The sequence below is a fragment of the Stegostoma tigrinum genome, chromosome 14 (assembly GCF_030684315.1).
Source record: "Stegostoma tigrinum isolate sSteTig4 chromosome 14, sSteTig4.hap1, whole genome shotgun sequence".
Classification (NCBI taxonomy): Eukaryota; Metazoa; Chordata; class Chondrichthyes; order Orectolobiformes; family Stegostomatidae; genus Stegostoma; species Stegostoma tigrinum.
The window spans coordinates 50,519,275-50,591,363 of NC_081367.1; the positions used below are offsets into that span (position 1 = coordinate 50,519,275).

The window sequence follows — 72,089 nt, forward strand, 5'->3', positions numbered from 1 at the left end:
GATCCTTACCTTGGCCCACCTTTCCTCACCTCAGGAGGAAATGCCCATAAGGATGCAGTACTCTTTGTGGGTGCAAAAGGTACAGGCTGCAGCTGGACCAAACAATGCAGGAAAAAGATTGAAGGCAGCCAAATACCTGGTGTGTAGGCAGATGTTTTAAATGGCCTTACTGCCTCAGTGCTATAGAGCTTTGTCCCAGTCATAATAAAAGCAAGCAGCAGCATCCCTCTAAACCCTTCATATTCTTGTACCCATCCAGATGTCTTTTAAATGTTGGAATTGTACCAGCCTATACCACTTTCCCTGGCAGCTCATTCCATGCACACACTAACCTCTGTGTGAAAAATAAAAGAAGTCGCCGGCCTTTACTCTTCATCCTTTACAAACACCCCATGCCCCACATATGCTAACGCATTCCCCGACCCAAACTCTTTATCACCCATGGCCTCCTATGCCTGGCACCGCTCGCCCTCCAGTGTTATGCTGTAATACCAGACAATGTCCTCCACCCTCCCCACCATGGCCACTCATGTCAGTCCTGACAAGACAAAGCACTTCCAAGCCCATTCACAAACTATACATTTTGCAGGAGCAAATAAATATACAATAGTGACAATGTATAAAATAATTTTTGGTTTGATAAGTAATTCATTGATAAGTCCCCTTTCTTTAAAAAGAATCTCCTTTTCACTACAGCCCATTAAAAGTGCGAAGTGTCCTGACCCATTCAATAGATGAAACTTCGAACGCTCAACATTTTTGGTTTAGCACTGCAGCCTCACAGTGCCAGAGATCCAGGTTCAATTCCCACCTTGGGCAAATGTCAGTGTGCAGTGTGCAGTGTTCATGTTCTCCCTGTGTCTGTGTAGGTTTTTTCCAGGTGCTCTGGTTTCCCCCCACAATCCAAAGATGTGCAGGTTAGGTGGATGTTAAATTATCCTGTATTTTCCAGGGATGTGCAGGCAAGATGAATTAGAATTAGCATCCCTACAGTGTGGAAACAGGCCCTTCGGCCCAACAAGTCCACACTGAGCCTCAGAACATCCGATCCAGACTCAAACCCGATAACCCACCTAATCTACACCTCCCTGAACACTACGGGCAGTTTAGCATGGCCAATCCACCCTAACCTGCACATCTTTGGACTGTGGGAGGAAACCGGAGTACCAGAGGAAACCCACGCAGACACAGGGAGAATGTGCAAACTCCACACAGATAGTCACCCGAGGCTGGGATCGAACCTGGGTCCCTGGTGCTGTGAGGCAGCAGTGCTAACCACTGTGCCACAGTGCCACCACGGTGGATTAGTTGCGGTAAATGTGGGGTTACAGGGATAGGTAGGGAGGTGGGTCTGGGTGGGATGTCTTTTCAAGGGTTGGGTTCAGTGCAGACTTGATGTCCAAATGGCTTCTTTCTGCACTGTAGGCATTACATGATTCTTCGTATTGCCTAAATATATATTGTGAATTTCCAGCAGAGATCAGAGAGCCAAAGCTGTCAATCAAGCAGGGATTCAGGTGTTTCAGCTGAACAGTGTTTTAAGTTGTGAGTAAGATTCACCCCACCTAAATGCCAGGCAATGATCATCACCAACAAGAGAGAATCCTATTGATTCCCTTGACACTCACTGATCGCACCATACCTGAATCCTCCATTATTGATATCTTGGGAGTTACCATTGACCAGAAGCTGAACTGGGCTAGCCACACAATCTTGGGAGTTACCATTGACCAGAAGCTGAACTGGACTAGCCACACAATATTAGGAGGAACCAGAGACAAGAAGGTGAACTAGATTGGCCAACAAATATCGTAGCTACCAGAACAGGTCAGAGTCTGGGAATTGTAGAGCTTTTTGAACAGTAACAAAATTAAAGTTTATGGTGTGTGGGTGGAAAAGTGGAGCTGGGTCCACGAAAAGATCAGGCTTGGTCTTACTGAGGATTCATGGGGCTAGATTTTTCTCTGAAGAAGAGTCTAGGCCCAAAACGTCAGCCTTCCTGCTCCTCTGATGCTGCTTGGCCTGCTGTGTTCATCCAGCTCTACACCTTGTTATCTCAGATTCTCCAGCATCTGCGGTTCCTACTATCTCTGAAAATGTTCTTGTACCCGTCCAGATGTCTTTTAAATGTTGTAATTGTACCAGTCTCCACCACTTTCTCTGGTAGCTCATTCCATACACACACCACCCTCTGTGTGAAAACATTGCCCTTAGGTCCCTTTTAAATCTTTCCCCTCTCACCTTAAACCTATGAACACTAGTTTTGGACACCCCACCCCGGGGAAAAGGCCTTGTCTAATTACCCTATTAATGCCCCTCATAATTTTATAAACCTGTATAAGGTCGCCTCTCAGCATCCGATGCCCCAGGGAAAATAACCCCAGCCTATTCAGCCTCTCCCTATAGCTCAAACTCTCCAGTCCCAACAACCTTGTAAATCTTTTCTGAACCTTTTTAAGTTTCATAACATCCTTCCTATGGCAGGGAGAACAGACTGTGTGCAGAATTTCAAAAGTGGCCAAACCAATGTCCTGTGCAATATGACCTCCCATACTCAATGCACTGACCAGTAAAGGCAAGCATACCAAATGCTTTCTTCACTATCCTATATACCCGTGACTTCATTTTCAAGGAGCTAAAAACCAGCATTCCAAGGTCTCTTTGTTCAACAACACTCTCCAGGACCTTACCATTAAATGTATTAGTCCTGCTCTGATTTGCCTTTCCAAAATGCACCTCATATTTATCTAAATTAATCTCCATCAGCCACTTCTTGGTCCATTGGCCCATCTGATCAATATCCTATTGTGCTCCGAGGTAACCTTCCTCACTGGCCACTACAGCTCCAATTTTGGTGTCATCTGCAAACTTACTAACTATGGCTCCTCTATTCTGACCAAATCATTTATATAAATGGCAAAAAGCAGTGCACCCAGCACCAATTCTTGTGGTGCACGGCTGGTCACAGGCCTCTAATCTGAAAAGCAACCGTCTGCTGTATCGGCTAATGACTGTATCGGTGCTGCCTTGTGCTCCCAAGAAGAGCTTGAACAGTTCATCCACTTCACCAACACCTTCCACCCCAATCTCAAGTTCACTTGGACCATCTTCATCACAACCCTCACCTTCTGGACCTCTCTGTCTCCATCTCAGGCAACCACCTAGAAACGGATGTCCATTTCAAGCCCACCGACTCCCACAGCTACCTGGAAGACACCTCCTCCCACCCACCTTCCTGCAAAATTCCATCCCCTAATCCCAATTCCTTCGCCTCTGCCGCATCTGGTCCCAGGATGAGGCATTCCACTCCCATACATCCCAGATGTTCTCGTTCTTCAAGGACCGCAACTTCCCCCCCACCCCCCGCAGTGGTCGAGAATGCCCTGGACCGTGTCTCCCGCATTTCCCGCACCTCATCCCTCACACCCTATCCCCGCAATAACCGCCCTAAGAGAATCCCCCTTCGTCCTCACATACTAACCCAACCTCCGGATACAACACATCATATTCCGACACTTCCGCCATCTACAATCTGACCCCACCACTAGACACATTTTTCCATCCCCACCCTTGTCTGCCTTCTGGAGAGACCACTCTCTCTGTGACTCCATTGTCCACTCCACACTCCCCTCCAACCCCACCACACCCGGCACTTTCCCCTGCAACTTCAGGAAGTGCTACACTTGCCTCCACACCTCCTCCCTCAACCCCATCCCAGGCCCCGAGATGACTTTCCACATCAAACAGGTGTTCACTTGCACATCTGTCAATGTGGTATACTGCATCCGCTGTACCCATTGTGGCTTCCTCTACATTGGGGAAACCAAGCGGAGGCATGGGGACCGCTTTGCAGAACACCTACGCTTGGGTAGCAATAAACAAGTGCACCTCCCAGTTGCAAACCATTTCAACTCCCCCTCCGATTCCTTAGACGACATGCCCATCCTGGGCCTCCTGCAGTGCCACAATGATGCCACCCGTAGGTTGCAGGAACAGCAACTCATACTCCGCTTGGCAACCCTGCAACCCAATGATATCAATGTGGATTTCACCAGCTTCAAAATCTCCCCTCCCCCCACTGCATCGCAAAACCAGCCCAGCTTGTCTCCGCCTTCCTAACCTGCTCTTCCTCTCACCTATCCCATCCTCCCACCTCAAGCCGCACCTCCATTTCCCACCTACATCCCACCCCCATGACCTGTCTGTCCTGCCTGGACTGATCTATCCCCTCCCTACCTCCCCAACCAAACCCACCTCTCCACCTATCTTCTCCTCTATCCATCTTTGGTCCACCTCCCCCCTCTCCCTATTTATTTCATAATCCTCTCCCCATCTCCCCCTTTTCTGATGAAGGTTCTAGGCCCGAAATGTTGGCTTATGTGCTCCTAAGATGCTGCTTGGCCTGCTGTGCTCATCCAGCTCCACACTTTCTTATCTCGAACCCTCCACTCCTCTTCAATGTCTTCTTCCTCTGAGCCAGTTCTGTATCTACATGGCTGGTTCACCCTGTATTCCTTTTCCTAAACGTGCTAGTCTCTGACTTATCTCTTTCCTCACCGTCTCCATGGCTCCCACTTCCTCCTTACTGGTTCAAATCCTCCTGAACAGCTTTAACAAATCTCCCTGTCAGTAAATTTGTTCCCTTCCAATTTAGGTGCAATCTGTCTTTCTTATTCTGTCCACGTTTCGCCCAGAAGACATTCTACTGATCCAACAATATGAATCCTTCTCCCATGCACTAAGTCCTCAGCCAGGCATTCATCAGCTCTGCCCTCTTATTCCTCCCCTTACTAGCTCATGGCACCGGGGAGTAATCCAGATGTTACTACCCTCGAGGATCTCCTATTTAAATTCCTGCCTAACTTCCTACATTGTCTCCTCAGACTGCCATCCTTTTCTCTTCCAACGTTGTCAGGTCTGATGTGTACAACAACCCTCTGCTGGTCCCTCTCCCCTCTGAGAATGTTCTGCACCCTCTCCAAGAATCCCTTCATCCTGGCATCAGGGAGCCAATACACCATTCTGATGTCTTGATGTTGACCGCAGAAACATCTGTCTGTGCCCCGACTAGAGAGTCCCCTATCACAATCGATCGCTTGGAACCTGCTGTACCCCTCGTTGCATTTGAGCCAGTCTCAGCAACAGAAACCTGACTGTAAGTGCTACATTCACTAGAAAGTGCATTGTCACTTACATTTTCCAAAACAACATTCTTGTTTGAGATCAGGATAGCCACAGGAAACCACTGCATGATCTGCTTCTTTCTCCTACCTTTCCTGGAGGGCTCACATCTATCTAACTGTATCTGCGGTTTATCTCCCTTCCAGAAACTGCCATCCATCACAGCTCCCAACTCCTATGAATTCTTCATTGACTCTAACTGCTGCTCCAACCAATCCATGCAATCCAATAGGATTCGTAGCCAGACACAATTTCCACAGACATATTATCAGTAACATGGAAACTCTCCCTAATCTCCCACATCCAAGGACAGCCTATCACTCTACTAAAGGCCATCTTTGCACCTTAACAATCTACAGATCCAGAAAATAGCACAGTCTTACTGCTCTAAAAAAACACCGCTCCAGGCTAACTTAGTACCTATGTTTTATATTTTTAAAGTTTAATCAACAGACAAATCTCAAAAGAAGTAATTAAAAAAACACACTTTGCTATTCTTGAATTCTTATGATAAACTCTTGTTCTGACTCCCCAAGGCCCACTAACCATCTACAGGGCACAAGTGAAGACTGTAACAGAGCACCTTCCATGTGCATGTATGAATGCAGCTCAAATAACATTCAAGAAACTGGACATCATCGAAGATGAAACAGCCCACTCAACTTGCACTCCATATAACACCTTCAACATTCACTTTCTTCATCATCAAAAGAGAGTGGAGCATTGTGCATGCCTACAAAATGCACTGCAGCAACTTGTCATGGCTCCCTTGCTAGCCATCCTTCCAAACTTGCAATGTCTACTGCCTAGAAGGGCAGATTAGCAGATGCAGGGAAGTTCCCCTCCAAGATCCACACCACCCTGCCTTGGAAATAAATCATTGTTCCCCTGATGTCACTGGATCAGAATCTTCATTTGTAACAATACTGCACAACTTAGACTGCAGCAGCTGAAGAATATGGCTCATCATCTCAACAACAATTAGGCATTGGTAATAATGGTGACCTAACTTGCCCATACAGTGGAAGAATAAATAAACAAAAATTATGCGGGTCTAGTTGGAGTGGAAAGGAAGGACCTAACTATCTCAACATAGAGGTAAATAACCGGGGATCAGAGATTTCTCACAGTTCTGTAGGTGAACCTACACAAAATAATTTTCAACAGTTCGAGAAGTCAGCTCACCATGACCTTCTCAAGGGTAACAAGGAATGAGCAATAAATTCTGGTGCAGACAGTGCCAGCATCCAGTGGGTAAATGAATGATATAGGTGTTTTATACGGTGTGGAAGCAGGCCATTCAGCCATTCATGCATTCTCCATGGCTAACCCACTTAGTCTGCACATCCCTGGACACTAGGGACAATTTAGCATGGCCCATCCATTTTGGACTGTGGATGGAAACCGGAGCACCGGGAGGAAACCCACAGGGTCACGGGGAGAATGTGCAAACTCCACACAGACAGTTGCTGGAGGTTGGAATGAAACATGGTCCCTGGTACCATGAGGCAGCAGTGCTAACCACTGAACCACCATGTTAGTCAGGACTGAGATCAACATTTGTCATTATTTCAGAAAGATTAATGTTTTAAAACCTACATTAAATGCTGTTTGCATATTTATATTTGTTTTCACTTAAGCTTTGAAGTTTTGAGAGAAAAAGATATATTGCATTTGAATTGTTGTCCAGTGATAACTGAGATTTTTAGTACACAATAGTTCAGTTCTCTTATCTCTTCACTGAATGTAATGTGAACGGTTTTGAGCTTCACTTTCTCTATTTCATAAAGTATGCATGCAGTTGAAACAGTTCTGAAAAAAAAACGAGAGGAATTTAAAGTTTTGAAATGAAGGTACAGAAGAGGTGAATTGGCTGGAAGGATTACTTGTTGTGCAAAAGCTGAAAGAATGTGGGATAAATCCAATATCATGTTTTAGTTCAAAGTTGATTATTGATAAGGCATGATTTTAATTTTGATTGATCACTTGATAAATAAGGTGTGTATAGTGTCGGTGTCCTGTCTGATTTGACACTCACTAATGTCTTTTGGTCAATACCCATAACTGAATTCTGGGAGGACTAGAGCCTAGATTAGGTATCCTTTCATTGACCTACAGTGCTGATTTTCAAACTATTTTTTGATATGACTCAGTTCTCCACTTTTGAAAATTGAATATGGCCTCAGATTGGGGTGGCATGGTGGCGCAGTGATTAGAATTGCTGCCTCACCGTGTCACAAACCTGGGTCCGATTTCAGTTTTGGGTGACTGTGTGGAGTTTGCACATTCTCCTCATGTCTGCATGGGTTTCCTCCAGGTGCTGCAGTTTCCTCCGCAGTCTAAAGACGTGCAGGTTAGGTCGATTGGCTGTGGTAAATGGCCTTGTATCATGCAGGCTGTAATAAATGTGGGGTTACAGGGAAAGGCTGGGATGCTGTTCAGAGAGTTAATGATGAGCTGAATGGCCTCTATCTGCTCTGTAGGGATTCTATTCTAAGTGTTTGGTAGAAAGATCAGGAGAGAGTGGAATTTGTTTAAGAAGATATGGTGTAGGTGCTGGGGAATGGGATCAGTTAGGATGGTCTTTATCAGTCCACAGACTCGACAGAACAAATGGCCGCTCTCTGTTCATTTCTATGGCTCCATGCTTTTGTAATGACGAAGATAAAAATAGTTGCGGAATATTTGCACACACCTTTTTGCAAGCGTAATGGTATGTTCTCACATTGAAAAAATTAGCAGAGAATTCCACAGGGCCACCACTTCCTGGGTGAAGAAATTTCTCCTTATCTCAATCCTAAATGGTCTAGCCCATATTAATAGCGCAAACATAATTTGCAGAAACATGAAGGAACTCGCTTGTGATTTCAGGTGTTGGCAGAGAGAATCAGTGAAGATGCAGTGGGCTGAATAACCTCCTCTCACTCGAACAATTCTTAGACTGTGCGCCCTATTTCTGGACTCTCCAAACATCAGGAGCATCTTCCTGTGTTTTCCTGTTAGCATTTTGTAGGTTTCTATGAGATCCCTCTACTCATACTTCTAAATGCCAATATAGTCCTGGCTGATCCCATCTGTCTTCATGCATCCATCTTGATGTGGAGGTGCTGGTGTTGGACTGGGGTGGGCAAGATCAGAAATCACATGACATCAGGTTATAGTCCAACAGGTTCATTTGAAAACACTGATGACCTACCTCAACCTTGTCATCCTTCAGCATCAAAGTGGCTGCACAAATTCACGGGATGAGATTATCACTGGCTAGGCCAGCATTTATTTCCCGTGTCTAATTGCCCAGAGGACCGTTGAGACTCAACCACATTTCTGTGCCACTGGAGTCACGTGTAGGACAGACCAGGCAGTTTCCCTCCCTAAATGACAGTGTCTGACAATTGACAATGGTCATCATTCGACTCACTATTCTAGATTTTTAGTGAATTCAAATCCTACCATCCACCACCTCTGGATTAACAGTCCAGTGATGTTACCACTCAACCATTGCCCCCTCTACCTCATGGTTACTGATATCAAAGCAAGCCACTCTGGCTGCTGGAAATCTGAAACAAAACAGCAAATACTGGAGAGACCTACTGAGTATTTTCAGCAGTTTCAGTCTTGATTAGATTAAGTCTGATGGCTTATCCCGTTAGAAAGTTTAAATACACTTAAGCCGAATACTTGACTTATGGCACAATGTTACTGTTTTTGATCAGGAAGGTCACGTTGTGTCTGCACATACTCAGCTGTTTGTTCATGAAATGTTAACACAGGCTGCCAGAATACCACAACTAAACTGACCTCAAAGAAAGAACAACAAACCTGAACTCAAACAACAGCTTCAAGGAGGTAAATTGGATACCAGAAAATGTTTCACTATTCAATTGCAAGGATGCAGATTGTATGTTGAATACTAAACGTGTATACAGTTGCATAACCTTTGTTTTACTGGATTAGTAATTCAGAAGCTCCAGGACTAACGATTCACAGTCATAAATTCAAATACCGTTAGGAATTTAATATCAGGAAACTAACTTTTCTAAAAAGCTAAGAATAAAATGTTAGTACCAATAACACTACTCATGGAATCACCAGGTAAAATGCATCTAGTTTACTAATATTATATTGAAGTAAATCTGCCATCCTTACTGAGTGTGTCTATCTTTGACTCCACAGACAGTAATTTATTTGACTCTTAACTACCCTTTGAAATAGCAATACAGTTTTGTTCAGAAAGGTGACTCACTACCAACTTTTCAAGGGTTATTAGGAATGGCCAGTAAAGTCCTTTCCAGTGGTATCCCCATCCCATGGATCGGTAAGCACTGCAGCCTGATGTACGCTATTTAGAAAACACTCCAGTCAAAAGGGAATCACTCAGGGTGAACGTCTATAGGAGTTCTTCACATCCACTGTACCTCCTGCACAGAAAGTGTAGAGATGCGACAAAAAGAGCAAATTAAATGGCATTTCTATGACTATTCAATAGAAATCCCCTGGAAATTAATTCTCAGGGTAATCTGACCCATTCGTAGCACTCTTACTCCTGTGTCAGCATGTCATGGATTTGAGATTCTCTGCGGAACTTATGTACTGAGAGACATTATTTACATTACTGGGGGTCCTTTGTCGTATCAGATTGATCCAGTGTCTGGACAAACAAACTTACATGCCACTATTTGAAGAAGGTCAGAAGAGTTGTCCTAGTGTCCTGGGCAAAGGCCTCTGTTAATAAAAATAATTAATAGATTGTAAACTGTTTGTCTGCATTTACTATTCTTATGTTCCCTGATGCATTCATCTGTGTAACATTAGTAAATGCACTTCAAATGTGTTTCAGAGAAAATGCCATATAAATGCAAAATTTTTTTTAACCAGAAATTGGCTACAGGCATGCCTCAATTTTGTAAAATGGAAAACAAATTGGCTATGGTGATAATTAATCCCTCTCTTCATTAAGTAAAAGTAAGGATTGCAAGGGTGACCTTGCTAAGCATTTGTGTGCTGTCACAAGAGGTTTATTAATAATTGTTTTGCTCTCTGAACTGCATGGAATTTGAAAGCTGCTGGTATCCTCAAGGCTTCATAGCTTTAACTCCATCAATACCAAACAGCAGAAGAACTGGGCAAATATAGCATGCAGAAGGTAATATATTCTCATATTATCTGTGCTGTGGTTGTTAATGAGCTGAAATAAGTGAAACTGTTCAAATTACCAGCCATGCATTGCTGGCGCCTATCTCATTTGACCTTTGAGAAAGTTTCCAGATTTATAAAAGTCAAAGGTGTGAATCTCCAATAACCTCAACGTGTGAGCAAATATGGCAGGCAAGAAATGTGGGGCAGGGGACAATGGTGTGATGAGATACAATGCAGATCTAAAATCCACACTTCCCTTCCCGGAAATAAGAACCAAAATGTTGGAAGGATTTAACAGATCAGACAATATCTACAGAGCGAGAAACAGAGTAATTGGGCAGAGTGTCTTTGTAAGACAGCCCAAAAACTGATACAAAGGAAGACCCTGACATCACTCTATCAGGCAGCTAGGCCAGCAATTGCAACCTTCCAGGGCGTAACTCATTATGATGGATGGCAGGCAGGGCTGTCAATGCTGCAGGCTGAATTAGAGGCCACCAGAACTACCAGGCCATAATGCAGGGATCCTCACTGCCAATAATTAAATAAATATGATTTGGTGGAGAGCCTGAGGATAGAGAAACCACTCTATTGGATCAAACCTGGCCACGATTATAACCTTTCATGAATGCAGCCTCTCATTTGTGGCATGGTTTGATTTACATGGAGAAGCTAAATAGCCTGGAGCTGTTTCCCTGCAGTACTGGAGACTGAGAGGTCACCTTCTAGTTTATAAAATCATGAGGGTAAATAGACTCAGCCTTTTCTGTGGGGTGGGGACATCCAAAACTAGAGGGCATACATTTAAGGTGACAGGGGAAATATCTATAAAGGACCCGAGCGGTGACTTTTTCACGCAGTGAGTGGTGTATGTATGGAACATGTTATCAAAGGTAATAGTAGAGAAGGGTACAACTGCAACATTTAAAAGGCATCTGGGCGGGTATAGGAATATGGAGGGTTTCGAGGGATATTGGCAAATGGAATTAGGTCAGATTGGGATGTCTGTTTGGCACGAAGGAGTTGGACCAAAGCGTCTGATTCTGTGCTGTACAGCTCTATGTCTCTATGCCTCGGGCTTTGATGGCCACCTAGCCTGCTGCAGGGAGACTGCCCTGCTGGTGGCAAAGTTGTGCAGAGACTGCAAAATTGTTTGTAATTGGTGTCTTAATAACACAAATTGATTGCCTGCATTCTTGAAACAGTCAGCTGATCTGCTTCGCCTCATTCCCTGGAAAACTTCCCAAGGGCTGGGAGTTATCCTATTATAACTCCTCTCCTGTTTCAACTGTGTCTAAGGCCAATACTAAACAGTGTGGAAACAGGCCTTTTGACCCAGCAAGTCCACAGCGCCCCTTGGAGCATCCCACCCAGACCCATCCCCCATAACGCACACACCCTGAACACTACGGGGAATTTAGCATGGCCGATCCACCTAACCTGCACATCTTTGGACTGTGGGAGGAAACCGGAACATCCAAAGGAAACCCACGCAGACACGGGGAGAATGTGCAAACTCCACACAGACAGTCGCCCGAGGCTGGAATCAAACCTGGGTCCCTGGTGCTGTGAGGCCGCAGTGCTAACCGCTGAGCCACCGTGCCGCTCCTATCCTCTTTGGCAAGAAATTCCAGATCCTTCTTCAGAACCTGCTGAGTTTTCTCATAATGTCGATTTTTGTTTCTAAGGCCAACACCATGGGGTTGGGAAAATTTGTCACAAAATTTCAAGTCTAACTGTGGAATGCAACAAAGCAGAGTCAAAATGTAGCATAACTTTTTCAGCACGCACCAATCTGGACAGATTGATTCTGTTTTACCAAATGGACAATGTAGGGTGTTCGGCATTTTAAATTAGTAGAATAGGAGATGAATACACTTCTTGAGATATCATAGTATTAGTGCACTGAAATGAAAACCACAACTGAACTTGTAAATCAAAACTATTGACACACAGTAAATGTTGAAGTTTAATTCTGTTTTGCACAATGAAATTAAATGATCAAGTACAATCTTACTTCCAAAGGATATTAAACTAAAATCTAATTCTTAACATATGATGGAGCTAATTTTGCATCTGTAGCCATTCATAGCATTTCAAACTTATTCTTTTTAGTTTGTGCATGATGGGATGTTCCTGAGAGATGTTGAGGTGGTGTATAAATGCAACGCCTTCATATCCTCTTGTGCTGCTCTTTTCGTTTATACCTCTCTCTTGATTTCTCTCAGTCCTTCCTCCTACTCTTTAGCCTTTCTTCTTTCAAGATGGATAAAATTCACAGTGAAGCTTGATGGCCACAGTCAGTTGGTTGTACGCTTACTAATCAAAGTTCCCTCTAATTTTCTTTGTTTGCTTGCTATGTTTGTTGTGAATGCTAAAATGTTTCCGCATAGTGTCACACATATCCATCTTAAAGGGAATGACCAGTTTTGCTGCTTTACATAACCCAACACTGAATAAATTAATACTACAGAGAACTCAATACTACAGAAAGCCAGAGCAGAAGTGGAATCAAAAGGAAATTAGGAAAGAGAGGGCATGATAGTTTGTTGCTAAATAAAACCTGAGACAGACTGTTTTCTTAATACTTTAGATGTAAGAGGATAACTAAGTTAAGAGCAGGGCCAAAAGACCAATAAGTTAACTTCTGCATGGAGGCAGCAGATGTGGGCATAGTTGTTTCGCAACGCATAGTGTTAGTCTTCACAAAAGAGATGGACAATGCAGGAATTGCAGTTAAGGAGGAGGATGGTAAGATGTTGGAACTAATAAACATTGGAGTGGAGGAAGTATTGAGAGGATTAGTATCCTTGAATAAAGCTTATTCACTCGGGCCGGATGAAATGTGCCCCAGACTGCTAAAAGCAGCCAGGGAGGAAACAGGGGAAGGTCTGGCCATCATTTTCCAAACCTCACTCAAGGGCTGCTAATGTTGAAGCCTGGTTTCAATATGGAGCAAGGGATAAACTGAATTTTTACAGTGAGTCTAACCTCTGTCATGAGTAAAAGACTGGCTTCAATTCTGAGAAGATCATATTTACAAACCTGACTGAATATTTTGTGGAGGTTGCAAGGAGGATAAATGAGAATAGTACAATCAATGCGATCTTCATGGATTTTAAAATGGCTTTTAATAAAGTCCTATATGAACTCTGTTTTTAAAAAATCCTCATTGTATCCAGGGGAATGCAGGAAACGGGATGTAAGATTGCCTCAAGGGCAGGAAACAAAGGGCATTGTTAACATTGCTTTTGCAACTGGAAAACTATGCCCAGTTGGATTCTGTAAGGCTCAGTACCAGATTTGTTTCTCTTTGTGCTATGCATTAATAACTTGAACCTAAATATAGGGGATATGATGCAGAACATTGCAGATGACACAAAAATTGATCACATTGTTGACAGTGAGGAAAAAGGCTGTATACTGCAGTAAGAAACCAATAGGCTGGTCACAGGTAGCAGAGCAGAAAACAATTTATTGTGGAGAAGTGTGAGTTAATATGTACAGGAAGGTCAAACAAGGCCAAGAGTTCATAAATGGGAAGATACTAAGAACTGTAGAACAAGTGAAAGACCTGGGAGTACATGTCCAAGGGTTCTTGATGGTCATTAGAAAGGTTGATGAGATGGTTAAGGAGTCACAAGGAATCCTTTGCTTTATTAGCAGTGGTGTGGAACTTAGGAGCAGGAAGATTATGCTGGAGGTACAAAAAACACCATTTAGCCATAACTTGGGTTCTGTATGCATCTCTGAACACCTCATTAGAGAATTGCACCAGAGTAGTTAGAGAAGAGATTTATGAGCATTTTGCCCAGACTTGAAAAATGCAACATTTGGACAAGCTGGGGATGTTTTCCTTGGAATGGAGGAGGCTGATTGGAAATTTGATTAAGATGCACAAAGTTATGAGTAGCCAAGAAAGAGTAGATGTGAAAGACATAATTCCCTTAGCAGAGGGGTCGATGATTGGTAGATGGGCTAGTTGAAAAGATTTCTCACCCAGAAAGTGGTAGGGGTCTGGAATGCGATGCTTGAAGGTGTATTTCTATTGGCGACAGCTCATTTGAAAGGTGTCTGATATGCACCTAAAGCTCCTTAACCTCCAGGGAATGGGTCAAATGCTGGAAATAGGACTAGGCTGAGTTGTTGCTTTTTAGCCTGTGCAAACACAAGGGCTGGGTGGGCTTTCTCCTGTCATGTATTTTTCTCCATTTTCTAAACATTTTAAGCATTTGAAAAGGAGGAGTGTTTAGGGATGTGAGGGGATAATTGGGAAGAGGGGGAGTTGCAGTAGATGAATTGCACTTTTGGAGAGCCGGCACCAGTATGATGGGCTGAACTTTGCTACAAATCATCGAACTGTCAATTTTGGTGAGTGTCACGGAGACTTTTTCTCAATGAGCCTTGGTGAGTTTTTTGTAATATTCCCACAATATTCCCTGTTCAGTAATGCCCGGAGTACACTCCATTGCTGGCTCTCCCAGATTCTGGTGCAAAGGCATTATTTTTAAAGCCCAGCCCATGCACCAGTTCAAGAGCTGCCAGCCAGGAGCTGCCCTGCACAGTGCAGAAAGGGGAAACACAGCCAAATGCTTTTAAGAACACATTGGTGGCACTGCTGACTCTTCATTCATAGATGTTTTGCTATGTAAGAACTCAAGATACACAGTTTACCCTTCTTAGTATCATCCCAGCTTACAACCTGACGAAGGGAGTGCTATTCTTTCCCTATTGCTCAATGTAACCTAATATTTTCTCAATGTTCAATGTGGGACCAATACATACTGGAATATCTTCAAAGGGTCAAAAATGTTCTCTTAGATTCAGAAACACTTGCTTTTTGAGCAAGATTAAATTTACAGTCAATGAGTGATCACTACAACCAACTCACAGCAGTTGGAATCAGATACCAATTAAGTTTATTATGGTTTATTGTGCCTGGTGTTGCACAGCTCTTTCAGGCAAAATGTGATGTTCCTTCATCTTTCTCTTTGGAAGACTACTGTCACACTCCCCGTTCTTCAGAGACCATTACATCCCCACATGCTTGAATCAGTTGTGCAAAGCACAGTCTATCTGGGATGTACTGTAAGCCATCTCACCAAAACCAATCCAAGCATCTGAACCTCATTTTTGGGAGGTGTATCGCCTGCTCCATGATGGTTCTGGTCAAAGAATGGGTTGAGTTGTATCTGCTCTTGTCCTTAGTCAGGGACTTGTGTAATGGAATCATCAGCCATTATTGCAGAGGGTAGACCTTGCCTCCCATCAGACATCCTTGTAAGGAAGCCAGCCTTTGATGTGAAGCAGTATCATGAGAGTTCTCAAGGATAAGGCATCATGGCAGCTCCCAAAATACTTGACGCAGACTTCTCAGATGTACTACCCATGATAACAGGTAACTTACATGGATGGTTGGAATACTTTTCTATCCTTGAAGTCTGCTGTGTTCTGTTACAGTCCTTTTAATGTGAAGTGTATAAAATCTACAGTGTCCTGCACCTGACAGAAGCAAAATGCTTTGGTAAAACCTATTGCCTGGGCTGTAACACTGAACTAGTTATGGGAAGATGAGAGGAAACAGTGTCATTTTTCACAAACTACATCAGTTACAGCCTTGATATATTTCAGGGTCAAGTATTGTGAGATCCTTCGGAGGTCACCAGTGCATCCTTGGAAGTAATAAGTTGGATACGAAGTTAGTGCAGCTTTCACCTTGATGCTGACAGGCTAGGATGCCCACCCAATCCTTCATATGACAGGCATCACTCCAGTGGGCGGCATAATTCTGTGGCAGTGTCCCTGGATATCCTCAGTCTGCGGTGATACTGCGACTTGCCATCTGGAGGAAATGGCCCTCCTATACCTCATCCACATACTGCGTCTGCTTCAGCTGTGTCTACCTCACTTTGGAGACTGTTTGACACCTGCTGGAGATTGCAACTGCCCTTGGTCTTTCTGCTACATCTATTGCTCCTCCATTTACCTCCAGCTTCATTGCATCGTAGCAATAGCAATGATAACCTGGCTGGATCCATTGGTCACAGTTCTAATGAGCCTGTGTGGGGAATATAAGCAACAGAACAGATTTTTAGTGATGCATACATCAGCATTCACATCACACACCGATTGCACTTTAGCTCAGTCCTCGAAACAGTAGGACATGAATGATATTTGACAAAGGAACCTTATTCCGATGAATGCAGCATCATCACTGTCACAAAAATATAGTAAAAGATTGCAAGTACTGTACATTGTGCTTATTGCTTGTGCTCTCAACTCTGTTCCACTCTCCTCATCTCCCAAGAAAAAAACACAGCAGTGACTTCCAGAATGCTGTGATCAACTTGCTGAAGCTGATTGCCATGCGTGGAACCTTGGAGCAGCTGCACATATATAAGTGCACACTAGCAAATACAGTTCAAGGTGGGATGAAATCAGTTCCATGCCTCTGTGCTGCCTCTGAGATCTTCGATAACCTTTGCAAATTGTGGCCCACAAACCTGTAAGGTAATCTGTGATTACTTTTGCATCACAGAGATGACTGTGAGCAATCACAAAAATGGCTAAGATCAATCTGCAATGGCCAATGACAAGTTCAAGATCACTTGTGACCAGGATTTGTATCCCACACAGCTAGATATTGCATATATTTCATTTGCATGATGCTTTGATTGCAGATGACTTCAACCCTCTGTACAGTCTGAATGCCTGATTAATGTAATTGCCCCTTGATGGGCCTCACATTGATCACAAGTAGAGTCCATGTGTACATACGAAGAAATAAACTGATTGCAGCCATTTTTCAAATTCATTCCATGCTTTTAATTTGTGAAAGTATGGAAGGGGTCATTCTGGGACAGTGAGTCATAGGCTCAGTTTGATAATCAAAGGCCTCATTGAACCCCTATATCCCTTTTTTTGTTCCTCCTGTCAAACTCACATGAGCTTCCACGTGCACCTGCTCATGCCTCTGAATTACACCCACCTCCAAACATTACCCTGTCAGCTCTGGTCCTGAAGCTTAGTCATGCCAACAATTGAACTGCACTTTACCCAATTGAGACAATCATGGTTGTGACCATCGATGACCCATGTTCTCCTAATGTTCTATTTTCTTCCCTTCTATATGTTGAGTTACCCCCTCAGCATTATTGTCCCCTTTGCATCCCAGCATGCTGCGTCCTCTCCCCAGAATAGCCTTTCTCAACTTTCTACCAAAGCATGGCACCTGTTACACCATTTGATTTTCGGTGCATTGACAGGTAGACTAATTGTGAGCTACCCCCAGACCAATTTGGATGACAGCTGCAGCTGATGGATGACCATCCCCTAACAGCTGTCTGTTTAGCTTTCTGGCTGAATTCCTTTCAATCCCTAGGCTTGCTGCCCTATACCTGTGGTACTGACTGTGGCCCAATCCAGTGACTGTGATGGTACAGATCCTCTGATACTGAATGCTCCAGTGGCTGACTGGTCATGTCCAAATCCCTGGACTGTTACTGGACTGTAGCCTTGATGTACTGGGCTGGGACCCCCTGTCTGAAAATTGTCTCCTTTGACTTGACTAAGGACAATACCCCTTTGACTTTGAGATATTGTCATTTGGTCGAGGCACATGCGGTGTGTTTGTCATGTATGCTGCAGGTGCATGGTGCAAGTGGTGAGGTTGATAAAGAACAGTGCCATACAGCAAGATGTCCATCCTTAGATCATTGCTGACAACCATGATTTGTGTCTACACTCAAATGTAAGACAAGACAAGGTGAAGTAGAAATGCCGTGGGCATGCAATTGGTGCAAATTGAGTGACCACAAAGAGGCCAAGTGAGGAGCCACGAGAGCCCTGATGGAATCTACGAGATGAATGCCTGTCCCTGTGCACAAGATGGTTTGGCAGCTGCAGATTAATGAAAGCTGCTAGGGCACTCCAAAATGCAGCATTGTTTTACAAAACTGTATCTGAAGTGGATTGCAGGTAAGATATAGGAGCAAATATTCAGCCTACCATATCTATTCCACCATTCAATGAGGTTATAGAACTCCTAGACTGCAGACAGAGGTCACTCGGCCTACTGAGTCCACCCAACCCTCTAAAAAGCACCCACCCTGACCTAGGCCCCCACATATCCCCATAACATTTACCATGTCTAATCCATCTAGCCTGCACTTTCTTCAACACTGTGGGCAATTTAGCATGGCCAATCCACCTAGCCTACACTCTTTAGACTGTGGGAGGAAACTGGAGCACCTAGAGGAAATCCACGCAGACACGGGGAGGAAACGCAAACTACAATGGACAGTCATCCGAGATTGGGATTAACTCAGATCCCTGGCACTGCGAGGAAGTAACCACTGAATCACCGTGCCACTCTAAATGACAGGTTGTCTACTAGCTCTCAATTCCATTACCCTGCAGTGAGGGCGTGGAGAATGCCAATAATCATGGATGGAGGAGGCTGGCTGTTGCTGGCCATGCAGTGAACCCCGAAATTTCGCGACTGATTCACAAGTTGGAGGTTGGGAGGAACAAGCAGTGATTTGGAGTCGCGCAGTATCTGCTCTGTCATTCATGTGCAGAATTGTTGTCTTCTGGTTTCTTTCTGACATGTGGGACAATTAAAAACTGCATATCGATGAGATTATGTACTAATAGCATGGATATAAATAGACTTCAACTCTGTTTTCTCTCCACAGATACAGCCAGACCTACTGAGTATCTCCAGTAATATCTGTTTTCATGTGTTTTAGCTCTCCAGCAACTGCAGCTCTTTGTTTTATTTTGTTGTTTGTAGTTGTACCTGGGAGTTTAATCTTTACTCTCTGAATACTCCAGAAGAATTCTAAAGAGTTGACACCTCAGTCATTTGCCATGATGTAGGAAGGCAGGTAAAACTGGTCAGTTCACAAAGATCCAGTTGTACCTGATCATGAGACATTAAACTGACGCAAAACATGAAACTGACACAAGACAAAGTTTTCTCATGCGAACAGGTTGACCATAATTGCATGTGTACATTATATGATTAAATATATTTGAGAAGTATTTAAAATCAGAATAAGATGCAGAGCTATCAGAAAAGATCAGGCAGTAGAATTCAATTTCATTCGATCGGCAAAGAGCTCAAAAAGAGGTAAATGGCTGATTGCCTTCTTTTACATCATAAGTCTCGGTGTTTCTATGGCAGTTACTGATGGAATGTTCCTTTTCAGTTCAACACTTTTGAATTATCACAGTTTAACTCCTCGTATATCTCATTGCTACCAGGACAATGTGCAAGGTGGTCAGTGAGCTGAAGTAATATGGCTTGTTTAGCCCCATTTTTAATTTGTAAAGATTCAAACTAAAAGAGACAAATTGTCAAGTTTTTTTAAACAGGTTAGAAGTTAGCTTATTGCTAGTTATTACTGAAGGATTCTTAAGAATAAAGCAATAACGTAGTTAACTAAAAATTTCAGAAACCAACATTGAAACAAATACAAATAAATCAAAAGAATATTTTGGAGGAGAAAGTATCCTTAATTTTCTGTGGTATTTTATCTGAATTCCTTGCAAATGAAGCAACAAAGATAACACTGAAAATCAGATACAATAGTGTAGTGGTTTCTGAGATCAAACAGCTGTTTTTTTTCTGATACAGACTGACCCAAAAAGGTCAGCAGATTCTGAGAGGGACGGAGGAGATTCTTAATTGTTAGTTCTATAGATGTAGCCATTTTAGATAGCGAGTTACTCTCTATAGAACTTATTTTCTAACGTATCTTTCTTTTTCTCTCTCTCTCTCTAGTGACAAGTGTAGGTCGCTGCCATTACCAGGGGATACATGTCCAGAGAAGCAATTGGATTTTAACTCTCAGAACACAAAAAATTAATGTACAAAGTCAGAGTAATAGCAGCAGACTGCTTAAACTTCTCAAGAACAATTTCATCACTTTTAGAAAAGTGCTTTCAACATGAAAGAAAATGCAGAATGCGTCAATTGTTTTTATTTAACAGTGCCATTATCACTTGTTTTCTGCAGAGCTGAATGTTTGGATTAATTCCATGATGGGCTTAAAAGAAGGCCAGAAATCATTCTAGATAGCCTCAATGCAAACTAAATCACTAACAGGTTGCTTAATCAGTCTGACCTCTTCTAGTTGTGCTGCCTATTACTTTTGATGCTCCGAAGGACATTATTGAAAGGATGCTGCATGTGCAGTAATGGTAGAAGAATAAATCAGTTATCATGGAGAGGGGGAAGAGAGCTGGGAAATAAATAGAGGAAAGAAGGGCTGGGGGAGGGGAGGTGGGATGGTGACAGGTGGATAAAGGTTGGGGGTAATGAGGTTTGGTCAGTGGGAAGGGTAGGGCAGATAGGTGGGTAAGAGATGGACAGGTTGTGTCATGTCAAGGAGGCAGGGATGAGAGGGAGGGTTGGACATGGGATGAGGCTGTAGGTTTTGAAACTGGTAAATTACATTTTGAGGCCATCAGGCTGTAGGCTTCTGAGGCAGAATATCGGGCGTTGTTCCTTCAGCTTGCATGTGGCACCATTGTGGCACTGGAGGAGGCCCAGGATGGACATAACACCCAGGGAATGGGAGAGAGAGTTAAAATCATTGGCAGCCAGAAGGTGTTGTTGATTTCAGCATACAGAGTGCAGGTATTCCACAAATCTGACACTGTGTCTATCTTTGGTCTCACTGATATAGAGAAGCGCACATCGGGAGCAACGGATACAGCAGACCAGGTTGGAGGATGTACAGTGTACCCCTGTCGGATATGGAAAATTTGTCTTGAGCTTCATATAGAGGTGAGAGGGGAGGTATGGGGGAAGGGAAGGTCGTGCCTCACAAACCTTATTGAGTTCTTTGAGAAGGCGGCCAGACAGGTAGATGAGAGTAAATTGGTTGATGTGCGTATATGGATTTCAGCAAGGCGTTCAATAAGGTTCCCCACAGTAGGCTATTGTACAAAATGTGGAGGAATGGAATTGTGGGAGACATAGCAGTTTGGATCGGAAGTTGGCTTGCTGAAAGAAGACAGAGGGTGGTAGTTGATGGGAAATGTTCATCCTGGAGACCAGTTACTAGTGGTGTACCGCAAGGGTCGGTGTTGGGTCCACTGCTGTTTGTCATTTTTATAAATGACCTGGATGAGGGCGTAGAAGGATGGGTTAGTAAATTTGCAGACGATACTAAGGTCGGTGGAGTTGTGGATAGTGACGAAGGATGCTGTAGGTTGCAGAGAGACATAGATAAGCTGCAGAGCTGGGCTGAGAGGTGGCAAATGGAGTTTAATGCAGACAAGTGTGAGGTGATGCACTTAGGTAGGAGTAACCAGAAGGCAAAATACAGGGCTAATGGTAAGATTCTTGGTAGTGTAGATGAGCAGAGAGATCTCGGTGTCCATGTACACAGATCCTTGAAAGTTGCCACCCAGGTTGACAGGGCTGTTAAGAAAGCATACAGTGTTTTAGCTTTTATTAATAGAGGAATTGAGTTCTGGAACCAATAGGTTATGGTGAAGCTGTACAAAACTCTGGTGCGGCTGCACTTGGAGTATTGCGTACAGTTCTGGTCACCGCATTAAAAGAAAGATGTGGAAGCTTTGGAAAGGGTGCAGGGGAGATTTACTACGATGTTGCCTGGTATGGAAGGAAGGTCTTACGCGGAAAGGCTGAGGGGCTTGAGGCTGTTTTCATTAGAGAGAAGAAGGTTGAGAGGTGACTTAATTGAAACATATAAAATAATCAGAGGGTTAGATAGGGTGGATAGGGAGAGCCTTTTTCCTAGGATGGTGACGGCGAGCACGAGGGGGCATAGCTTTAAATTGAGGGGTGAAAGATATAGGACAGATGTCAGAGGTAGTTTCTTTACTCAGAGAGTAGTAAGGGAATGGAATGCTTTGCCTGCAACAGTAGTAGATTTGCCAGCTTTAGGTACATTTAAGTTGTCATTAGATTAGCATATGGACGTACATGGAATAGTGTAGGTTAGATGGGCTTGAGATCAGTATGACAGGTCGGCACAACTTCGAGGGCTGAAGGGCCTGTACTGTGCTGTAATGTTCTATGTTCTGTGTTTAGCACCTCCGGCAGTTGCAGGGAAAGGTGCCAGGTGTGGTGGGGTTGGTGGGGAGTGTGGAGCAAATGAGGGAGTCACTGAGTGAGTGGTCCCTACAAAAGGCAGACTAAGGGTGGGGAGTGAAATATATCTTTGGTCATAGGGTCGGATTGTAGGTGATGGAAATGGCAGAAGATAATACACTGGATGTGAGGACCAGGTGTCTCTGTCTTTATTTTTGTCAGGGGGAGGGGATCTGAGGGCAGAAGCAAGAGATGTGATTGAGGGTATTTTTGATCAACAGAAAGGGTAAGTTGCAGTCCTTGAAGTAGGACATGTCTGGGAGTGGAATGCTCCAACTTGGGAGCAGATATGGTGGAGGCAGAGGAATTGGGAGTGAGGGATTGCATTCTTGCAGGGGGGTGCGTGAAAGGAGGCGTAGTCAAGCTCCCATTCCATCAGGGCTCTCCTCTGTGCCATCTCATCAAAGTTCTCATCTGCGTCCCCTATGACAGAATTCACCTGCAACCTTGACTTTGAAAGAGCTGGCAAACTATCTCCGCACCAAACCCCCCCCTCAACCCCAGCAAGTGCAATGTCAACAGCTGACCTTGCGGCTGTAAGTGTCGCATCAAGTGATGGAGCCTCTTCAAGAGTGCTACTGTTTTATCTCTTCTTTCTCGGGTTGTTGTGTTATGGTGCCTGAAAATAGAAGATCACAGGAGGAAAGTTGAGGCAAAGAACGAAGGGTAGGGTGAGAAGCAAGAGATCCATAGTCACATTTGGGCATTTGATTCAATAGCAGGATGAGTGTTTGCTGTGGGCCTGGGGTCACATGTAGCCAGACCAGGTAAGGATGGTAGATTTCCTCCCTTCAAGAACAGTGGTGAAACAGATAGGTTCACCATCAACAGTGGGTCCATGGTCACAATTAGATTTCAGATTTTTATCACTCCATTTGCCATTGTGGAATTCAAGCCCGGGGCCCCAGAATATTTTCCTAGTGTTTTGAATTAGTAGTCTAGTGACAGTGCCACTGTGTTACCACTTCCTTCAAGACATAGCTCATTGGGTGGTGTACCAGTTATAGTTGAATATCTGTTGTTCTGTCAGGGTGGGTATAAATCTGACTGCGGTGATAAGAATGTTGAGGTAGAATACCTAGGTATTAGGAAGGATACCTGAATGTCAGAGAGAGCTGCTGCGTGTTCAGTGGGAACATAGTGAATGGTCCTGAAAGAACACCATACAGGCTGGAATAACTCACTTTGCAAAAAAGTAAAGTTTGGCCTCCAACATTATGACAATGAATACCACTGTGTGAATGCTTGATGGTTCCATAGGTAAAGGCTGCAATATGAAAATTGTTCATGGCCTTGACCATTAGCATAATGTCATTGAAATTCTCATGGCACTGTTGCTAAGTGCTCAGCTCCAGATGATGAGAATTGACCTGCCTGGTGACTTCTTTTCACTGTATTCTCAAGATATTTTCTGACTGAGTTCTACCTCTCCTCCTTGTTCTCTGCACCTATACCCTTTGTGATGGATGATACAGAAAGCTTGAAGGTGACCTGACCTGCAGCCTACTCATCCAGAGGGATTTTCTTATTTTAAAGCAGCAGACATGAAACAAAATCTGGAGTTGATTCTGCATAGACTTGACTACTTAGAGTAACTGCAGCAAAGCTAAACCTTTGGGGATTACCAAGCATTAATCAGGTTGTTTCCATGATGAGATTAAATTTGTCAAGTAAAAGTCCATAAATTTATTGAGTGTGTGGCTTACAAGAGGTGGTGGTAGAGTAGGTCACATGACCTCTTCTCATTTAATAACTTATCATAATCTTTAGGTTTATTTATGGAAAGGAACAATTCTACAGACCCTGTGGGGAGGAGTGGGAGATTTTGCTAAAAGCATGCTGCTTCTGATAATGTAACTGGGAAATGTGCATCATTTCACTATATCACAACAAAAACCTTCCTGCCCAACACCACTGTCAGTAACATTATACTTGACAGCGCAAAGTTGGCTTGGGTCTGTATCAAAATTAGAATTTTACTTGAAAATATTTCATATTAACTTGGTTTCGATTTATGCATATGTGCATGACCATAATTTGTTGAGGCTAGCCTTGAAGGACTGTTCCAAATTACCCATTGAACATATTGAAACAAACAATATATTACAATCACCACCCACCAGGGCCGGTGCTACCACAAGAAAAATAAAGAAAGAGGAGGAAGAGAAGGAGGGGTTGAGTTAGAATAGATTTAGGGGAGGGGAGACTGACCACCTTGCCAGCACTCGCTTCTTACCAAAGGCTTCAAGGATATTGGTGGATACCAGGTGTTGCCTCTCTCATGGCTCCCAGGTGCAAACATAGTGACAGAATAGAGGCAGGCAGTCAGGAACTATAACCCTTTCCATCATCTACTGCCTGCCTTTAGAGTTTTTGTTTAACCAAGCCAGAAAGGAGATCCTCTGCCTCACCCATCTGCACTAGATGTCCAAACATCAGGAGCATGGGGCTGAAGTGCAACTAAGATAACTTTAATAGATTTTTAAAATAACTAAAAAGAGAGTGCAATCATCTATGACAAATGCCCTGACGTTGTTGACTTGCTCGCCAAGCTGGCGTGTTTTTGTTCAGACATTTCATTACCGTGCTAGGTAACATCATCAGCGAGGGTTCTGATGAAGTGACGTCGGTCTGCTCCACTTGGAAGTTATAGTGTGCGGTCTGTTACCACACCACTCATCATAATGGACCGGACAGTATAAATTCCAAGTGGAGTAGAACAACATCGCTCCATCAGAGGCCTCACTGATTATGTTGCCCAGCATGGTGATGAAATGACTGAACAAAATCAAGCCAGCTTGGCACGCAAGTCCACGAGCTCACTCACATTCCGAGCTGCAGATCTTTGCTAAAACTTTATATACATGCTCCCTTGGCTGTGCAGCACCATGAAACAATCATGTACTGGAAGTCCATGCTGATGTTTTACTATGTCTACTGAGAAAACATCTTTTGTTTGTCATAAAACCCACAGAAACCAATTCTTTCTTGTGATAAGCCTCCGTCAAAACACAAGTGTCAGAAATCAGTTCTGGATATTTTCTAATCAACCTGATTGGTGATATTATTATGTACCTCTGGAGCATTTTGGACTTGAACCACGACTTCCTGGCTCAAAGGTAGGGACACTACCACCATACCGTAACAGCACACTTCTTTTAAATTTTTTTAATCCACTTTGTTCAAAGTCCATCAAAATGTGTGTACGGCAGGGAGAACTTTAACTTTTAACTCTTGACAAAGAGCTGGCTAGGCATTTACAACATTGGTAAGTAGTGTCCATTATATCCAGTGTTAGATGCTCTATGTAGGTGGCCACTCCTTACATGAATGAAGATATTATTGCAAAGGGCCAGTTACATCATGGCTCTCCTCTTGGAGACTCACTTTTCCTATCGTTTTGACAGCATTCTCTCTGTTCTCGTTAATGCCTGCCAGTATCGCACACGTATTTGCCACTACTCCAAAGTATTCTTGTTATCAATAGCTAAGTGTCGGCTTCCAAATAAGCTGAGCTTGAAGCGTTCTCCACCCTTCAACAAAGACTCTCTACAGTTGCCCTTGTCCCCATCATCTGTTTTGCTCATGTGTGATCTGTGAGGCACCAGTGAAAGCCAAAATAACTGTCTTATCATTTTGTGGGGTCTTCATCCTCAGCCTGAACTCCCTTCCAAGGTCTGTTTAAAGCACCTGCTGGAGAATAAGGTCAAGAATTAGAACTATCAATATTAAAAGTGTGAACATTGTACTCATGATCATATTTCACTGAAGGACTACATCAAATCAACATAAATGTGTGTTGCAAACCATATGGCTATATGATATTCAATTCTGTCAACAAATAGCTGGGAGACTACCATCTCTCCACCTCCAGCAGTCAGGCGTTCTGAGACCTGGCTGATATCTAACACCTTATCTTCTGTAGTTGTCAATAAGGAGATAGCTGGAGGGCCATCTCTGCTTCTCTACCTTATTTTGATGTTCTGTGCTTATATCCTGCATTGGGTGAAAGAGAGATCTATGAGTGAGTATAGTAAATGGGTTGAAAACAGACAACATTTGAGGAGGATCACCATGAAGGATAAGTACGAAATTGCATGAAAATGAGGCTGACAGTCCATTGTTAGATGGTCAGATGGGTATCAGATGCAGGGCATCCACAGAAGAATAGACATACTTTCAAGGTTAACTACATGTGAGGAATGATGTGTTGGAGGAAGCTTGGCAAGGGAGTGATACACACTTCAGGATATAGTTGAAGTCGTCACAGTACTCACCTTTTCGACTCTGATTAGGGTGTTAAGCCACTTCTGGCACCACATTCCTGCTAACAATTTATTGAGCAATCTCCAGGTAATTTTCAGATTAGACTGAAATCTAATTACACATGATGTTCCTACAAATCTGGGCTAAATTAGAATTAGAATGACACAGACAAAAGCCAGAGTGTGACCTATTACATCATCTGTTCTAATATACTGGTGAATCAATTGAATCAAGAAATAAAAATTCATTGTTTATAACCTCTGAGAATTTACTACTGGATACCTGACTGATACCTGAAGTTTGTTGGGTTTTCCCTGTGGAGTTCAGGACCCTAACATGAGGATCAAATGTGCAGTGGGTGGGAGGGGGAGATGCACTATACAGGGAATGGTCACTTAGCTGCTCTCTCCATTAAATTGGTCAAATGAGGGCCAGAGGAACAGGCTTGTCTTCCAGTTAAATAATGGAAGGCCTATTAAAGCTGGGATAACAGGGTGTAGAGTCGGATGAACACAGCAGGCCAAGCAGCATCAGAGGAGCAAAAAGGGTCTAGGCCCAAAACGTCAACCTTCCTGCTCCTCTGATGCCTCTTGGCCTGCTTTGTTCATCCAGCTCTACACCTTGTTATCTCAGATTCTCCAGCATCTGCAGTTCCTACTATCTCTATTAAATCTGGAGAGCCATTAGGAAGTAGGCCACCTCTTTGCTTACATCTATTGGCACATAAATGTTCAGCTCATTGCTTTTTTCACCGTAATTCTGCACATTTGATCCTCACCTGTAGACTAAGGCATGAAGAGGATAGAATTATTATGTAAGCCAAGCATAGCCGAACAGAAGAAGAAATAACCATTAAACACATTGACATATCACTTGAAAAGTGACATGTTTTTGCTTCCACACAAAGTTGCCCTAACGGGGAAAAGAGGGAGCTTTTGAAAAGTAATAAAATCAAACCACCCACCAAGAATAAATGCAAACTGTTCAGAAGGCCTCCAAGTAAGGGTGGGAGTGTAATGTTAAATGAATAACAGTTCATAAAGAGTTCATTTACAAATCTACATGATACATTTCAGTTTCATAATTACAAATGGTAGGAAAGTTAAATGTTTTATGTGGTAAAGAAAGAACCACTTTTCTCTTTTACAAGTAAGGAACAAAATCCTACTCCAAGATTAGCTTCCTAAGTTTTATTTGCTGTAATTTTCTGATGATATATCGACAGTCGATGTTCAGGAATTACTAATAAACAAGGTTTTCTTTGTCTTCAGTCAACATCTGGTAAGTTAATATGCTAGCAAAAATGTCAGCACAATAGATCCAAACGTCTTGAAAAAGGTATTTATTGATTCAATGATTAATTCATCTGCATTAAATAGGAGTGTATATCATAATTCTTAGCAAATGTTCAGAGCTGGAACAACACGTCTTACTGAAAAGCTTTACATAGACTCAATTATACACACTTTACATAAAGAAAGCATTTTGGATACCTAGAGAAAATGTCTGGAATTTTTAAAAAGACCAAATGTGGCCAAATGAGTATGCTGAGGGGATGTGAATGTAAGCTTTGTGTCTTTTACCATTTATAACTTGCAATTATTCACATAATTCTTACATAGTAATAGGTCCATTTTCAAGTTGGACACCTGGTTTTGCATTTTACATTTTTTAAAGTACCTTTACCATTAAATGAAAATTGCTATAGTGTTTTTTTATTTTATGAGGGATGAGCAATATCAAGATGAACAAAATCCCTCTACTTTGAAGCCACTTAAGCTGTCAAACTAATCTGTATGAACAGCTGAAAGTGTTTCTGCTATATGAATTAGAACTTCACATATTTTGGAGAAGAGTTTGACTTCTACTAACTAGCTGGGATGCTCTTTGGAAAGTAAAATATTTTAGTAGCTCAAGGTGACAGCTGCTGACCTTGGAGAATGTTTCTGGAAAAGACCATTATGTTAACTTGTGACATCAGTATTATACACTTTGCACATGGCTATATTAATATGAAGATTTGTATATCTGTGCAACAAACTGTACTGAAAACAGCAGACTGGTAGAGTGACTAGTATGACGTGAGTTTGTCTCCGTGATTCTCAAAAGGGCGATATCATAGATCATACAGATCATAAAATGATACAAGACAAAAGTGACATATCCTGCTGTTAGCTCTGTAGTCATGACTTGGTACAGTTTTAATAAAACTCAAACTGCAAGGTAATGGCAGGAGAAATGAATGTCATCTCTCACCTTCCAGTGGCTGACACAGTTGAAAAAATTGGGACTCATGCTTAGGGAGTAATAATTGACTAAGTAGACTTAAAAGAGGCATGGGAGAAAGTACTTCATTTGCTGTATTGTCAGAAAAGAACTGTAAGTTTGAGAATTGATCAAAAGACAAACTATTGAAGCAGTATAAAAATCAGGACTAAAATAAACAACGGGATGATTATTTCAGGATAAATACTTGATGAAAGAATTGTCTTGTAGTTGGCTTATAGCCCTGTATTCTGAGTAATAAAATGGACTCAGCAAATAAGTTTAAAAAGGTAGGATTGGAGGTTTGCTAAACATGGCTTATTTAAACACGACTCTCGTTAAGGATGTAACTGATGGCTGGTGTTAACTTGTTTTCCTTCATCTTCAAAGTCCAATTGCTGCTCTTCAAGACTGTACTGGGATCGACCTTCTGTACATCTGTAAAAGATAAGGGACTGCAGTGCTTGTTTATTCCAAGGTGGGATAAGCAAACTATCAATCTCTGAAGGACACTCAGAGGACAGAATCATTACTCCCCCAAAAAAGGAGTGGAGTAGTTACAGTCATGTCAAAGGTTAAAATATAAAAACTCTGGGCAAACAACTGACCACACTGCCCACGTCTAGTATTAAGGTGAGCAATCCATTCATAATTTAAATGCTATAAAGAAGCCTTTGTGCCTCAGTATTAATGGCCATTCCATTTTAAACACTGTTAGCCGGGTTTCCTTGGCCTCATGAAACTTGGCAGCTGAAAGAACAACAGAAAGGCTGTGTTGCTTTGGTAAATTCCTTTACAGCACCAGTCATGGGACAGAAGGAGCAGGAATACTTCCTCCAGACCCAAACTGCTATTCAGGAAACCATTGATCCCATCCCAGCAATCTGTACAATCACTAATGAACAATCCTCCCCAAACAGCATGAACAGCCCCTTCAATAGGGCCTCTCCCCACAGACGAATGTTAATCCCACCCAAATTTGCGGCTGCTTCTCACATACCAGACATCACTCCATCACAGAATCCAGACTAACCTGTGAAATCCAGCCGTTGTCCCAACCTGCAATCAGGACTGCTCTCCATGATCTGGAGCATCCCACCCCTTGAATTAGCAGCTCCTCCCCCCGACAAAACAGAAAGCTCCACCCCAGGATATTTGTCAGATCTTCAAAGCACCTACCTGTTTTTGTAGGCCTTGGCCCTGTGAAGCAGGCTTCCTTCCTGAAAGGCCTCCAGCCTGTTAATTTAAAGGAGCCTTGCAATTAAATGCTGCAGCACATTGCAAATGTATTCTTCCCAGTTTCTTGATCTGAAAGCTGCAAACACCTTGAAACCTGAATGTGAGATTTCCCTACATGTTAAAAGAAGCTTTTTTTTTCTCCATGCTTAATTATTCTAAAAGAGTCAGTTCTGCATAGTTCTGGTGCTCAGCTCTGAGTGTTGACTGCTGCAGTGTGTGCCATTTTATTGTGTGAATTGTGTACCATGTCTTGCATTACCATTTGCACACTGGATATTTTTCCTTTGGCTTATACTTCTGCCTATACCCTGAAAATGATTTCCATTTTGTTTGACATTGTTGGAAACTGTCATGATAAGGGGGAATGAGGCACTGTTTACGATTACTTCAAGGACCTAAAGAATTCTTCCCAATGGAAGACCTATAGTATGTGCAATGGTGATAAGTCCTTAGGATCTGCTCACTAGATCCATTCAATATGAAATATGCTGTTTTTTCTAAAAATAGCGTGATCAAAAAGGAGCAATGGTGCTGGAGTATTTAGTTTGTAAATATTAAAGTACACATTATAACAATATGATATCACCGTGAAAGTTATAATCTTATTGTAAACTGCCTTTGCTGAAGTTGTGTTATTAAAGAAAGCACTGTTGAACACATGAACACCGTACAAGTGACAAGCAAGCTGATATCTGACAGTTTTTTAAAAATACTCTGTCCTGACCTTCATTTACTGCTCGTTTAATTCAGTGGTTCAGTGATTAGCACTGCAAACTCACAGCGCCAGGGATGCTGGTTCGACTCCAGCCCCGGGTAACTGTCTGTGTGGAGTTTGCATATTCTCCCCGTGTCTGCGTGGGTTTCCTCTGGGTGCTCCGGTTTCCTCCCACAGTCCAAAGATGTGCAGGGTAGGTGGATTGGCCATGCTAAATTGCCCGTAGTGTTCGGGGGTGTGTGGGTTATAGGGGGATGGGTCTGGGGGGAATGCTCCAAGGGACAGTGTGGAAGTTTTGGGCCAAAGGGCCTGTTTCCACACTGTAGGGAATCGAATTTAATCTAATTGCTGATGCCGGTGGATGCTCCATAATTTGGCAGATATAGATCCTTTGCATGTAGCTTTATGTTGCTAGACCTTTCACACATGTTTGTGGTTAACTAGCCTGTCACAACTATGCAGGTCTTTACTGGAACAATCGAAAAGTAATCACACTGTCCTGCTTTCTTCACTTAACCTTGCATTATTTTCTGTGTTAAATATTTATCCATGCTGCCCTTAAAAGAAACAACACTGCAACGATTTCCAGTTTGATGAACTGGCACTCTTTATCTATAGTATTTCCCCAATTTTTTTTCCTCACTCTAGTAATAATTTTAAGTTGAGATTCCCTTATTATTGATCCCCTCGCAAAAGAAAATAGCCTATCCTCAATCACAATTTCGACATTTTTATATGTTCACAAACTTCAAATACATTGCCTTCTATCCTTGCCCCATTAGAAATAGTTGACATCTCAAGTCTGTCCTTACAACAACAGCAGCATCATTACTCTATACAGTCTGCATGCCTTTAATGACATAAAACCCAGTCTCCATACATTAATAATAAAATGTGAGACTGAATGAACACAGCAGGCCCAGCAGCATCTCAGGAGCACAAAAGCTGACGTTTCGGGCCTAGACCCTTCATCAGAAGAGAAGGACAACAAGCCAGCTTCTGAGGGTCCATCCCGCTCAAAGACCTACGACGAGGAGAGTATGATCTCTGTGAACACTTCCCGGGATGAGACCCAGGATGGGTTTGTGAACGAGGACTTGGAGCCCACCCTGGGGGACTTCCTACAAGACAGGCTGCGGTTTCCAGCTCCCGACTGGCCCAAGGACCAGTTACTGATTAATCGGCTCGAGGCTGTGTGTCAGACGGTGCTGACCGGTTGCTGGCCAATTCTGGGGCGTGCACAGTGTGAGTCCACCAGGGGTCCAGGGGAAGAGGCCCCATGCACGCCATCGCTGATTCCCAGTCCTGGCGACTCTCCGATCCCCAATCGTGGGAGCCTGATGGTCAGCGAAGAGACCTCCTAAGGCCAGTTCACCAAGGTGAAGAAACATATTCACGAGAAGGAGCTCACAGTCAAAATTAACAATGAGGACGGTCTCAAGCTGACTTTTCACAAGCGCTCTGATGAAGGGTCTAGGCCCGAAACGTCAGCTTTTGTGCTCTTGAGATGCTGCTGGGCCTGCTGTGTTCATCCAGCCTCACATTTTATTATCTTGGATTCTCCAGCATCTGCAGTTCCCATTATCACTCCATATATTAATGTTGTGGCACTTTTGATGTCTGTGGCTCCACTTATAAGACCCCACATTCTTTGGCCTCTTTTGGATCTTTATTGATTTACACTTATTTATCAGAGAAAAGTTATTTGATGTTTTAGTTCTTTTCAATTATTCAGATCTTTCTGTGTTGTTCCGTAGAGGGTGTACCTGCATTCCTTGTTCTGTGTCCAAAAATAATTTACTTCACACCAATTCAGAGTAAATCACCTTACCACCTGATTGCTCATGCCACCAACAGAAATCTTTCATAGTCCTTCTCAGGGTTAGTAAAGCTTCCACTTTTTAAGTCATCAATAAATGTTGACATGGTATTGCTGATATAAATCCAAACCATCCATATGCACTAAGAAAATTAATGGACTCAACAATGATTCCTGGGACATGTCACTGTCAACATTTATCCAGTCTGAGCAGCACCCAAAAACTTCCTGTTTGTCAAATTAATCCATAGTTCCAGGTTCTCTCTTTTATCATGTCACTACATTTTTCTAAAGAGCTTCTTGTTAAGCACCATATACAGCACCTCTGACAATCCATTAGCATATGTACTGAATTCCTGTTATCAATTTAATCAAAAATGTCTTAAAATAAATCAGATTTACTCATTAATACTAATATTTGATTAACTCATGTGGTTCTAAGCCCTCTCTAATTTGTTCTTGATGTTCTCATAGCATTTTCATTCTACAGACTAGCTCAGTGGAATTTCTGAAGCACTGTACTAGAAAGCTGTGTTCATAATTGGAAATTGCAGACAAATGGGGGATTCTGATTTGAAAAATGGAAGCTTCCCACAGGATACAACCTCATTTCTTACTGAAAAGTTTCATTAAGAATCATAATCTGAATTTATTTTTCTATGACAGAAACCCTTTAAAAATCTATTTATGGAAAGTGATAAATTAAGCACTCAAAAGGATATGCCTGAAAAACATCTAAAAGGCTTGAAAAAGCCATTTTAATAGAATTGTATAATATTCTTTATGAGGTATTCTACCATGAGCCATAAAACACAAAAATACTAAACCCCAAATATAAACTGGATGCATTAATACTTCTAATATGTTTATTCAAATTTCCCTTCTTTTGGAGTGTTTTCCCATTTAAAATGAATAGGTTGGCTCTTATCCAACAGTGTAGTTTCATGGCCTTATTTATTGTTAGGACTTTGGGCACAAAGAACATTCAGATCTCCTCCACACAGTCCCTGCTAAAACTAGTAAAACACATGCATAGTAAAAGATATACAAGAATTGACTCTTAGATTATGAATGTGTCTCATCAATAAGACAGTGAATCATAATCACAATTTTAATTGTGGGAATACTTTGATATAACAGTTATATACAGCTTTTCTAAGTTATAGTGACTTGTACCGGGATCCTGATATTCGATTGGCATCTTTAGGCACAGACCTTGTAAACCTGCAAGTTTATCTCGAGGGTTTCTCATAGATTGTTGATACATGGCAAATGAAAAACACGGCATAAATTATGTCTTAAAAATACAGTTCGCCTTTTCCCCACAAATACCTTCTGTGGATTTAGTTTGAAATATCAATTACCAGGAAAGTAAACTTTGGATTTACTAGAAAAAACATTATTTTCTCACTTTTCTAAACCTTCATAGAAATAAAGGTTTAAGGCTCATTTGCAGTAGCAATTTGTTTTATTCTTTAAAACTGATCTTCCTGCCATAGTCACAGAGTCCCATTCTGAGAAATCAAAGCAGAAATCTCAAACTCATGACCTGTATTAATGGCAGACGTGCTTTCAGATACCCTGCATGCAGCGCAATGTAGTGACAGCACGGTGGAGAGAGATAAGTAGAATGTAAGTAGTACAGAAAATAATCAAGTTCAATTCAGTGTAGCCAACTTTCTGCTTTAATACCTAGAAAGATAAAAATGAATTTAAATTATGAGCTTTTAAGTTATTGGAACTGTTCATTTTGGTCATTGCTTTTAAAATCTGCCCAGAATATTTTGGGGCACAGAAGTTTTATCGGTCATTTTGACCTGAAGGTAAGAAACAATAAGGGCAATACAGAAATTTAATAGAATGGTTTTCAGAAAGACTACTGTACCTCGTGCCACCTTTGTTTCCTTTCTCATGGTCTTTTTACTTGTAATTCGATTTTCAGCTTCTATGTCAGCCTATAATTGCAAAAAAATAGATTACCATCAATATGCGCTTATCAATGGAATAAAAACATGAGTCAGAGCAGATGCCTGATAGCTTCAGCGCCTCACACTTGCTCCTCTGAGCCTCCATATTGCTGCCACTCCCGCACATCTCCAGGAACGTTCCACAGCAGTGATTGCATGCTCCCTGCCTGTGGAGGTTGATACCGGACAGGCACCAACCTGACCACATGATCACGGAACATTTGATTAGATTAGATTAGATTCCCTACAGTGTGGAGACAGGCCCTTTGGCCCAACAAGTCCACACCGCCCCTTGGAGCATCCCACCCAGACCCAAATCCCTATACCCACACACCCCCTGATTTCTGACTCACATTGGATGCAATTCATCATGTTAATATTGTAAGTGGTAGAGCACCAATGCTCCATCTCATTGTCATGCTGCAGTAGGTCACTTTGCATGCAGGAGTGGACACCCATGTCACGCATTGGAGCACAGTGCATTTCACTCACTCACTTGGATGCTCTCAACAACTCTACTTTTCTGTGTCTTGCCTTTTTTTACTGCTGTTTCAAAACAATGCTCACTGTACTTCTGTCATGCCTTGTCTTTTAGTGCAGTCACAAAGCCAGACAGCTTCTCATATTTTCCAGCAGTGATCAGTAAAGAGTATGGACGTTTTTGTACAGCTACTTGCTATTGTTAATTTCATAAATTGAACCAAATGGTCATGTCTCAAGTCTAAGTAAAGTAATCCTCTGTTGAGTAAATGGGGATTGTCATTATTCAATGGGTCCCACCATAGTCAGTCAAGGTCAGTGTCCAATCTCAGTCCAGGGGCTTGGAGACAGTCAGTCAGCCATTTGAGTCACTCAGGGTCAGGGTACTTATTGTGCTGAGGAGAGCATCAATTCCAGGCATTACTGAGTATTCTCCACTATGGGACAACGTTCTTGTTCCCTTTTGTCACAGAGCAATTCCTTTTTTAAATGAGCCAGTTAAAAGATCAGAGTGCTTGTTGTTATTATAGAGGAGATCTAATTGAGGTGGGATTGGCAAAGCAGACAAAGGGAGGATGTTTCTTGTCGTGGGGCAACCTAGGTCAAGCGGTTACAGATTTAGGATATAGAGTAGAAGATTAAAAACAGAACTGCAGGGAAATTAATCCTCTCAAAGGGGTCATGAATCTATGGAATTCATGACTACATAGTACAGTGGATGGTGAAGGGGAAGACAGACTGATTTTTAATTGGAAATGATGTTGACGGGTTATGGAGAACAGGCAGGAAAATGGAGTTGATGCCAAGATGGGACCAGCTGTGATTGCTCTGAATGCCAGAACATTCTTGAGGATCTGAATTGCTGACTCGTACTCAGGTTTCTTATGTTCTTATTGATATCCTTCTATTGGTGAATGAATTGGAGGCAGGGCAGAACTTACAATAAACTAATTTATCCATGGGATATGTCTTGCCCTATTTTGGCAAAGTGCCAATTTCAACAGGTTTTAAGGTGGATTTCTCTCCCCAAAGCCTACCAAGTTTTTTGATGTTATCACTCAAACTCATCTCACTAATTCTTATTCTCCTTTTGTCTGATTCTAGCCCAACTTTCCCACTTGCCATTGCCATACTGCTCACCACTTCTGGTATAACTTGGCATATATCACCATCTGTGGCACTGGCACCAACTTACATCCTGCAATATCTATCAGATATACTTTAGACTAAAATTGTCAACTGAAACACCTTTTGTCCTGAAGACTTTGCTCCCACAAAGTTTGGCTAGACCTGTGACTTGCAGCAGCAAGTGTCTTTGGTAAGACTTTCTAAGAAAGAATGAAATGAAAATGAAGTTTGTGCCGAGAAGTCACAATCATTAGGTTTTGAAAAGAAATTGGAGGATTGCTTAGCCAAAAGCTAATGGAGAGATCGTTATGAAATTTCATAACTTTAAGAATAGCTGGAACATACAGGACAAATCAAAATGAATTTTTAAGGAATGTGGCGTAACTTTTGGGCTGGTCCCAAGGAAAAAGAATGAACCTTTCAGAGTTGGGGCAGGCTGTCATTAAAAAGTAGAGTCATGCGAATTTCAGTCTACGTGTAATTAGGCGTTATTATGATTTTCAATGTAAAATACAATGATTTGCCTAAGAAAGTGTTCAGCTAGTTGTAATTAGTTTAGTTCTTTCTGGTATAGTAAAATTTGCTTGGTCTTAAACCATAGCAACACGTTGTATAATTCTTTCAGCTAATCATTGGGCGGTCAATTTCTATTTAAATGTTAATAATTTCTAACATCCTCCAGCTCAGGACTACTCCTGATTTCTGAAAGTCCTCTTGATTGAGGTCCTGCAGCTGCTTTACAGCTGTTAGCTGACTTGTTTGTTTCTTGGCCTGCTGAGCTCAGGGCTTATTCCCACCAATTTAGGTGATTTCAAATCCAACTCAAAAATCTTGTGGAAAAATCTCACAACATTTCAGAATTACAAAAAGTCTCCACCCTGAATTACTCATCTTGATGGCAACAGAGGTTGGTTGAGATGTTGATAGGTTTCTATGTTAAATATAGCTTCAAATTAAGCCACTTAATTTTGAGATCTACTTGAATAATCTTCTAATAAATCAGCGTAATTTTTCTCAAACTTATGGTTTGCAGTTTTCCAGATAAAAAGGCCTTTATGTCTTTCACCCTCCTGTTTCTGCCTCATCATTGAACCCTTTGAACTGTCTTACAGAAGGTGATTTTGCAAGAAATAAAGTCTGACATTTTAATTAACCTGTCCATATAATCTTCTAAAACTTAAAATTCTCCTCTAAATCACAAATATGAGTCACGGACTTAGATGATTAAGATGCCATTATACTCTTCATCTTTTTCACCAATGTCTTTGGGGGTGTGTAAATGCACATACTAAATAACATGTAAGCTTTCACTAACCTGTTGCGCATCTCTCTTTCTTGATGGCTGTTTTGTTTCCAGTTTGTCAAGTGATCCAAGGTACCTTAAGGATTAGATCACAGAGTAACTAAGTAAATTGGAACATAGGAAAATAGAAAAGGAGAAGGCCTTCACACTTCGAACCTGTCCCGCACTCAATAAAGTCATGGCTGATCTTTGGCTAGCTATATATGCCTGTCTTGGGTCCATATCTTCGATATCCCAGTTTAATAAAAATGTGTCTATCTCCTATTTAAATTTAACATGTAAATTTGTATTAACTGCCATTTGACATAGAGATTTCCAAACCTCTACAACACTTTGTGTGCAGAAGTGCTTTCTAACATCTCTCCTGAATGGTCTGCGCCTAATTCTTAAACAATGCCCCTTGATTCTCGAATCTTCAACCAGTGGAAATAGTTTTTCCTAACAGCCTTGTCTTTCTCTGTTAATATCTTGAAGACATCAATTAGATCACCCATTAACCTTCTAAATTCTAGAGCATTTGTTGAAACTCTCTTCATACCTCAGCCCCTGAAGTCTAGGTATTATCCATGTGAACCCGCACTTAACTCCCTCCATGACCAAACATCCTTCCTAAGGTGTAATGCCCAGATCTGCTCACAGTACTCCAAGTGGGGTCTAACTTGGGTTTTGTATAACTGCAGCATAACTTCTGCTTCCCTATACAAAGGCCAGCATTCCATTAGCATTCCTAATTATTTGCTGCACATATTCGTGGTTTTTTAAAGAGTTATGCACCTCAACCCCACATCTTATTGGATTGATTGATTTATTCATTGTCTCATATACCAACGCACAGTGAAAAGCTTTGTTTATGAGCGTTACAGGCAGATCATAGTAAGCAAAGGATGAACAGATCAAAAAGACTTAGAGGCGTACAGATTACATTGTCCTAGGCATGTGCCAGGTGAAATCAATGTTAGCAAGATCAGTGTAATTTGAGGCTAGACAGTCCATTCATCGGCCTGATCACAGCCAGGAAGAAGCTGTTTCTGAACCTGTTCAAGCATGTGTTCAGACTTCTGTATCTTCTGCCTGATGGAAGAGTTTGTAGGGATCATTACTGGGGTGAAATAGTTCTTTGATGATACTGGCAGCCTTTCAGCAGCAGCAAGCCAAACTATGAAAGTCTCAAGATGGGGTTCCTGTGGCATAATGGCAGTGTTCCAGCCTTTGCACAAGGAGGATTAGGTTCAACTCCCACCCACTCCTGAAGTGTATTCTGATATCTCTGAACGGATTATTCAGAAAATATCTGTAAAGATCTCAGCCTCCATCTTAGTTGATGATGACCACACAGATTGGTGCAGCTCCCCCACTTGCATCTTAAAGGAAGATAGCATCAAGAAAGTATGCTTAGATCCAAGATGTCTCAACCTCTCTTAAATGGTGCTCACAGAAAATAATGATGCTGGAAAAGTTAAATGCTACATTTTCTGGAGCCAGATTCTCCTCGAAGTTGAGTTTAAAACATTGATTCCCAAGAGCCTACACCGGTTAGATGGTAACAAAGTGTGAAGCTGGATGAACACAGCAGGCCAAGCAGCATCTCAGGAGCACAAAAGCTGACGTTTCAGGCCTAGACCTTCATCTCTACCAGTTAGATTGTACTATTTCTGTAAGTTACTATTTGGATTCTCGGTTAGCCAGGGCCTATCTCAGCAGCAGATGGATAGAATTATTCAAAATATGCCTGGCAATGTTTGCAATGCCGATAATAGCACAGTCATAGTAAGACAAAGGCAGAGCATGATCGCAACTTTCACCTACTGGTGAGAGCAGTGCAAATGAAATGGGTTGGCATTTAACAGCATGAATTGTCAGTAAACACCAACTGGATAAACATTCTCATGTCCATACAATCTACTCATGCAATCCATCCCAATCCAAGGAAGTTCAAGGATTCTGAACAAATAATACTCCTGCTGGATAAGAGGACTTAAGTTTTTTATGCTTCCTCTCACCATACCTTTACGTGAAGTTGGGTATTTCTGCTGAGAGATTTGGTCAAGAAGGATGCTTGTCAAGACAACCACCAAACTGTCTTTGATTCTCATGAGTTGGTCTGTCAACAAAATCCTGTGTATTTCCTGACTGCAGGAAAGTGACAATTTCACAGCAAATGAAAACAGCGCGTATCTCTCACAGCAGTACATATTGCCTGATCAAGACACTTTGTCAAACCTCTAAAATGTTATATTGAAGTTTGAATTGTTAATTTTGTTAACTCTGTATTTACCTGTTTGGTACTTGTTATCAATATGATAGTTATACAATGTAGAACCATGCATATCTGTTAGGAATTCCTTACTGTCTTTGGAAAAGGAGGGATGTTGTGTTGTGTCTCACAGCTTGCATGTGAAATACCTTTAGTTGACGCGCTCATATTATCATTATGGTACAATAACATATGGCCCAAGAATTTAAGGTCTCAGTCTCCATCTTACCTCGGGTCATTTGAAGTTGATTGAAGCAACTGATATTAAATGCTCTCTAAACATGAATCAGGTTGGTGCTATTGTCCATTCTCATAATGATCAGCTATCCTCCCAATGACACTGCTTTCTATAGGATTATGTCCCAAGTATTTTCAAGGGCATTAATACCACGTGAATAGAAATTTAAACTTGGAAAGATACTAGAGAGGAAAGAACAGTGTGGTAACTGAAGGACACTATATCATCCCTTATTGACTCATAAGTAAAACTGAGATCAGGAACTTGTGCATTAGTGAAAAAAGGGAATCGTATTTTGGATTCCATTTCTAAGAACATGAGTAATTATTGAAAATCTACCACATAATTTCCTTCCGTAGGCCACATGTAATCAAGCATGTTATTTACACTGTCTCCGTGAATTTAATCCAATATGAATGCATACTTGGTAATTCCCAAAAGATGCTCCTAGGATAAAATCACCTTCTAATTGTTATTATCTATACTGTTATTCTAATCGTAATGACTTCTGGTCAAAGATGTATATTGTGTGGGCATTTATAGGACTATATTGTTTGTTACATTTAAATGTACCACTGGAATGATTGTCTAAATTGTCTTTATGGGTGGCTCAGTGGCTCAGTGATTGGCACTGCTGCCTCACAGCACCAGGAGCCCGAGTTGGATCCCACCCTTGGATGGCTGTCTATGTGGAATTTGTACATTTTCGCCATGTCTGCATGGGTTTCCTCCAGGTGCTCAGGTTTCCTCACAAAATCCAAAGATGTGCAGGTTTGGTAGATTTCCCTTATTGTTCAGGAATGTGTAGATTAGGTGGGTTATAGGGGGCATGGGCCTGGGTTGGATGTGTTGAGAGTTGGTGTGGACTTGTTGGGCCGAAGGGCCTGTTCTCACACTGTAGGGATTCTATAATCTTCTAAATTCACTGTTTGAGACAAATATTAAAGCAAGGACCAATCCCTTCAAGGATAAGGTAGGACCAGATTATCGCACTAAGGGCAACAGTTTAGAGTACTTTAATTAACAAGGAAGCTAGGACAATAATTTCTGATCAATTTCATTGTCTGTCTGAGTGATTATAACTTGTACAATGTTTCTGAATTTATACTGATCATTTACAATTCATGCTAAGCGCAGCAGAAGGTTCACAGGGGCAAGACTAATCGAATAATTTGGCCAACAGAAAGAGTTGAAATTTATGGAATTTGTATGGAGAGTGTTACATTTGGCCTCCAAGTCTGACTTATTCTCCATCTCAGTTACAGACAATGAACAGGAAAATTCCTGTGGATTTTTGCAGAACTTTATTACTATATATTTTGCAACAAACAGATGGTTTATTTTTACATCTCTATGTAAATCTTTGCAAAATGCAATAACTGATTTATAATGGGTCTATTTTTGGTCCAATGTTGAGGGTGATCATTCTTCAGATTTAGTATTAGGCTCACCTTGGCACAATGCGTCCACAAAGCATGTTGAAAAAGTTCTTTTTCCAGCCATGTGTGAAGGGATTTTTTGTATCCTCCTCGTCATTGTACTGTCAGGGAAAAAAATCATGGCTTTACGCAGCAGAACTCATTTGCACTAGCTTAACAATTATATTTGGTGAGAAACTGGTGTCGAGATTTTTCCCAGTTTTTTTGTCTGATATTACTGATGCTAGCAAGACAATAAAATTGGTTCATAAGGCACTGCACCAAATGTTCATCCCTAACAAATCATTATCAACCAAGATTGACATTATTGAATAGAAGCAGTCATACAATTCCTGACATATTTGTCCACTGACAGCTGTCCATTTCTCAAACTGCCAGCAGGATTAATGCACTTAATATCGAGATGACTGCTGATGGGCTGAGCTGAATGTAAATATCATCAATAGCATATTGCAACTGAACAAAAGATGTGTAAAACCATGAAAATTTATAGTACAAAAGTATTTGTGTCAACTCTTTGCAAGATCAATACAAATAACTGCAATGCCCAACACTTATCTTCTACCTTACCCCTACATACATTGCAATTTTCTCTGTGTCAAATATTTATCTGATTACCTATTAAAATAAACAATGGCTTCTGCCTTGATCACTCGCTGTGGCAAAGCATTTGCTGGAATTGTCAACTTGGTAAGAATACCAAATGGACAAATCAATTTGACCATTAAAGTCAACATAAAGAGAAACCATGTGGTGTTTAATTGGCAGTCGATTCAATGCTATCCACTATTTATTCCAATGATTCTTTGTGTAATTCCCTTCTCCATGTACAGTTCCAATTCCTCTGAGTCTTAATAGGCAGGTGGAAATCTGACTGCCAGTGCAGACTGGCCGTAACTGAGTCAATGTACTTTTTCCTTTATATTTTCATTGGGGTTTTACAAAATCCTTGATTAAATTGGAACCGAAGAAGGAGTTCAGACAGAAAGCTTGGATAAGAAAACAGAAAAAGCGACTATATGATCAACTATTTCCACATTTGAAGGAAAGATTTAGCTGACATCATCCTGTGTTAGTTGTATTTTGTGTGTTACCTCTTCAGACATCGTTTCTCCCAGCACAATGAGTTCAATATGAGCTCCAAACAGGAAAAGCACTGGAAAGAAGAAAAATGCAATTGGAACGATTACAGCATAACTGAGAGTTATTCTTAAGGAAAATTCAATTTTGTGGTTTATGGACAAGGCTTCTGACTCGATTTGGCTGATGAACGGAAATACTGAGCAGCAAGTGTTTAAAGGCCACCGTAAACCTCGAGTTGGCATTCTAAGTTATTAACCCAGCACATGACAATATTACTCTCACTGGTTTGAGGTGAACTACTGAAATTTAAAGGTATTCCCACTGAAGGCACAGGTGTGCACGGTATGTTGCCAACTCTGTACCTGGCTAGTGTTATGAACTAAGTACTTGCAGTAGAAGTTGCCCAGTTTTAATTTTCTTTTAAATCAATGGTGGTTTCATTAATGAGCAGTTAACCCATAACTCTATTCTTATGATGTCAATTTGCAAGCCTACTGATTGGATGTGAGTCTCTTAACAGGATTCCTACTAGGGATTCAGACTAGACTGAGAGCAAGGTGTGGAGCTGGATGAACACAGCAGGCTAAGCAGCATCTTGGCCTGCCGTGTTCTTCCGGGTCCATACCTTGTTATCTCAGATTCTCCAGCACCTGTAGTTCCTACTATCTCTAGACTGAGAGCAAGGTTACAGATTTCCAGAGCTGTGCTGAACTTGTATTTGAGGATTCTTTGGAAGCTTTCCTTACCTCACAACCACTAACAAATTGTGCCAATGTAGTATCCCGAGTCCTAGAAATACTACCTACAACTCCGAGTCACAATGAAAGGATACGTGGTGCCCTTCTCTGCTGTCATTGGCTCGTGGTGGTTGAGAATAAGATACGTGATGCAGGATCCCAAAATAGTCAGCATGTAAACGACAAGAAAGAAGACAAAGAGGAAAAAAAAGCGATAATTCCTTCTCCCAATACAGTTATTCACCCATTTGCAATGGTGATCAAAATCCTGGAACGAGAAAAAGCAGTTATTATTCTATACATTTTCTATTTTAGTAACATAGAAAGCTCCATTGATGGCACTGGACAATAACTTGTTATTCAATTAATAACTCACCCAGATATTAGACTCAAGGTATGACCCCGGATCTAAGTTGCATTATCCCATTGCAACTGGGCTAAAAGAAGGGCTTATGGTTAATGGAAGAAAAGGTAGTCTATGATTCTTGCTCTTCATAGTTATCCAGTGCACATATCAGATGAGGGTGAAATCGGATTCAACTAATACTCTCAATAGACAATAGACAATAGGTGCTGGAGTAGGCCATTCGGCCCTTCAAGCCAACACCACCATTCATTATGATCATGGCTGATCGTCCACAATCAGTATCCTGTTCCTGCCTTATCCCCATAACCCTTGATTCCACTATCTTTAAGAGCTCTGAAGAAGTTTCTCCTCAACTCTGTTCTAAATGGCCTACCCCTTATTTTTAAACTGTGTCCTCTGGTCCTGGACTCACCCATCAGCGGAAACATGCTTCCTGCCTCCACAGTGTCCAATCCCTTAATAATCTTATACGTCTCAATCAGATCCCCTCTCATCCTTCTAAACTAATCTTTCAACATATGATAGTCCCGCCATTCCAGGAATTGACCTTGTGAACCTACACTGCACTCCCTCAATAGCAAGAATGTCCTTCCTCAAATTGGGAGACCAAAACTGCACACAATACTCCAGGTGCGGTCTCACCAGGGCCCTGTACAGCTGCAGAAGGACCTCTTTGCTCCTGTACTCAATTCCTCTTGTGATGAAGGCCAGCATGCTATTAGCTTTCTTCACTACCTGCTGTACCTGCATACTTGCTTTCATTGACTGATGTACAAGAACACCTAGATCTCGTTGTGCTTCCCCTTTACCTAACTTGACTCCATTGAGATAGTAATCTGCCTTCCTGTTCTTGCCACCAAAGTGTATAACCACACATTTATCCACATTAAACTGCATCTGCCATGCATCCGTCCATTCACCTAGCCTGTCCAAGTCACCCTGTATTCTACTAACATCCTCCTCACATTTCACACTGCCACCCAACTTTGTGTCTCGGTCAATACAAATAAATAATAGGCACAAGGATGACTTAAGGATTTAAGTAAAGGGTTAAAACATTACACCAATAGGGATTACATGCCTTCAGGGGATGAAGCAATGGTGAAAATTTACAGGTATAAACAGGGAAAGAAATATCTTTAGTTTACATGTCACTTCAAGCTAATTTAACATTTTGATTAATTGTGATTAATCCAATAAATTAGGAATATTTGTTTTTAATTTCATAATTATGTATGAATATATGATTAGCTCACATGTGGAAACTTCTGGGAACAAATTCCAGAAGTTTCTATAGCATTGATGTGAAATTTTTATGCATTTTAGTGTGTCAATACTTTTAAACCAAAAATCAACTTAATTAAAGATCCTGGTACCTGGACTGTAATTCTAACACTAACGGTTTCTGTTCAAGTTCATGTGTCAAGAAAATCGTTATTATCATAGGAATAGTATTCGAGACCCTGGTCCAATAGAAGGCATTTTCTGAGGTGGTTATACAGCTGTTTCACTCAATAGGCTCTGTGTTATTTTCTTGTGAGTTGACTACTCCAGGGGATTGGTTAGCTCAGTTGGCTGGATGGCTAATTAGTGATATAGAGTAGCCCTAACATTATTGTTTCAATTCCTGTGTCAACTGAAGTCACCATGAAGATCACAACATTATCCCTTGAGTGAGGCATTGTTCCACCACCAGTTGTCTCTCTCTCTCTCCAATGAAAGAATGGGGTCATGGTGACTTTACCTTTCTACCAGTTAAATGTCAGTATTACATTTGTCTTACTCAAATGGAAAGTGAAATTATGTGTGTATAACAAGACCAGGCTGCCTTATCTCCTAAACATATTGTCAGGTGAGTTAGGAAAATTTACCTTTTTGATAGAATGGAACATCATATACAGAAGAATTGCACATTATCTATAGAAGGGGTGTATCCCATATAGCTGATGCATGTGTTTGCATAGCTTTGTACATTTGGATTGACATCTAAATGTGCACATCTGACAGAAGTCACCAAATACCAATCAGGACTGAGGCCTGTAAATAAGTTACCCAAAGCTGACAATGTGTTCCTGCATACATTTAAAATTTATCACTTTCAATAACCCTGTAAAACTCAAGGCAACTAATTCATATCAAACATTTAATTATTCATAGTGCACACAGCACACACAATGAATCTGTAACATGTGTAATCACTTGGGATCTACAGGTAATATTTTTGTCAAGAATATTGTAAAATGAAAAAGCACGGATGATTAAACTTGCTGGGCTTGTCATATCCATTCCTTTGCAAAGAATCCCGGGAATAACCTACTCTATTGTGAACCTATTTAATCAAAGTATTGATAATCTATTTATTTATACAGTTTCTTCCATGGATTTAATCAAACTCATCATGTTCGTCAAATGTCTTGCAAAATGAACTTTTCAACTGACTTCATAATTAAGCGCAGATTTTTTTTAAATGGAAGAGAAAGGAATGCAGAAATAAGCAACAAAGATCTAAGCAAAACAAAGAATAAAATGCAAAACTAAAAGATTCTTAAAATATTCATGAATTTTTATGATTCAGTTCCAGATCAACTGCCCATTTACAGACTATCTTTGATTGAGTTGCTCACCTCTATACAGACGTTGCAGAGTCTGCAGTGTGAACAGCGGGGTGGGCGATAGAATTGGCACACTCTGCACCATTTCAAATAAAATATCTTGCCGTTGACTTTCACAACTTTAGGATCAAGACTCTCGTGCATCGATATATGTGAGCCTGCCATCAGGAAGGGCAAAGGTTTAGAATCATATTGAATTTGAAAAGCAAATATTACTGAGGACCACCTGTTAGGTAGCTGTAGAATACAGTGGAAGGGAGCTCCAGTGGGATTCACACCCTGGTACACAACTATGGAGATGGTTTGGAAAATTCTGTGAAGTTGGGGGATGGCGGGTGGGGGGGAAGCTACATGTAAACCAATTGAAAAAGAGACGTGTTCACTCTACTTTAATCTATGGGCTTCCAAGTTCTTGTTCACAGCCTTTTTTATAAAAGGAGAAAAATGCTGCATTGACATTATGCCTTTTCTTACCCACTGCTTCACAAAGTTACCAATGCTGCTCTTTCAGTTTAGTTCTATAGCTTTATGATAAGTGGTGGTGTAGTTGTCATGTCACCAGACTAGCAATGCAGACCCTTGGACTGGGGAAATGTGTTCAAATCCCACCATGAAAGATGGTGAACTTTGAATTAATAGTTCAAGAGGCCTGGAACTAAAAACTAGGTTAATGATGAACATGCAACCAATGTTGATCGTTGTAAGAACTCATCTAGTTCTTGAAAGCAAACCTGACAAGTAACTGCAGATTCACAGAGATCTGGCTGATTCTTAATTGTTCTCTAAATAATTAGGAATGGGCAATAAACACTGTTGCACACAGTAATACCCACATCCTAAGCAATTTAACAATATCCCAGGGCGTTACAGTAGAGAACACAAAGGCAACGTATAGGCAGTTAATGACCATAAGAAATCAGGTGGATGAAAAATGTCATCTTTTATATCACTTTGTTTAGTTTTGTTAATAGGGAAGTAGATTTAAAGCTTTTCTTGGTGTACAGAGTGTCACTGTTGCACTGACTGCATCACTATAAGGTATTGATGTCATCAGTTATAATCTGAATCGACCCGGGGGTAATGAAACAGAGTGTGGATAACATTGACAGCCAAAGACAGTGATGTCCTTGGCCTAGTTTGAGGCAACAATTCTGGTTGTAAATGCTGATTTGGGCCAGTAATCCCCTAGATAAAGCAAAGGTTCTTTGGACATTGCTGAAATGGAGAACAGCTGCCTCTGAAGCTTTTGAGGATATGCTTCCTTATCGAAAACTTACCTTATCCTCCTTCTTCTCTGGAAATTTGTCTTGAGCTTCTTTGTTACTCTGAATCACACTTCTTTTCCATAGCTAGCCCTACCAGACCACTTATTTTTGTAGGCAGGCTAACTGTGAGCTGCATTACTACCAGACAGGCATCTGAAAATCTTCATTATGGGAGAACTGGAAATCATATCATTATAAAATACAAATTATTTATTGGTTATAGACATTACTTACAAGGTAGATAGTCAGAGGACTTCATCACGACTGCTACCTCTCAGGTTCCAGCTAATAAGACCTGACAGGTTACTGATGATTAACTCTAACAGTTTGCATAATTGCTACTGACACTGAGAGCAGAGCAAGGCAGTCAAGCCACTTGCCATACCAGAGAAAGTGAAATCTAAAGGCTGGTGGAGGCCAGTAAAAATGCCTATAAGTAGTACAGTAGCCAGAATTAGTGAGCCAGCAGCTAGCCTGCAAATTTGAATGATCCCTTTTAATTTAACTGCCAAAAAGTCTTATGTGCCAACTTATGTCCCTCTTTGCTGTGCAATGTCAACATGTGGGGTTCAAGAACTTTGTCCAACCTGCATGCACTTCAGATAGCCCTGAAGTGAATAAACTATCATTTACATTGAATGCACAAGCATCCAATTAGACTGTAAACACTACTGTCTGTATCAAAATAAATGTACCAGCTTATAGGAATTCTGGCAAGTCAAGTCCCAGAATGAAATCTTGGTTTGATTAATCGTACCTTTTTTTGTTGATTTAGTTAATGTAAATAACTAGTCATTGAAACATATTCATATGAAGCTGCCAATTTATCTAACAACAAATGAATATCAAGTTATCAAAAACTAGAAAACAGTTAGAGTAAATTTAGAACACACAGGAAAACAAAGTAATAAATTATCCTGACTGTCACCAAGATTTAAGACCAATTGACTCCTTATAGTTTCTTGTTGTGGACTCTGGAGGTAAATCCTTTCTAAGTCTGCCAACATGAAATTTTCACAGATCTGAGAATCCACACTTTCTCAGTTCTAATAATCTACAGATATCTAACCAAATTCACCTAGTGTGGAAAAGTTACAACATAAATCTGTCTGCCGGGGTAACTGGTTCCCTGAACTCTTTTGAGATGGTAAACTAAATTTGATTCGAAATTCAATTTTGCTTTCTTGTCTTCTGAAATACCTTGAAAAAATCCTAGCTTCTTCTGAACTGAAATCCAAGCTGATAGCCTTAAATGTTTACCCTACTATTATAAATCTATCAATATAAACATATTTCCTGTATACCATATGGGTCTGCAGATCCTGCTCTTTGAGCAATGCTGAATTTAGGTGACTGTTCTAGGAGGAACTCTCTGACCTTGTTTTTAAAAAGGAAATCCTTCTCAGAAATAGTCAAGACCTATTTACCTCTGCTTTGTTATCAAAATTATAAAAGCGATGTATGGTGTATTTTAGGCTGAAAGCAGTGCCTACAATGATCCTGCCTTTTTGTTTTTTAAAGGTATTCCATGGCGCTTGAAAAACAAACTTTGAAAGGAGCTGTACAGTAGTTTATGCAGAATGATTTATGGTGAAGATTGAGATTATACAAAGCAGATTTCAAAGTGAATGGATCTCACTCCAAATGAACAAGGTTTGTCCACTCCTTGAGAAATTAAATTGCTTTACCTTGTTGTAGAATTCCCGGATCCATGAAGCTGGTGATAACGAAACTTGTAAAGCACAGTATGAACAAGATTCCGGTAGTGATTGGGAATACCAAGGAAACTTTAACAGCCAAGAAAGCACAACTGAAAAAGAGAGGCAATTTTTTTAACAAACTTTGTAATCTGGACTTAAATAGCCAGCAAGCATATGCTTTGTACATATGTATAGAAGTCAGAGTTACAGTCTCTAAGTCTCAGTTGCCATTGAAAAAAAACTTTTGAACTGCTCCTGAACAAGACAATTGTCTCTCATTCTTACTTCCTACAACCGTCTACAGTAGCCAATTTCTTCTGTTTAGCTTGTTCTCTCTTTTGTTTCTTTTTCTATTCATTCATGGGATGTGTGCTTCACAATTTGGGCTAATGTTTGTTGCCCATTCTGAGTTGCTCTTAAGAAGGCAGTGCTGAGTTGCCTTCTTGAGCTGCTGCAGTCAATTTTGTTTCGGTACATCTATGAGATTGTTCGGGATGGAGTTGCAGGATTTTATACCTGTGACACCGAAGGAAAAACAGTATGTTTCAGGATGGCAAGTGGTTTGGAGGGGAACTTGTAGGTGGTAGCATCCCTATGTATCTGCTGACCTTGGCCTCCTAAGGTAGTGTTTGTAGATTTTGAAGGTGCCGTAGAAGGACTCTTGGTGAATTTCTACAGTGTATCTTGTACATGGCACCCACTACCACTATTGGTACTGATGGTAGAGGAATGAATATTTGTGGATGTGGTGTCAGTCAAATGATCAGCTTTGTCTCAGATGGGGTCAAGTTTTGTTTGAGCTGCATCCATTCTGCAAATGGGGAATATTTCATCACACTCCTGACTTATACATAATGGATCGGCTTTGGAGAGTCAGCAGGTGAGTTACTCTCTGAAGGATTCCTTGCCTCTGACCTGTTCTTGTAGTTGCATAATTTACATGGCTAGTGCAGTCCAGTTTCTGCTCAATGGTAATCTGCACAAGGTTGATAATGGGGATTCAGCGATGATGATGCCATTGAATGTCAATGTTTGGTTTCATAAGAATATAAGAAGAAGAGGAGGTCACTTAGTCACTTGAAAGTCCATTCTGCCATTTAGTGAAATCATGGCCAATCTATGAATTAGTTCAATATACATACCCATGCCCATGTCCTCTAGATGTGGTAGTATTCTCTAATTCCATTCCTGGAAAGTCTGGCTCTAACTTTAGAAAGAACACCCATGTGTTAGATATCCCTGACAGTTAAAATACGTTTTTTTTCTTTTTTGTGTTCTGTTTCAGCTAAAATGTTTGATCAAGTTATTCTTTAACTTCCTTTATTCCAGTGAATACAATGTTTGTTTATGCAATATCTGAGTATTTTGACCCTGCCATACAGATATCATTCTGATAAATCCAAGTTGCATTTCCCAATATTTTTCTGAAGATGTGGTTCTCAGAACTGTACACAGGGAACAGGGCTTGGTCTTACTATACTATAATAATTACCTCTTGTATGTTAGCCTTGCATTTAAAGCTGAAAATTCCATTAAGCTTTTGTTTATTTTCTGTCCCACTTCAAGACATTTCAACGATCTTTGTACATAAATCCCCAAACCATTTAGAACTCCACTGTTTCTAACATTTGGGAATATTAAAACTATTCATTTTTAGAATGATATCTAATCAACATCGTCAGAAATATTATCATACACAATTGGAGTAAGTGGAACTTGAACACAGGCTTTCCTGTTTCAGAGGTAGAGATAATACCACTGTGTCACAAGGGCCATAATGGTTTTATCCTTTTAGGTCCTCATATTTGCCTAAACTGAAATACATGTGCCACAGCTTTGTGCATTCATTTAAACTATTACAATCTCATTGTAATTTCAAGTTTTGTGATAAATACCTCTTTGCAGTATCAAACCTATCATAATGACAAATGAAAAGCAAAGCATTTTTTTTTCATTGTACAGGTCTCACCAAGGTTTTATAAGATGTACACAAATATAATGGAAACCAGGATTTACAAGGAAAGATTAGAAGGCATGTCCATAAGAGATTACACTGTGTGGAGCTGGAGAAACATAGCAGGCCAGGCAGAATCAGGGGAGCAGGAAAGTTGACATTTCCAGTCAGCACTTCTCTTCAAAAATGGGGGAGGGGAAGGGGCCTCAGAAATAAATGGAGAGGTGGGGTGGGGCTGGGGAAGGTAGATGGGATGGTGATAGATTAGTGCAGATAGGGAGTGGTGCGGATAGGTCAGTGAAGTGGAGGAGCCGGATAGGTGGGAGAGAAGATGGACAAGTTGTGTCAGGTCAAGGAGGGGGTGATGACAGGGAAGGTTGGTCATGGCATGAGGCCTTGGAGGGAGTGGTGGGGAGAGTTTCAAAATCTTTATAATAACAAAGATTCTTAGAATACATGCAAATTGGGAAATACCTGATCAAATAGCTTTACAACAGAGTATGGAAATTTTTGCTTAGGAAATAGAAAATTGTTCAAGAGCTGTGACTTACAGATGATGTTCCCAATCAGTAAATCCATCCATTGCTTTTTATTCACAAACAGAAATGGTAAGATTTTACAATAAGTTAAGGAAGATCTTGAATTTTCTCTTTGTTCCTGTCTTTTCTATATTTTTCTTGATGATTTTCCTTTCTTTTCTTGTATCCTACTGCGTAAGAAATTTTCTTCTTTTATCAGGTGGAATAAAACAGCATGCCAGCAAAATGTAACAGCGTTTGAAGGGCAGTTGTTTAATGATTTGAGAATTATAATTTATGAGATTGTAGAATAAACTGGAAAATTTATGGGGGAGAGGAATTGAATTCTTTTACATGATGGCTGTCTTGGTTTTGTCAAAGGTAGCTATCTCTATTTCTCAACCACATTTACCACTCAGCATCAATATCTGAGAGAATGATCTTAATTATGTGCAAACTTTTGCTAATTAGATCCATTGTGTTGCATTGTAATTACCTGGCTCCTTCTCCATGAATTAAAACAATAATAGCTCCCCGGCTAAACAAGCAATTAATAAAAATTTAATTGTAGGAGCAAAGTTTCTGGACTAGGTTTGGGGAGCAAGGAAACATGAAGGTGTACTGTGCTGAATCAAAGGTTTGCATTAAAAATAAAAAATGCTGGAGAAACCCAGCAGGTCTGGCAACATCTATGTTGCAATACACAGTTAATGATTCCGATGGAAAGTCTGATGACTTCTTCAGGACTATGTGAACGGTTGATACATTGCATTGGAACAAGTAACCACTTTTAATAGCGCTCACAATTGACCAGACCATCATTCCACACCAATATTTCTTAGCTAGTGTTACATCAGAATTGGGAGGGGTGAATCTATTCCTCTTCTAATCCTAATTCTCCTTTGACAGTAGCAAAGTCTGACACTGAAAAGGGGGTTGTAGTTGCTAATTACATACATCAGATTGTATACATCTCAGCATCAGAAGTAAATCAGGCTGACTTTTCGGGCTGAGACCCTGCTTCAGAAATGGGGGTGGGGAACGGGGTTCTGAAATAAATAGGGAGAGATGGGGGCGCGGATAGAAGATGGATAGACGAGAAGATAGGTGGAGAGGAGACAGACAAGTCAACAAGGCGGGGATGGAGCCAGGAAAGGTGGGTGTAGGTGGGGAGATAGGGAGGAGTAGGTCAGTCCAGGGAGGACAGGCAGGTCAAGGGGGCGGGATGAGGTTAGTAGGTAGGAGATGGGGGTGGAGCTTGAGGTGGGAGGAGGGGATAGGTGGGAGGAAGGACAGGTTAGTGAGGCTGGGACAAGCTGGGCTGTTACCGGGATGCAATGGGGGAGGGGAGATTTTGAAGCTTGTGAAGTCCACATTGATACCATTGGGCTGTGGGGTTTCCAAGCAGAATATGAGTTGCTGTTCCTGTAACCTTCGGGTGGCATCATTATGGCACTGCAGGAGGCCCAGGGTGGACATGTCATCTGAGGAATGGGAGGGGGAGTTGAAACGGTTTGCGACTGGGAGGTGCAGTTGTTTAGTGCGAACCAAGCATGGGTGTTCTGCAAAGCAGTCCCCAAGCCTCTGCTTGGTTTCCCCGATGTAGGGGAGGCCACAATAGGTACAGCAGATGCAGTATACCATATTAGCAAATGTACAGGTGCACATCTGCTTGATGTGGAAAGTCTTCTTGGGGCCAAGGTTGGGGGTGAGGTCGGAGGTGTAGGGGCAGGTGTAGCACTTCCTGTGGTTGCAGGAAAAAGTGCCAGGTGTGGTGGGGTTGGAGGGGAGTGTGGAGTGGACAAGGGAGTCACAGAGAGAGTGGTCCCTCCGGAAAGCAGATTAGGGTGGGGAGGGAAAAATAGCTTTGGTGGTGGGGTTGTGGAGCTCAAACAGTTCATCCACTCCACCAACACCTTCCACGCAAACCTTAGGTTCACCTGGACCATCTCAGATATCTCTCTCTCCTTCCTGGGCCTCTCTGTCTCCATCTCCGGCAACCAGCTAGAAACTGATGTCCATTTCAAGCCCACCGACTCCCACAGCTACCGAGAATACACCTCTTCCCACCCACCTTCCTGCAAAAGTTCCATCGCCCATTTCCAATTCCTTTGCCTCCGCCGCATTTGCTCCCAGAATGATGCATTCCACTCCTGTACATGTCAGATATCCTCGTTTTTCAAGGAACACAAACTCCCCCCCACAGTGGTCGAAAATGCCCTCAACTGTGTCTCCCGCATTTTCTGCAACTGATCCCTCGCACCCCCTCCCCGCAATAAAAACAGAATCCCCCTCGCATCCAACGCATCATTCTCCGACACTTCCACCATCTGCAATCCGACCCCACCTCCAAAGACATTTTTCCCTCTCCATCCTTATTTGCTTTCCAGAGGGATCACTCTCTATTTGACTCCCTTGTCTGCTCCACACTTCCCTCCAGCCCCACCACACCTGGCACTTTTTCCTGCATCTACAGGAAGTACTAACCTGCCCCTACACCTCCTGCCTCACCGCCATCCCAGGCCCTCACCTGCACACCTGCTGTTCCCGTTGTTGCATCCTCTACATCGGGGAAACCAAGCAGAGGCTTGTGGGCCGCTTTGCAGAACACCCATGCTTGGTTCATACTAAACAACTGCACCTCCCAGTCGCAAACAATTTCAACTCCCCCTCCCATTCCTCAGATGACTCGTCCATTCTAGGCCTCCTACAGTGCCACAATGATGCCACCTGAAGATTGCAGGAATGGCACCTCATATTCCACTTGGGAACCCTAAAGCCCAATGGTATCAATGTGGACTTCACCAGCTTCAAAATCTCCCCTTCCCCCACTGCATCCCAAAACCAGCCCAGCTCGTCCCCGCCTCACTAATCTGTCCTTCCTCCCACCTATCCCCTCCTCCCACCTCAAGTTTCACCCCTATTTCCTACCTACTAACCTCATCCCGCCCCCTTGACCTGTCCGTCCTCCCTGGACTGACCTATCTCCTCCCTACCTCCCCCCCTACACTCACCTTTACTGGCTCCATCCCCGCCTCTTTGACCTGTCTGTCTCCTCTTCACCTATCTTCACCTCTATCTATCATCTATCCGCGTCCCCCTCTCTCCCTATTTGTTTCAGAACCCCCTTCCCATCCCCCATTTCTGAAGAAGGGTCTCAGCCCGAAACGTCAGACTTCCGGCTCCTCTGACGCTGCTCGGCCTGTTGTGTACATCCAGCTCTACACCTTGTTATCTCGGATTTTCCAGCATCTGCAGTTCCTATTATCTCTGAAGCAAGTCAGCCAGGTTCCTTTAGTTAAAAAAATAAGGAAGTAATTTATTGCAAAGAAGCCTTACTGGGTGACAATGCAGAGGCAGTTTATAAAAGGCTAAAAGTATGCAAATAAACACAAATACACTTCTTGCAAACTAACACATGCACACAAAACTTGTGAGTCTGGGAAAAAGAAATGTAAAACTCCTAAAAGTATTTTGGCCAAGTAATTTTAAAGAGAGCAAAGTATATTTTTCCCAGATTGCCTTAAATTCTGGACTGCGCCCAAGTTGACTTTCCACAAACATGTTGATAGAGGGGTGTCTTCCTGGATCAAGTATGGTTGGCTAATTCTAATTTTCTTAGCATGATGCTGTGGGTTTTGAATTCTCCTTTGTGACCCCTTCAGATGCAGTGAAGAGGTCTTCCAGTAGTTTTTCAACTCACATGTTTTGATGAGACGGGTTGCAGGAAAAGAAGGAGAAAGGGTAGAGGCTGTTGCTCCAGTTTCATTATTTCTTGAATCTCTTCTCCAAGTCAAAAATCTTTATTGCTTCCACAAACTGAGCTTTGTGACCTCTCAGAATGCATTGTAGACTTAGTGGCTCCAGTTAAGCAACTTGCATTCTTTGCTATGTAAACTGCACTTCTAAAAAGTACAAAATACAGATATATGCCCATTCAATTATAAGCCAGTCCTTCAGACAACATATTTTCAAAACACGAGGATTCAACTATCAATTGACTGAATGTTGTGCAGTAATCTTATATACATATATATGAATATAAATTTAACATTTACTCCTCAAAGCATAGCGTAATTATTATCTGTACCAATAAGTAAATTTGAGGGAATTTCATCGTGTTTCGACTTTGCATAGGCATCATTGGTTGAATATTATTTGATCAGATGTTTTACTAAAATGAAAGCAGAAATTACAGCAGAAACTCAGCAGGCCTTGCAGCATCTATGAATACTTACAGGACTGAGCAAAAATCCCCATCATCTAAAACACTGGACAAGGCCCTGGACTTCGTAAGATCTAAGACTGAACCTAACTTTTACACCTCAAGCTACCCAGCACAGACAGTATATGGCTTCGCAGAGATACTGGATTTTTCACCTCAATCAAATTATTTCATGCATACCCTGAACTATCAGGAAATCAATTGATTTCAGAAGGAAATACCAGAAACACAATGGACACCACAGACCTGAGGGGAAATAATGGCACACACAGTCTGTATAACTGCTAGCCCTGAGTTCAACCAAGAGAGAGCCTTTTTTCAATAACAAGCTTTTGCACAAACAACTTCCCCACAGACTTCCAGCCCCAACAAGCAACTTCATAACCGAGAACCAGAGAGGCTGAACAGAGAAGCTGGATCAGGAAGCCAAACCAAGGGTGTCATAGCAACAAAGGACATCCGAGAGAGGGGAAGCCAACCAAGTGCTATCTGAAAAAGAGCTTCCAGACAAAGGCCTGTTCTGAACCAACAGAACTGATGGCAAGAACCTCAACATTTAAATAAATGCAGGGTTTCTTTTGCCCTAAAACACTAGTCTACTGCCTCTCTTCATTTCACATTCCTTTAAATAAGTCCAGTGACTGGAACCAGGGATCTGGGTGTGATTTGAACCAACGACAATCAGCAAATTACTGAGTGCAAACCAGAACCCTACATGCTGCATCACAAATGTGTAAAACCTGCTGAGTTTTTCCAGTACTTTCTGTTTTTATTTCCGACCATAAGTATTTGCAACCTTTTGCTTTTATTTTAGTATAAATATGACTTCAATGCCCCACAATGCAGTTAACTATCTGCTATATAACCCCAATTCACCTAGAGTTTGCTGCTGGCCTTGAAACTTCTTGAACGACATCACAGCAACTTGACAAGTTTCCAAATGAAGGTGAGTGAAAGAGACTGTGCATGACATTCGAGATAATGGGAACTGCAGATGCTGGAGAATTCCAAGATAATAAAATGTGAGGCTGGATGAACACAGCAGGCCAAGCAGCATCTCAGGAGGACAAAAGCTGACGTTTCGGGCCTAGACCCTTCATCAGAGACCCTCTCTGATGAAGGGTCTAGGCCCAAAAAGTCAGCTTTTGTTCTCCTGAGATGCTGCTTGGCCTGCTGTGTTCATCCAGCCTCACATTTTATTATCTTGTGCATGACATTGTCATGATTCCTGCTGATTGTAATCCTGGATAAATCAGATCCCAACAACATCTGCAGACTCACAACTGCCTCCTGTTTACTTCCACTCATTTTGGTATCCGAGGGCCTAAACATACCTTCCAGCAGCACTTTTCCTACACTTCTCAAAATCTAGTCTACTGCATTTGCTGCTCTCAATGTGGTCTCCTTTACACTGGGAAACAAAGTGTAGACTGGGGACTGCTTCACAGAATACCTATGTTCAGTTCGCAAAAAAAGATCCTCAGCTTCTGGTTGCCTGCCACTTCAACACACTAACCCTTTTCCCTGACCAACATCTCTACCTCAGGCTTGCTGCAGTGCATTGCGAAGGCCAGCGCAAGCTGGAAAAACAGCACCTGATGTTTTGCTCTGAAACTCTACAGCCTTCTGTACTCAATATCGAGTTCAACAGCTTTAGGGCTTGAACTTCTCCCATGTCGTCACATCAATTCCCTTTCTCTAGGTCTTACTATCACATAGTCTGCAGTTACACATGACCCACTGTTAGCCACTAACAGTCCCCATTAACAGCCTTTCATCCTCCCAGCCAGATTGTTATCCACTCCTTTGTCCAACTGTTCTTCTCTCTTTTTGGGCTCTATCCCCTCCAATTGTTTAGTCATTAACCCCTAACCCCATCCTATCTCCTGCATATAAAAACAACTTTTTCCGAGCTATCATCAGTTCTGAGGAAGGGTCACTGGATCTGAGACATTCCCTCTGATTTCTCTCCGCAGATGCTGCCAGACCTGCTGAGCTTTTCCAGCTGTTCTGGTTTTGTTTCTGATTTCCAGCATCTGCAGTTCTTTCGGTTTTTCTCTATTTTTCCAAGGTTTCCAAATTACACTAGTATGCTATGAGCCTTCAACACAATATCAACATTTGCATTTGACCAATGAAACATAATAAAATTTATGTCAGGGGAATCGGGGACAAAGGTCTCTACTATTTGGAATCATAACTAATACATTGAGGATGGTTGTAGCTTTAAGAGGCTAGCCAGCTTATCTTCAGAACATCCCTGTTTAGTTTTTCTAAAGTTCCCCTTATTTACAGCCGTTTAATCAATACCATCATACAATCAGAAGTGGTGATGTTTACTGATGATTGTAAGTGAGTATAGTTTACAACTCCTCAGTTACACAAACAAGCCATTCCAATATGCAAGAAGCCTTGAACAATATTCAGATTTGAGGTGACATGTGACATATAACATTTGCTCCACCAAAGTGCCAGGTAACAACCATCTCCAATGTCCTGGGGCACCATTAACCAGAAGCTTAATTGAATTAGAAATATAATGATTGCAAGTACAAGAGCAGGACAGAGGCTGGAAATTCTGTGGCCAAGAGCACATCTCTTGGGGAAGCAATGGCCTAGTGCTATTATCGCTGGTCTGTTAATCCAGAGACCCAGACACTGTTCTGGGGACCCAGGTTTGAATCCCGACATGGCTTAAGTTGGAATTTGATTTCAATAAATATCTGGAATTAACAGTATAATGGTGACCATGAATCCATTGTTGATTGTTAGAAAAAAACCCCATCTGTTTCACTAATATCCTTTAGGAAAGGAAACTGCCGTCTTTACCTGGTCTGGCCGACTTGCGACTCCAAAGCCACACAGTTATGGATGGACAATAAATGCTGGCCTAACCAGTGACACCCACAGCCCATGAATGAATTCTAAAAAATGACACCTCAGAATCTGCTCATTATCTACATGGCAAGTTAGACAAAGGCAGCGTGTTGGAATATTCTCAATTTGCCTGAATGTGTCCAACTCCCACAGCTCTCAAGAAGGTTAAAACCACCCATGAAAAAGCAGTTCATTTGATGGGAACCACACCCATTAGATCACTCCTCTGCTACTGATAAAGCGATTGCAATACGTATGAAGCATCTCCAAGATGCAATGGAGCAATTCAGCAAGGAATATTCAACTCTAAACCAGAACATCCACCATCTAGGAGAACAGAATGGCAGAACTCAACAACTTGCAAGTTCCCCAAGCATTACAGTGACTTGGAAACAATTTGATTTCTTCATTGTTGCTAGGCAAAATTCCCTGTGCTGGGGAGTTGTTCTTTTTTTTTAAAAGAAGTCACCCTGATCATACATGTTATGACTCATCTCAGGGTTAGTTGGGACCTGAACCTGGGCCTGCTGGCTTCTATATAGGGACACGACAACTGTGCCACAAGACAGTCAGAACACTGTACCTACTCTTACAGCGGAAAAACTATACCTGTTTGAGAAGATAACTCACCACCACCTTTCAATTAGGGATGGGCAATAAATGCTGTCCTCACCAGTGAAACTCATGTGATAAATTAATTTCAAAAAAGATACACTCACTTGTGGTAAATATCAGTGTGCCATTCGTGCCTGCCTGAACTGCAATTCTCTTAAGAGCCTGAAGTTGAACTTGGAGTCATTTTTTACATTATTAGGAGAGTTGGACATAGTAAAGTAGATGAATGTCATGCCACTTGACCTGATGGCATCAGCTCCAATATAACAATTGCTGATGGTGGTTGGGTGGAGTGGAATACTCAACAGTTGTGCCATTTCCTTCAATCATTTCTTCACTGGGGCTTGAAGCAGGCTTCTTTAGGTGCCCAATCAACAATCCCATTAGATATGTCCAGGTGTTCTTGGCCAGTCTCCAAAAACTGGTTCTCATTCTATGTCCATGAAGGGACAGCATTAAGATTCATATTCCTGCCCCATTGTATTCTACCACCAACACGGGGACCATAGTCTCACAGTAAGGCATTGACCATGGATTGATTTAGGACCAGGCTGAGGAGGAATTCCTTCACTCACAGGGTGGATTGTGAATCTTTGAACTTTTCTACTTCAGAGAGCTGTGGATGATCAGTCAATGAGTGTATTCAAGACTGAGATCAATAGAATTTGGATATTCAAGAAATTGGAAGGTTCAGTCTTGCGGTAGGCAAGTATTGTTGATAACTCACTTCCTGACTCTGCAAAACCCATCCAAGTCAGGGGTGCAAGGGAACAAAAATGAAGTTGCAGGAAAAGTTCAGCAAGTTTGGCAGTACCTGTGAAGGGAAAAAACAGAGCTAACATTTAGGGTCCGGTGACCCTTCCTCAGAACGGGAATACTCCTCACTCGTGTGGAGGGATGCAGCTCCATACAGGCTTAAGAAGCTCAACATCGTCCAGGACAAAAAAATCCACCTGATTGCTACCACGACTGCAAGCATCCACTCCCTCCACCACCGACGCTCAGTAGCCGCAGTGTGTAAAATCACCAAGATGCACTGCAGAAATTCATCAAAGATCCCTCAGACAGCACCTTGGCTTCCCTTCCCAAGGTCACTTCCATCTTGAAGGACAAGGGCAGCAGATACATGGAAATAGCACCACCTGCATATTTGCCTCCATGCCACTCATCGTCTTGAATTGGCAATATATCACCGTTTTTTTCACTGCTGCTGAGTCAAAATCCTGGAATTATCTCCTTAAGGGCATAATGGGTCAACCTACAGCACATGGACTGCAGCAGTTCAAGAAGGCAGCTCACCACGGCCTTCTCAAAGGCAACTAGGGACAGGCAATAAATGCTGGCCAGCCAACGATGCCCACATCCCATGAATGAAAAATAAGAATGGGGTACTGATTATCATATTGAATGGTGGAACAGTCTTAAGTTCCCATTTGATCTACCCCACTTACATTTATTTTTTCTTGGAGCTCCTAAAAGGTTTCAAAGTTAAGATTGATTAATAACATAATTTATTTCTAATATTCTAAAATATTTGGCACTCCTTTAGAAATTACAATGAATTTAAAAAACATGTCATAGCTACTTCTAACCAAATGGTACAATTCATCCCTGTGTATAGAGGATCTTACGGGAAGGTGAAAAACAAGCTGCTTCCTCCCAGGATCAAGCAGGTGGTAAAACACACCATCAGGCTTTTGTAGCAGGAGTTTGTCCACCATTGTTCTTCATCCATTTTCCATTACTAATAAATACACTGGTTTTGAGGCCATGGATTGGTAGGAGAGCTATGTCTATTCTTCCCCAACATGTGCTCAGTTAAATAGAATCCACAGAGATTCATACAGCACGTCAACAGTACATCACAATCACCATTAACAAAGAGATCATTAACAAGCATCATCACTGCAGAGGTGTGTCACAATAACTCATTATCAAGCAAATATCAAGGTGCTTTGTTATCATTGAGATCTATCATACATTTCATACAATCAAACATAACAACTTCAAAGTAAAAATTGAGGCAAGATGTTTCAGAAGAGGAGCAGAAGTGATAAAAAAAAGACTTACATTAACTGTCAGAACACTGCTGAGATCTGCCATTGTCACCTACTACTGAAGAAGTAGTGAAAATCTTATGATAGTTTCAGGACCAAAGCAGCTGAAGACCCTTCTTAAATTAACATTACAATAGAAATGTAAGACAATCACCCGTACCATAGTGATGGCCCATAATTATTTAAGAGGCACAATCATCCAACACTATGGTGTTGTATCACACAATGAAATGCTATGATATTTTACACTCATCTAATATCTTGGCTATGTGCTGAAATCAATATATTGGAGATAGGCCTCAATACCTTGGATGTTCATGAAACTACAATAAGGCTTCCTTTCCATGTTGGCAACGATAATCTGCAATGCTTCTGAACAATTAAGTAGGCTAAAAATGATTTTATATTAAACCTCTGATTTGTTGCAGGCTGTTGTTGGGTCTTATTTTCCTTGGCTGTTTGCTCCTTGGAGCACCAACACATTTTTATGGTTTTTGTCGTATGCACATGTGACTGAACACATGTTTCAACGAATATAAATTAAATGCATTTTTGCAGCAGAATTTCAAGTCGGATGGTTTAATATTTTACAAAGTTGGCAGAGTCATTAACAGGAGTACATCCGGAATTTTTCCAGACAGTGTGAAGCTTTGAGAACTCAATCAATTTGTTGTAACTTGATTAGTTATTTTTGTGTTGCCTTTGCATATAAAAAAAAGCCCTTCCAACATCCCACACCAATGCCACAGACTATTAATTTAATCTTAACTTCCAAGAGGGTGAGAGGGTCCATTCGTGGAACGCAGAAAATCCTTCTTTAAATATGTGAGCTGTATTCCATTGGGTGAGTTGAGAATTAGCTACTATTTAAAGGTGATCCTGAACAAGTTTTTTCACTCATTCGTAGGAAATGAGCATTGCTGGCTAGATCAGCATTTAATGCCCATTTCTAACTGCCAGAGAGCAGTTAAGAGTCAATCACATTGCTGTGGGTAGGAGTCACATGTAGGTTAGACCAGGTAAAGGTGGCAGATTTCCTTCTCTAAAGTTAGGTTTTCCAACCATCAACAGTAGTTACATGAAAGCCATTAAGCTAGTTTTTATTTTATCCTGGATTTTTGCCAAATTCAAATTTTACAATTTATGATGGGATTCTTTCCCACCTCCAAAGAACTGTGGCCTTACCACTACATCACCATCTTCCCGAGGAGTTTTGAGAACTGGTTGTGTCTTTCCTGAGGCAAGGATCAGGGAAGTAAATACGTGGCTAAAGGAGTGGTGTGGAAAAGAGGGTTTCCTTTTCATGGGGCACCAGCATCAGCTCTGGGACAGGAGGGATCTATACCTCTGGGATGAACTCTACCTGAACAGGGCCAGGTCCAGTGTTCTGGCAAAAAGGGTAAACAGGGTGGTTAATAGGACTTTAAACTAGTAAGCAGGGGGAAGGGAGAAGTAAGCGTAGAGAGAGAATAACAGTTAATGTAAGGTAAAGCAGCAGGTTAGCAGGTGACGAGGAAGCTTCAACTCCATCGAAAATTAGGAAAAATGTTAAAGGGAAGGAGAGCTCAAGAGCTGTTAGAAATGGAGGTGAAAGGACCCAAAAAGAAGGTGCAAAAACTGACATTAGGGCACTTTGTCTAAATGTTTGGAGCATTTGAAACAAGGTGGATGAATTGATGCCACAAATCATGGCAAATGGGTATGATTTAGTGGCCATTACAGAGACATGGTTGCAGAATGGCCATGACCGGGATATCCAGGGGTATCAAACTGTTCGGAAGGACAGACAGGAAGGTAAGGGAGGTGATGTTGCTCTGATTTGTAAAGATGATATCAGGGTGGTAGTGAGAGATGATATAGGTTCTATTGAACAAAATGTTGAATCCATTTGGGTGGAAATTAGGAATGACAGGGAGAAGGAGTCACTGATAGAGGTGGTCTATAGGCCACCAAAATAATGATATGATGGTGGGGCAGGGAATAAACATAGAAATAGCTAATGCATGTAAAAATGGTACAGCAATTATCATGGGGGATTTTAATCTACATATCGATTGGTCAAACCAGGTTGATCATAGCAGCCTTGACGAAGGATTCATAGATTGCATCTGTGATAATTTCCTTGAACAATGTGTAATGGAACCTATGAGGGAGTAAGCTATCCTAGATCTAAGATAATAAAATGTGAGGATGGATGAACACAGCAGGCCCAGCAGCATCTCAGGAGCACGAAAGCTGATGTTTCGGGCCTAGCTCTGATGAAGGGTCTAGGCCCGAAACGTCAGCTTTTGTGCTCCTGAGAAGCTGCTGGGCCTGCTTTGTTCATCCAGCCTCACGTTTTATTATCTTGGATTCTCCAGCATCTGCAGTTCCCATTATCACTATCCTAGGTCTAGTCCTGTGTAATAGGACAGGAATAATCAATGATCTCACAGTTAGAGTTCCTCTCGGAAGGAGCAATCACAGTATGATCAAATTTAAAATACAGTTGGAGCATGAGAAGGTTAAATCCAGTACCTATGTCCTGTGCTTAAACAAAGGAGACTATGAAGGAATGAGGGAGGAGTTAGCTAAGGTAGAATGGGAGCAAAAACTTTATGGTGGGTCAATTGAGGAACAGTGGAGGACCTTCAAAACAATTCTTCACAGTGCTCAGCAGAAGTGTATTCCAGTGACAAGGAAGAACTGTAGGGGAAGAGGGAGCCAGCCATGGATGTCTAAGGAAATAAAGGAAAGTACCAGAGTGAAAAAAAACACACACGAAATAGCAAAGAGTAGTGGGAAACTAGTAGACTGGGAAATATTTAAAGGCCAACAGAAAGTTACAAAAAAGTTATAAAGAAAAGTAAGATGGATTATGAGAGTAAACTAGTTCAGAATATAAAAACAGGCAGCAAAAGTTTCTATAAATATGTAAATTGTAAAAGAGTGGCAAAGGTAAACATTGGTCCTTTAGAGGATGAGAAGGCCAATTTAATAACTGGGAATGAGAAAATAGCCAAGATATTAAACAGTTATTTTGTGTCAGTCTTCACAGTGGAAGACACAAATAACATGATGAAAACTAATGGCAAGAAGGTTATAATAGGTGAGGACCTAGAAACTATCATTATTGCTAAGGAGGCAGTGCTGGGCAAGATAATGGGGCTAAAGGTGGACATATCACCTGGTCCTGATGAAGTGCATCCCAGGGTACTAAAAGAGGTGATGGGGAAATAGCAAATGTACTAGCAATTATTTACCAAAATTCACTGGACTCTGGGGTGGTTCCTGCAGATTAGTGGGGAAAATGATTGAATCTATCATTAAGGAAGAAATAGCAAGACATGTGGATATAAATTGTCCCAGTGGGAACACCCAGCATGGGTTCATGAAGGGTAAGCCATGTTTAACGAATTTGGTGGAATTCTTTGAGGGCATTACTTGCATGGTTGACAATGGGGAACTTGAGGATGTGGTGTATCTGGATTTGTAGAAGGCATTTGACAAGGCGCCACACCAAAGGCTGTTACATAAGATAAAGTTGCATGGTATTACAGGAAATGTATTGACATGGATAGAGGATTGGTTGACCAGTAGAAAGCAAAGAGTAGGGGTAAATGGGTGTTTTTCTGGCTGGTGTTCAGTGGTTAGTGGTGTGCCTCGGGATCAGTGTTGGGACTGCAATCATTTACAATTTCCATAGATGATTTGGAGTTACGGGCTAAGTGTAGTGTGTCGAAATTTGCATATGGCACGAAGGTAAATGGTAGAGCAAAGTGTGCAGAAGACACTGAAAGTCTGCAGAGGGATATATATAATCGAAGTGAGTGGACAAAGGTCTGGCAGATGGAGTACAATGTTAATAAGTGTGAGGTCATCCATTTTGGTAGGAATAACAGCAAAATGGACTATGTTTTAAATGGTGAAAAATTACAGCATGCTGCTGTGCAGAGGGACTTGGGTGTCCTTGTGCATGAATCGCTAAAAGTAGGATTGCAGGTGCAGCAGGTAATTAAAAAGGTAAATGGAATTTTGTCTGCCATTGCTCGAGGGATGGAGTTTAAAAACAGGGAGGCCATGCTGCAGCTGTATAGGGTCCTGGTGAGGCCACACCTGGAGTACTGTGTGCAGTTTTGGCCTCCTAACTTGAGAAGAGATACACTAGCACTGGAGAGGGTGCAGAGGAGATTCACTCAGTTGATTCCAGGATAGAAAGTGTTGGATTATGAGGACAGATTGAGTGGACTAGGATTATACTCAATGGAATTCAGAAGAATGAGGGGAGATCTTATAGAAACATATAAGATTATGGAGGGAATAGATAAGGTGGAGCAGGGAGGTTGTTTCCGCCAGCAGGTGAAACTAGGGCTAGAGGGAATTGCCTCAAAATAAAGTGAAGCAGATGTAGGACTGAGGTCAGGACAAACTTCTTCACCCAAAGTGTTGTGAATCTGTGGAATTTCCTGCCCAGCGAAGCGGTTGAATGTTTTTAAGACAAGGCTAGTTACATTTTTGAACAGTAGAGGAATTAAGGGTTATGGTGAGTGGGTAGGTAAGTGGAACTGAGTCTCAAAAAGATCAACCATGATCTGATTAAATGGTGGGGCAGGTTCAAGGGGCCAGATGGCTTACTCCTGCTCCTAGTTCTTATGTTTTATGTTCTTTCCAGCCAGGGCTACCAAGTACAAACAGGAGTTGGAGCTAAAGGTAGCTAAGCAGATCAAAGTTTAAAACTTATTTGATAACTTGCTCTGTGGAGCCAGGAGGAGGAACAGCAATGATCCCCTGCTATGCAACATTGCAGTCACACCTCAAACTGTTGCCCACCGGTTTCAGGCAGAAGGATGAAAGGCAAGAAGATGAAATTTGAGAGTTAAAATTTCATGGCTACCCTGCTATTTTAGTCAAGACAATTTTTCCTCTGCCTCCATTGTCTTGATCTCACTTAAGAGTTCAAAACATTTATTGCAAGTGTGAAGTAAGTGAGCATTGTAAACTATTTGACTAATGAGCCAACACAGCTGTCCACATACCTACACTCTCTCTCTATGGGTCTCTCCAGAATTCAGTCGAGACTGACAGGAGTAGGGACCTGGGCTGTTACTTTTCCACTATTCCTTAACACAGTGATACACAGTTGCAGCAACAGCGTAATTGCCTACTTAAACTCATCTCACAACATCAAAGCAGACCTGGACTGTTTGAAGCTTTTATAATAATGCAACGTGAACATTATATTGTAATGTCTGGTGATTTTTCTTTCTGGGTATGACTGATCATGAACTTATCCAACAGCAACCTACTGCAACACACAACCAGCCCAGCTCATCCCAACCCCTCACTGCATCCCAAAACCAGCCCAGCCTGTCTCACTAACCTGTTTTTCCTCTCACCCATCCCTTCCTCCCACCTCAAGCCACACCTCCATTTCCTACCTACTAACCACATCCCACCTCCTTGACCTGTCCATCTTCCCTGGACTGACCTATCCCCTCCCTACCTCCCCACCTATACTCTCCTCTCTACCTATCTTCTTTTCTCTCCATCCTCGGTCCGCCTCCCCCTCTCTCCCTATTTATTCCAGAACCCTCTCCCCATCCCCCTCTCTGATGAAGGGTCTAGGCCTGAAACGTCAGCTTTTATGGTCCCGAGATGCTGCTTGGCCTGCTGTGTTCATCCAGCTTCACTCTTTGTTATCTTGGATTCTCCAGCATCTGCAGTTCCCATTATCTCTGAAGCAATTTTGACACATCTATTTTTCAAGTAGAAATTTCCCCAAAAGTTTCACATAAAGAAATATTAATTCTGATCATTCAAATAAGCTAAATGAAGATGTCATTTGTTTTATCAGACAAAGCCTTTAAAGTACAAGTCTGATTATGTGTCATAAGTCTTCAAATCTATCAATAACTATGCTGCTAGTCACTGAAACATCTCACTGAACATTTTGAAACACAAGCTTTCACTCGTTAAATTGTGAATCTGACCAGTTTCTATGTTCTGTTGACCTATATTCCTTCAAAAGGTGTGTTTTGATTTAAAAAGAAACTGTAGACATTTCTGGATGTTGGGGTTGGCTTGAATGTCCCGAATGCTCCAGCAGGGTGGAGTAAAACTGAGGCTTGGTGTTGTTTCAGTTACATTCTTCCTATTTAGCTGACATTGTGCTAAATGTGCTAATTGCAAAAATCACCTTCAAGGTTTAAACAATAACTAATCATTCTTGTGAAGAAGAATTTTCAGACTTTGTTGCTGCCTGCCTTTAGTTAAATCTTTTAATATTGTTTTGAATCAACAGATGGCAAAGTAACGCAAGGCCATAGATAAGGTCACTCAATGCCGAGCTCCTTGAAAGCAATGGAGAAAATGGAAGGAGGGTACTGACACTAACCATGTTGTAAGGCAAGCAGACAATTAGGGTGATGAAGCCAAGATTCTACTCCTTTGACTGCAGAGGAGACATTCACCACTCAATGGAGTGGATTTCTTTATTTGACACAGTGCAATGCATTCTTTATATCGTTGCCACTAAGGGAACACAACAATTGCTAACACGGACAAGGTGATGATCTCAGGAAGAGTAGAAGAAAAGAAAGGAGTAATATGAAGAAAATGGAAAAGACAGAGGCAGTCAGAATATCCACAGATAGTCTGGAATTTCCAACCAGTGGCGACGGAATGGTGTTTGCCATATCATTGCTCAAAGCTGCTCAAATGATTTCCACTAGAGGGAAGGCTCTATCCAGCTCAGATTGCTGCTGCCATAGACACGGATGCAAGTGCACAAAAACGGTTTTCAGGGGCTTAGAGCAAACCTGTGACCAATATCTTACTGCAGATTGAAAGGATTACTGAGATATCATTTCATGTGAATTGCAGGAATGCCAGCTGCCCCATCACATGACAGCAGCTTCCATGCTCCCAAATTTGCTGCTCCTCCAATGCCCTGTTTATTGCCAGTCATGCTAAGATGGTGTAATCAGAAACTAGGTTTTCCAGGCTCAGAGATGCTTGAAGCTGTGCTTCGAGGCTTTCTCTAGTCAATTCCACTGCAAGATAGCAACCTTCTACCAGTGTTCATAATTCTATTAGTTTTAAAATAGTTATGGAAAAGCATAGACCTGATGTAAGAATTAAAGTTCTAACCTGGAGCAAGGTCAATTTTGATGGCATTAGGTAGGAACTTTCAAAAGTTGATTGGGGCTGACTGGCAAGTGGGAACTCATCAAAAAAGAGATAATGACAGTCCGGAGACAGGAAGAGGGAAATCAGGAGGACAATAAGGGGACACAAGACAACTTTGACAAATAGGGTTAAGGAGAATCCAAAGGTATTCTACAAATACTTTAAGGACAAAAGAGTAACTAGGGAGCGAATGGGGCTCCCTAAAAATCAACAAGGCCACCTATGTGGGGAACCGCAGCAGATGGAGGAAATACTAAATGAGTATTTTGCATCAGTGTTTACTGTGGAGAAGCATATGGAAGCTATAGAATATGGAGAAATAAACAGTGATATCTTAAAGAGTCCACATTACGGAGGAGGTGCTGGATGCCTAAAAATACACAATAATGAATAAATCTCTAAGACCTGATATACTGAGGTATTTGTCTCAGCAATAGCCATGCATTAGGTGCTAGAGGTTGGCTAATGTAGTGCCATTATTTAAGAAATGTGGTAAGGAAAAGCCAGAAAGCTATAGATGGGTGATCGTGATGTTAGTGGTTGGTATGATGTTGAAGGGGATTCCAAAGGACAGGATTTACGTGTATCTGGAAAGGCAAGGACTGAATAAGAATAGTCAATATGGCTTTGTACATGGGAAATCATGTCTCATTTACTTGATTGAATTTTTTGAAGAAATGACAAAGAAGATTGATGAAGGCTGACTGGTGCACATTGTCTATAAACTTCAGCAAAGCATTTGACAAGATTCTGCATGGTTGACTGGTTAGCATGGCTACATCACATAGCATACAGTGAGAACTAGCGTCAGATACAAAATTAGCTTGAAGGCAGGAGACAGAAGTTGATGGCATTTCAGACTGGAGGTCTGTAACCAGAAGTACGCCGCAAGGATCAGTACTGGGCCCACTGCTTTTTGTCATTTATATAAATGATTTGGATGTGAACATAGTAGATATGGTTACTAAGTTTGCAGATGACACCAAAATTATTGATGTAATATATAATAGGACCTTGATTAGATGGGCAAATGGGTCAAGGAGTGACAGATGGAGTTTAACTTAGATAAATGTGAGATACACTGCTCTTTGGAACGACAAATCAGGGTAGGACTTAATCAGTTAATTGTAAGGTCCTGGAGTGTGCTGCCAATCAAAGAGACCTTGGTGTGCAAGTTCATAGTTCCTTGACAGTAGAGTTGCAGGTAGACAGGATAGTGAAGAAGGTGTTTGGTATGCATGCATTTATTAGTCAGTGCATTGGGTACAGGAGTTGGGAGTCATGTTGTGGCTGTGCAGGGCATTGGTTAGGTTACTTTTGGAATACTGTGCTCAATTCTGATCTCCCTGCTATAGGAAAGATGTTGTGAAACTTGAATGGGTTCAGAAAAGATTTACAAGGATGTTGCCAGATTTGGAGTGTTTGAAATATAGGGAGAAGTTGAATTGGCTGGGACTATTTTCCCTGGAGCACCAGAACATGAGGGATGACCTTATAGAGTTTAATAAAATCATGAGGGGCATGGATAGGGTAAATCTTTTCCCAGTGGAGAGGAGTCCAGAATCAGAGGGTATTGGTTTAAGCTGAGAGAGGAAAGGTTTACAAGTGACCTAAGGGGTAACTTTTTTACACAGAGTGTGCTGTGTGTATGGAATGAGCTGCCAGAAGAAGTGGTGGAGGCTGGTACAATTACATTTAAAAGAAATTTGGATGAGTACATGAATAGGAAGTGTTTAGAGGGATGTGGGCCAAATGCTGAGAAATTGGACAGGATTGATTTGGGATATCTGGTTGGCATGGATGAGTTGTTCCAAAGTACCTGTTTCCAAGCTGTACATCTCTATGACTGACTAATACAGTGACCTCCTTTCTCCAGCCACCCTGTCAAGCCCCTCAGGATTATATACAATTCAGTCATATCACCTTTTATTCGTCTAAACACCAGCAGATACAAGAGCAGTCTTTCCTTACATAGATACCCACTCATTCCAGATATTAATCAAGTAAACCTCTGAACTCTTTCAAATGAATTTATATCCTGCCTTCAGTAAGGAATCTAATATTTTACACTGTACTCCTGATGTGGTCTCACCAGTGCCATGTATAACTGAAGCATCATTTTGTCATAAAGGACAATGGTGTGTTAGCTTTCCTAATTACATTCTTTCACATTTCATGCACTAGGACACTCAGATCCCTCGAATGTCAGAGTTCTGCATTCTCTCACCATTCAGATAACAGGCTGCTTTTCTATTTTTCCTGACAACATGGGCCATTCCACATTACCCTACATGAGAACATAGACTTCAGCATGGCTCAGTGTAGACTGTCTAAATATACACACCCCATTTTTCCTAGTGCTAGTGCCAAGGCCCAATGAATCAGATCCTGTTTCACCCGCACTAATCTTTAAAACATGCATTTGTTTCTTTAATCTTACCTTCCCAATGCCAATTTCCTCATGGCTCGGACAATATACTGGAGTTTATCACTCTGGGGTTGTGCTTTTTAATTTGGTGCAAAGTTCCTCCCACTGCCTAGAGGGAAACTCTTACTTTTCTTACCGAAGTACCTATATGGGCATGTTAAATGGATCCTCTTCTGTCATTGCAGGTTCCTTTCCATCCCTGAGTGAATGTGCAGAATCCTGGCAATGAGTATTCAACACTGCACTCTCGTATATTGCTGCAGTTAGCAGTGTCAATTCCTCCCAATACGCTGTCCATCATTGCTACCAATTCCCTCTCAGATGCCCACGTTTAAATGGCCTCCTGGACCAAGATGCCATTGTCAGTTATCTCACCCACCTGCAACCCTCAATCTCATTCAAATGAGCTGAAAGAACCATTAAAAAAAATTGAGAAAATCCAAACTTGCACAAGGAAACTTTAAATGGATAGATATATTCACTGAAGACATGGGAAGTAATTCAGTCCAAAGATGAATATCGCTTTCAGTGGTGAAAAAAGCCAGAAGTCACGGCAGACATGAGAGACAAGATCAAAATGAAACAGCAGAAAGTCAAATAAAAACCAAAAGAGATGCTGATCCTGAGTTCTGAGGAAGGGACTCCGGACTCGAAACATTAACTCTGATTTCTCTTCATAGATGCTGCCAGATCTGCTGAACTTTTCCAAAAACTTCTGTTTATGACCAGAAAGCCAAATTTTAATTTGATGAAACTGCAAAGTTATTGTTAAAGCTGAGCTTTGGAGATCCAGACATGTTCAATGCCATCATAGAAGTCAACTCACATGGCAACGTGAGACCTGTGTAGAGAAGTTGTGATCTTGATTGTACACAGTGAATTTAAACAGAGACAAATCAATGCAAACATAGACACGGACGTATG

The 72,089-nt window shown here is 41.6% G+C and overlaps 1 protein-coding gene and 1 long non-coding RNA gene across 2 annotated transcripts; one reads left to right on the top strand and one right to left on the bottom strand.

Annotated features, from left to right (window-relative positions):
* Nucleotides 1-20,762: 20,762 nt before the first annotated feature.
* Nucleotides 20,763-49,681, top strand: LOC125457894 (uncharacterized). Its single transcript, XR_007248690.2, has 3 exons — nucleotides 20,763-21,112; nucleotides 25,422-25,566; nucleotides 49,146-49,681. It is a non-coding gene; the product is annotated as an uncharacterized LOC125457894 (long non-coding RNA).
* On the bottom strand, nucleotides 28,098-50,580 carry LOC125457893 (palmitoyltransferase ZDHHC5-B-like). Its single transcript, XM_059651144.1, has 9 exons — nucleotides 50,467-50,580; nucleotides 49,313-49,434; nucleotides 43,476-43,648; nucleotides 42,655-42,757; nucleotides 41,573-41,661; nucleotides 37,642-37,705; nucleotides 34,637-34,706; nucleotides 30,158-30,214; nucleotides 28,098-29,416 (listed from the first exon to the last, which is right to left on the bottom strand). Exons 1-9 carry the CDS (start codon nucleotides 50,474-50,476, stop codon nucleotides 29,301-29,303), a joined length of 804 nt encoding a protein of 267 aa, XP_059507127.1. The 5' UTR covers nucleotides 50,477-50,580; the 3' UTR covers nucleotides 28,098-29,300.
* Between the last annotated feature and the right edge of the window lie 21,509 nt (nucleotides 50,581-72,089).

Coding starts and splice junctions, on each gene's coding strand:
- LOC125457893 (XM_059651144.1), bottom strand. Junction 37,706..41,572: donor TGTGGACGCATTGTGCCAAG/GTGAGCCTAATA, acceptor CTAATCCTTAAG/GTACCTTGGATCACTTGACA. Junction 29,417..30,157: donor GCCAAGGCCTACAAAAACAG/GTAGGTGCTTTG, acceptor TATCTTTTACAG/ATGTACAGAAGGTCGATCCC.